Below are 72,089 nucleotides of genomic sequence, written 5' to 3' on the forward strand. Positions count from 1 at the left end.
CGCATGAAAGAAGACTTAATGGGAAATATTTCATTTTTGCGGGGGATTCCAACGGAATACCAGGGGTTTTATACTTGTGTTAAACCAGTGGTCACAAATCGTTCTCATAAATTGCGTGCTGATAAGTCCTAGGGGTCCGAAATAGAGGCGGAATTCTGACGATTCTTTTACCCGGAGAGGCAATTTATTAGAAATGTTTTGGGAGGTTTCATGGGGTTATCGGGGGTTTCAATAAGTAGTAGTGGCACCGGCTAAATTGTGACGAAAACTACTCGGAAAGGCAAATTTAAATTTTTTTTTGGCGAAGTTCCAGGAGGTGATCGGGGGTTTTCTGGTATTTTTTCCCGTATGGTTTACGGTGGCCCGCCTTCACGAAAAATTCTGGATCTAGAGCTCAGAGGGGACGGGTAGTTCGGCGTAATGTTTGCGAGAAGTTCCCAAATAGGTGACTTAATGGCACATTTTACATTTCGGGGGGTTTCAGGGAATACCGGGGGTTTATATGTGTGTACTCCTGGCGGTCACCATCCGTTCACATAAATTCCGTGGGGATGAGTCGTTTGGGTAAGAACCAGCGGTGGAATAGTCACGAAAAGTACCCAAAATGGTAGAATTGTATGCTTAATTTTTTTTAGGGTGTGAATGTGGGTTAACCGGGGGTTTATAGGTTTTTACAGCCAGGGGTTATCAATCATCCACATCAATTCCGTAGTGAAAAGTGGTAAGGCTTGGAAATGTGGCGGAATTGTGACGAAAAGTACCCGAAAAGGCTACTTATATGCAAATTGTAATTTTTTAGGGATTTTTAGGGGATTTAAAAATGACTATGTTACATGGTAACATCTATTTACTATCATATCTAAGAGAAGTTGCCCCTATGACATCCATATTTCGAGAGTAAAACAATAAAAAGTAAATCTCTCCCCGGAAAAAATTATTAGTGCCCGCCATTTTTTTTCGCGGTTATATCGATCAATTTATTTATTAAATATTTATGATTTCTGAAAGATGATGCATAGATCTATGTAACTACAAAGTTTGAAAGAAATCGGTGAGGTATAAATTGACAAAATGCTATGTTAATCATTTGGAAATCGTAATTTTCGGTGATTTTCGGAATATTTTAATTTTTTTCTGAGTAACCAAGGACGACGAAAGAAAATTGTTACCTACATTACGTAGATGATGTTATGAAAATATATAATAATCATTTCCGTTGTCCAACTCACAGAAATAGGCCGATGGCAGTGGAAAATATTAAACATTTTCCGAGAAATAGATTTTTGGACGCCATTTTGAAAGCGTTTAACTTAGACATTAACTTCAAAAATTACATAAGTAGGTGGCAACATTTATTGGCTTTCATAATATACAACAACGGTCCGTGTGACGGAAATTTATCGCCTGTACAACGATAAATAGTAAACGAACTCCCGGGAAAAAATGGGAAGTGTCCACCATTTTTAATTTTTTGTTGGTTTATCGAAGGCAATATTGTAAAAACGTTTACTTTTTCTGAAACAAAATTCATAGTCTTATGTAAATACTAAGTCTGAACGAAATCAGTCGTGTAAAACTGGACAAAATCTTGTGTTAATCATTTGGAAATGGTACTTCTTGGTGATTTTTGGCAAATTTTAATTTGTTTCTGAGTAACCAAGGACGACGAAAGAAAATTGTTACCTACATTTCGTAACCGATGTTATGAGCATATATAATAATCATTTTCAATATCCTACACCTATTATTACGACGAGGGGACCGGAACTTATGAAATATTTTTTGAAAATTCAATTTTCGGACGCCATTTTAGCAGCATATTGCTTAACTATAAAATGATATTATTACATAATTACGTGCCCAAGTTTATCAGCTTTCAAAAAATGCATTGACAATCCGTGTGGCACGCACGGTTCGCGCACAGTAAAATAAAAACCGAAATACGGTCCCCGGAAAAAGCGCGATTTCGGCCATTTTGTCGTCCTTGCGACGACACGTGGCGGAAACTTCCGGTTTTCGGATTTTTCCTCCGGATCATTTCGGGTTCCCCGCACGCGTGCCAAATTTCAGCTCTCCAGCACTTCTGGAAGTGGTCGGGAATTTGTATCCATGAGTGAGTCAGTCACCACGCCGGCTGTATATAGATAGGATTCACATTTCAAGGTCATAGTAAATTTGAAGGTCATTGAAGGTCAAACAAGGTCATTGACCTTTCATGGTCATTCACGGTCATTCCTTTCAAGGTCCATTCACCTTTCAAGGTCATTGAATGTCAATGACCTTTTTAAGTCGTTCACGGTAACTCGTTTTTCAAGGTCAAAGATGGTCATAAACATTTCAAGGTCGAAAAGATTTCAAGGTCATTGCAGGTCATTCACGGTCATTGACCTTTCAAGGTCATTCAAGGTCATTGACCTTTCAAGGTCATTCAAGGACATTAATGGCAACCTCCTTTTTTGTTTCACTCTTCGCAGTGAAACCGCAATGATAAGAAGGAATATCAATGGAAATACGTATTTTTATTTATTCACACTACGTAGTGATACCGCGTTTAACCCAAGTATTATCAATATACAATGACATTTTTCATTTTTTCACTCTTCGTAGTGAAATCGCTTTAATAGCAAGGATTATATTCATGAAATAACTTTTTTATTTTTCCACTCTTCGCAGTGAAACCGCATTGATAAGAAGGATTACCAATGGAAATACGTATTTCTATAAGAACAGTAATCTCAAACTCATATTTGAATTTTTTTAATTCTTTGCGTTGAAGTTACGTTAATAGCTTATATTTTCATTTCAAGGAACATTTTAATTTTTTCTATTTTTGAAGTGAAACCGCTTTTATCAGAACGTTTTTAATTTACAAATCACAATATTTTTTACTCTTCGAAGTGAAATCATTTTTCCTTATTCACGGTCACTGACCTTAAAACATCATTCATGGTCATTTAAGTTAATTCACATTTCAAGGTTATAGAACTTTCAAGGTCAATGAAGGTCTAACAAGGTCATTGACCTTTCATGGTCATTCACGGCCATTCACGATCATTGACCTTTCAAGGTCATTCAAGGTCATTGACCTTTCAAGGTCGAAGATCTTTCAAGCTCATTGAAGGTCAAAAAAGATCATTGACCTTTCACGGTTATGGAAGATCTTTGGCCTTTCAAGGTGATTCACGGTCAAAGAATTTTCAAGGTCATTGATATTCACAGACATTTTAAGGTCATAGAGCTTTCAAGGTCATCAAAGGTCATTGAAGGTCTAACAAGGCCATTGACCTTTCAAGGTATTAGATGGTCATAAACATTTCAAGGTCGTAGAGCTTTCAAGGTCATTTAACGTCAAACAAGGTGATTGACATTTAAGGGTCATTCAAGGTCACTGAAATTTCAAGGTCATTCAAGGTCATTGACTATTCAAGGTCATTCAAGGTCATTGACCTTTCAAGGTCGAAGAGCCTTCAAGGTCATTGAAGGTAAAAAAAAAAGGTCATTGACCTTTCACGGTAAATGAAGATCTTTGACCTTTCAAGGGGATTCACGGTCTATGAACTTTCAAGGTCATTGATAGTCATTGACATTTTACAGTCATATAGCTTTCAATGTCATCATAGATCATTGAAGGTCGAACAAGGTCATTGAAATTTCAAGGTGTAAGATGGTCATAAACATTTCAAGGTCGAAGAGCTTTCAAGGTCATTTAAGGTCAAAATAGGTGATTGAACTTTCAAGGCCATTCAAAGTCATTGACCTTTCAAGGTCTTCCAAGGTCATTCACGGTCATTGTTCATTAAACGTCATTGATGGTCATATAAGTTAATTCAGATTTCAAGGTCATAGTAAATTTGAAGGACATTGAAGGTCATTCAAGGTCATTGACATTTCAAGGTCATTCAAGGTCATTGACGTTTCAAGGCCATTCACGGTCATTTACCTATCAAGGTCAAAGCCGTTTCAAGGTCATTGCCCTTTCAAGGTCATTGATGGTTATAATTATTTCAAAGTCATCCACGGTCTTTAACCTTTCATGGTCATTATTTGTTATTGATCACTCAAGGTCAACAGGTTCAAACAAGGTCATTGACTTTTCAAGGTCATTCAAGGTCATTGACCTTTCAAGGTCATTCAAGGTCATTTACCTTTCAAGGTCGAAGAGCTTTCAAGGTCATTCAAGGTCATTGACCATTCAAGGTCATTGACCTTTCAAGGTCATTCAAGGTCATTGACCTTTCAAGGTCGAAGAGCTTTCAAGGTCATTGAAGGTCAAAAAAGTTCATTGACCTTTCACGGCATTTAAAGATCTTTGACCTTTCAAGGTGATTCACGGTTAAGAACTTTCAAGGTCATTGATAGTCATTGACATTTTAAGGTCAAAGAGCTTTCAAGGTCATCAAAGGTTTCACGTTATAAGTTGGTCATAAGCATTTCAAGATCGAGGAGCATTGAAGGTCATTTGAGGTCAAACAAGGTGATTGATCTTTCAAGGACATTCAAGGTCATTGACCTATCAAGGTCATTGACCTATCAAGGTCATTCAAGGTCATTGACCTTCCAAAGTCATTCACGGTCATTGTTCATTAACCGTCATTGATGGTCATATAACTTAATTCACATTTCAAGGTCATAGTAAATTTGAAGGACATTGAAGGTCATTCAAGGTCATTGACATTTCAAGGTCATTCAAGGTCATTGACGTTTCAAGGCCATTCAAGGTCATTTACCTATCAAGGTCATTCAAGGTCAAAGCCGTTTCAAGATCATTGCCCTTTCAAGGTCATTGATGGTTATAATTATTTCAAGGTCATCTACGGTCTTTAAGCTTTCATGGTCATTATTTGTTATTGATCACTCAAGGTCAACAAATTCAAACAAGGTCATTGACTTTTCAAGGTCATTGAAGGTCATTGACCTTTCAAGGTCGAAGAGCTTTCAAGGTCATTCAAGGTCATTGACCTTTCAAGGTCATTCAAGGTCATTGACCTTTCAAGGTCGAAGAGCTTTCAAGGTCATTGAAGGTCAAAAAAGGTCATTGACCTTTCACGGCATTTAAAGATCTTTGACCTTTCAAGGTGATTCACGGTTAAGAACTTTCAAGGTCATTGATAGTCATTGACATTTTAAGGTCAAAGAGCTTTCAAGGTCATCAAAGGTTTCACGTTATAAGTTTGTCATAAGCATTTCAAGGTCGAGGAGCATTGAAGGTCATTTGAGGTCAAACAAGGTGATTGATCTTTCAAGGACAGTGATGGTTATAATTATTTCAAGGTCATCCACGGTCTTTAACCTTTCATGGTCATTATTTGTTATTGATCACTCAAGGTCAACAGGTTCAAACAAGGTCATTGACTTTTCAAGGTCATTCAAGGTCATTGACCTTTCAAGGTCATTCAAGGTCATTTACCTTTCAAGGTCGAAGAGTTTTCAAGGTCATTCAAGGTCATTGACCTTTCAAGGTCATTCAAGGTCATTGACCTTTCAAGGTCATTCAAGGTCATTGACCTTTCAAGGTCGAAGAGCTTTCAAGGTCATTGAAGGTCAAAAAAGTTCATTGACCTTTCACGGCATTTAAAGATCTTTGACCTTTCAAGTTGATTCACGGTTAAGAACTTTCAAGGTCATTGATCGTCATTGACATTTTAAGGTCAAAGAGCTTTCAAGGTCATCAAAGGTTTCACGTTATAAGTTGGTCATAAGCATTTCAAGGTCATTGATATTCACAGACATTTTAAGGTCATAGAGCTTTTAAGGTCATCAAAGGTCATTGAAGTTCTAACAAGGCCATTGACCTTTCAAGGTATTAGATGGTCATAAACATTTCAAGGTCGTAGAGCTTTCAAGGTCATTTAACGTCAAACAAGGTGATTGACATTTAAGGGTCATTCAAGGTCACTGAAATTTCAAGGTCATTCAAGGTCATTGACTATTCAAGGTCATTCAAGGTCATTGACCTTTCAAGGTCGAAGAGCCTTCAAGGTCATTGAAGGTAAAAAAAAAAGGTCATTGACCTTTCACGGTAAATGAAGATCTTTGACCTTTCAAGGGGATTCACGGTCTATGAACTTTCAAGGTCATTGATAGTCATTGACATTTTACAGTCATATAGCTTTCAAGGTCATCATAGATCATTGAAGGTCTAACAAGGTCATTGAAATTTCAAGGTGTAAGATGGTCATAAACATTTCAAGGTCGAAGAGCTTTCAAGGTCATTTAAGGTCAAAATAGGTGATTGAACTTTCAAGGCCATTCAAAGTCATTGACCTTTCAAGGTCTTCCAAGGTCATTCACGGTCATTGTTCATTAAACGTCATTGATGGTCATATTAGTTAATTCAGATTTCAAGGTCATAGTAAATTTGAAGGACATTGAAGGTCATTCAAGGTCATTGACATTTCAAGGTCATTCAAGGTCATTGACGTTTCATGGCCATTCACGGTCATTTACCTATCAAGGTCAAAGCCGTTTCAAGGTCATTGCCCTTTCAAGGTCATTGATGGTTATAATTATTTCAAGGTCATCCACGGTCTTTAACCTTTCATGGTCATTATTTGTTATTGATCACTCAAGGTCAACAGGTTCAAACAAGGTCATTGACCTTTCAAGGTGATTCAAGGTCATTGACCTTTCAAGGTCATTCAAGGTCATTTACCTTTCAAGGTCGAAGAGCTTTCAAGGTCATTCAAGGTCATTGACCATTCAAGGTCATTGACCTTTCAAGGTCATTCAAGGTCATTGACCTTTCAAGGTCGAAGAGCTTTCAAGGTCATTGAAGGTCAAAAAAGTTCATTGACCTTTCACGGCATTTAAAGATCTTTGACCTTTCAAGGTGATTCACGGTTAAGAACTTTCAAGGTCATTGATAGTCATTGACATTTTAAGGTCAAAGAGCTTTCAAGGTCATCAAAGGTTTCACGTTATAAGTTGGTCATAAGCATTTCAAGGTCGAGGAGCATTGAAGGTCATTTGAGGTCAAACAAGGTGATTGATCTTTCAAGGACATTCAACGTCATTGACATATCAAGGTCATTGACCTATCAAGGTCATTCAAGGTCATTGACCTTCCAAAGTCATTCACGGTCATTGTTCATTAACCGTCATTGATGGTCATATAACTTAATTCACATTTCAAGGTCATAGTAAATTTGAAGGACATTGAAGGTCATTCAAGGTCATTGACATTTCAAGGTCATTCAAGGTCATTGACGTTTCAAGGTCATTCAAGGTCATTTACCTATCAAGGTCATTCAAGGTCAAAGCCGTTTCAAGATCATTGCCCTTTCAAGGTCATTGATGGTTATAATTATTTCAAGGTCATCCACGGTGTTTGAGCTTTCATGGTCATTATTTGTTATTGATCACTCAAGGTCAACAAATTCAAACAAGGTCATTGACTTTTCAAGGTCATTGAAGGTCATTGACCTTTCAAGGTCGAAGAGCTTTCAAGGTCATTCAAGGTCATTGACCTTTCAAGGTCATTCAAGGTCATTGACCTTTCAAGGTCGAAGAGCTTTCAAGGTCATTGAAGGTCAAAAAAGGTCATTGACCTTTCACGGCATTTAAAGATCTTTGACCTTTCAAGGTGATTCACGGTTAAGAACTTTCAAGGTCATTGATAGTCATTGACATTTTAAGGTCAAAGAGCTTTCAAGGTCATCAAAGGTTTCACGTTATAAGTTTGTCATAAGCATTTCAAGGTCGAGGAGCATTGAAGGTCATTTGAGGTCAAACAAGGTGATTGATCTTTCAAGGACATTGATGGTTATAATTATTTCAAGGTCATCCACGGTCTTTAACCTTTCATGGTCATTATTTGTTATTGATCACTCAAGGTCAACAGGTTCAAACAAGGTCATTGACTTTTCAAGGTCACTCAAGGTCATTGACCTTTCAAGGTCATTCAAGGTCATTTACCTTTCAAGATCGAAGAGCTTTCAAGGTCATTCAAGGTCATTGACCATTCAAGGTCATTGACCATTCAAGGTCATTCAAGGCCATTGACCTTTCAAGGTCATTCAAGGTCATTGACCTTTCAAGGTCGAAGAGCTTTCAAGGTCATTGAAGGTCAAAAAAGTTCATTGACCTTTCACGGCATTTAAAGATCTTTGACCTTTCAAGTCGATTCACGGTTAAGAACTTTCAAGGTCATTGATAGTCATTGACATTTTAAGGTCAAAGAGCTTTCAAGGTCATCAAAGGTTTCACGTTATAAGTTGGTCATAAGCATTTCAAGGTCGAGGAGCATTGAAGGTCATTTGAGGTCAAACAAGGTGATTGATCTTTCAAGGACATTTAAGGTCATTGACCTTTCAAGGTCATTCAAGGTCATTGACCTTCCAAAGTCATTCACGGTCATTGTTCATTAAACGTCATTGATGGTCATATAAGTTAATTCACATTTCAATGTCATAGTACATTTGAAGGACATTGAAGGTCATTCAAGGTCATTGACATTTCAAGGTCATTCAAGGTCATTGACATTTCAAGGCCATTCAAGGTCATTTACCTATCAAGGTCATTCAAGGTCAAAGCCGTTTCAAGGTCATTGCCCTTTCAAGGTCATTGATGGTTATAATTATGTCAAGGTCATCCACGGTCTTTAATTTTTCATGGTCATTATTTGTTATTGATCACTCAAGGTCAACAAATTCAAACAAGGTCATTGACTTTTCAAGGTCATTCAAGGTCATTGACCTTTCAAGGTCGAAGAGCTTTCAAGGTCATTCAAGGTCATTGACCTTTCAAGGTCATTCAAGGTCATTGACCTTTCAAAGTCATTCAAGGTCATTGACCTCTCAAGGTCGAAGAGCTTTCAAGGTCATTGAAGGACAAAAAAAGGTCATTGACTTTTTACGGCATTTAAAGATCTTTGACCTTTCAAGGTGATTCACGGTTAAGAACTTTCAAGGTCATTGATAGTCATTGACACTTTAAGGTCAAAGAGCTTTCAAGGTCATCAAAGGTTTCACGTTATATGCATTTCAAGCATTTCACGTTATATGCTCGTCATAAGCATTTCAAGGTCGAGGAGCTTTGAAGGTCATTTGAGGTCAAACAAGGTGATTGATCTTTCAAGGACATTCAAGGTCATTGACCTTTCAAGGTCATTCAAGGTCATTGACCTTCCAAAGTCATTCACGGTCATTGTTCATTAAACGTCATTGATGGTTATATAAGTTAATTAATTTCGAGGTCATAGTAAATTTGAAGGTCATTGAAGGTCAAACAAGGTCATTGACCTTTCATGGTCATTCACGGTCATAGACCTTTCAAGGTCATTGAATGTCAATGACCTTTTTAAGTCGTTCACTGTAACTCACCTTTCAAGGTCAAAGGTGGTCATAAACATTTCAAGGTCGAAAAGCTTTCAAGGTCATTGCAGGTCATTCACGGTCATTGACCTTTCAAGATCATTCAAGGTCATTGACCTTTCAAGGTCACTCAAGGTCATTAATGGCAACCTCCTTTTTTGTTTCACTCTTCGCAGTGAAACCGCAATGATAAGAAGGAACATCAATGGAAAAACGTATTTTTATTTATTCACTCTACGCAGTAATACCGCGTTTAACCCAAGTAATACCAATATAAAATGACTTTTGTCATTTTTTCACTCTTCGTAGTGAGATCGCTTTAATAGCAAGGATTATATTCATGAAATAACTTTTTTTATTTTTTCACTATTCGCAGTGAAACCGCGTTGATAAGAAGGATTATCAATGGAAATACGTATTTTTATTTTTTCACTCTACGCAGTGATAACGCGTTTAACACAAGTATTATCATTTTAAAATGACATTTTTCATTTTTTCACTCTTCGTAGTGAAATCACTTTAAAAGCAAGGATTATATTCATGAAATCACTTTTTTATTTTTTCACTCTTCGCAGTGAAACCGCGTTGATAAGAAGAAATATCAATGGAAATACGTATTTCTATTTTTTCACTCTACGCAGTGATACCGCGTTTACCAAAAGTAATATCATTATAAAATGACATTTTTCATTTTTTCTTTCATCGTAGTGAATTCGCATATTAAGTAAGGATTTTCACTTTCAAATCAAATATTTAACTTTTTTCTCTCTTTGCACTGATATCGCATTTATAGCAAGGATTATATTCATGAAATAACTTTTTTATTTTTTCACTCTTCGCAGTGAAACAAAGATCGCAGTATAAATTCGATTTTTGTTTCTGAATCACATTTTTGATTATTTCCCTCTTCGAAGTAAAATCATGTTTGTAGCAAGAACAGTAATCTCAAATTCAGTAAATTTCAAGGCCATTGAAGGTCATTTACCTATCAAGGTCATTCAAGGTCAAAGCCGTTTCAAGGTCATTGCCTTTTCAAGGTCATTGATGGTTATAATTATTTCAAGGTCATCGACGGTCTTTAACCTTTCATGGTCATTATTTGTCATTGATCACTCAGGGTCAACATGTTCAAACAAGGTCATTGACTTTTCAAGGTCATTCAAGGTCATTGACCTTTCAAGGTCATTCAAGGTCATTGACCTTTAGAGGTCGAAGATCTTTCAAGGTCATTGAAGGTCAAAAAAGGTCATTGACCTTTCACGGCATTTAAAGATCTTTGACCTTTCAAGGTGATTCACGGTTAAGAACTTTCAAGGTCATTGATAGTCATTGACATTTTAAGGTCAAAGAGCTTTCAAGGTCATCAAAGGTCATTGAAGGTCTAACAAGGTCATTGACATTTCACGTTATAAGTTGGTCATAAACATTTCAAGGTGTAAGAGCTTTCAAGGTCATTTGAGGTCAAACAAGGTGATTGATCTTTCAAGGATATTCAAGGTCATTGACCTTTCAAGGTCATTCAAGGTCATTGACCTTCCAAGGTCATTCACGGTCATTGTTCATTAAACGTCATTGATGGTTATATAAGTTAATTCACATTTCAAGGTCATAGTAAATTTGAAGGTCATTGAAGGTCAAACAAGGTCATTGACCTTTCATGGTCATTCACGGTCATAGACCTTTCAAGGTCATTGAATGTCAATGACCTTTTTAAGTCGTTCACGGTAACTCATTTTTCAAGGTCAAAGATGGTCATAAACATTTCAAGGTCGAAAAGATTTCAAGGTCATTGCAGGTCATTCACGGTCATCGACCTTTCAAGGTCATTCAAGGTCATTGACCTTTCAAGGTCATTCAAGGACATTAATGGCAACCTCCTTTTTTGTTTCACTCTTCGCAGTGAAACCGCAATGATAAGAAGGAATATCAATGGAAATACGTATTTTTATTTATTCACACTACGTAGTGATACCGCGTTTAACCTAAGTATTATCAATATACAATGACATTTTTCATTTTTTCACTCTTCGTAGTGAAATCGCTTTAATAGCAAGGATTATATTCATGAAATAACTTTTTTATTTTTCCACTCTTCGCAGTGAAACCGCATTGATAAGAAGGATTACCAATGGAAATACGTATTTCTATAAGAACAGTAATCTCAAACTCATATTTGAATTTTTTTAATTCTTTGCGTTGAAGTTACGTTAATAGCTTATATTTTCATTTCAAGGAACATTTTAATTTTTTCTATTTTTGAAGTGAAACCGCTTTTATCAGAACGTTTTTAATTTACAAATCACAATATTTTTTACTCTTCGAAGTGAAATCATTTTTCCTTATTCACGGTCACTGACCTTAAAACATCATTCATGGTCATTTAAGTTAATTCACATTTCAAGGTTATAGAACTTTCAAGGTCAATGAAGGTCTAACAAGGTCATTGACCTTTCATGGTCATTCACGGCCATTCACGATCATTGACCTTTCAAGGTCATTCAAGGTCATTGACCTTTCAAGGTCGAAGATCTTTCAAGCTCATTGAAGGTCAAAAAAGATCATTGACCTTTCACGGTTATGGAAGATCTTTGGCCTTTCAAGGTGATTCACGGTCAAAGAATTTTCAAGGTCATTGATATTCACAGACATTTTAAGGTCATAGAGCTTTCAAGGTCATCAAAGGTCATTGAAGGTCTAACAAGGCCATTGACCTTTCAAGGTATTAGATGGTCATAAACATTTCAAGGTCGTAGAGCTTTCAAGGTCATTTAACGTCAAACAAGGTGATTGACATTTAAGGGTCATTCAAGGTCACTGAAATTTCAAGGTCATTCAAGGTCATTGACTATTCAAGGTCATTCAAGGTCATTCAAGGTCATTGACCTTTCAAGGTCGAAGAGCCTTCAAGGTCATTGAAGGTAAAAAAAAAAAGGTCATTGACCTTTCACGGTAAATGAAGATCTTTGACCTTTCAAGGGGATTCACGGTCTATGAACTTTCAAGGTCATTGATAGTCATTGACATTTTACAGTCATATAGCTTTCAAGGTCATCATAGATCATTGAAGGTCGAACAAGGTCATTGAAATTTCAAGGTGTAAGATGGTCATAAACATTTCAAGGTCGAAGAGCTTTCAAGGTCATTTAAGGTCAAAATAGGTGATTGAACTTTCAAGGCCATTCAAGGTCATTGACCTTTCAAGGTCTTCCAAGGTCATTCACGGTCATTGTTCATTAAACGTCATTGATGGTCATATAAGTTAATTCAGATTTCAAGGTCATAGTAAATTTGAAGGACATTGAAGGTCATTCAAGGTCATTGACATTTCAAGGTCATTCAAGGTCATTGACGTTTCAAGGCCATTCACGGTCATTTACCTATCAAGGTCAAAGCCGTTTCAAGGTCATTGCCCTTTCAAGGTCATTGATGGTTATAATTATTTCAAGGTCATCCACGGTCTTTAACCTTTCATGGTCATTATTTGTTATTGATCACTCAAGGTCAACAGGTTCAAACAAGGTCATTGACTTTTCAAGGTCATTCAAGGTCATTGACCTTTCAAGGTCATTCAAGGTCATTTACCTTTCAAGGTCGAAGAGCTTTCAAGGTCATTCAAGGTCATTGACCATTCAAGGTCATTGACCTTTCAAGGTCATTCAAGGTCATTCAAGGTCATTGACCTTTCAAGGTCATTCAAGGTCATTTACCTTTCAAGGTCATTCAAGGACATTGACCTTTCAAGGTCGAAGAGCTTTCAAGGTCATTGAAGGTCAAAAAAGTTCATTGACCTTTCACGGCATTTAAAGATCTTTGACCTTTCAAGGTGATTCACGGTTAAGAACTTTCAAGGTCATTGATAGTCATTGACATTTTAAGGTCAAAGAGCTTTCAAGGTCATCAAAGGTTTCACGTTATAAGTTGGTCATAAGCATTTCAAGGTCGAGGAGCATTGAAGGTCATTTGAGGTCAAACAAGGTGATTGATCTTTCAAGGACATTCAACGTCATTGACCTATCAAGGTCATTGACCTATCAAGGTCATTCAAGGTCATTGACCTTCCAAAGTCATTCACGGTCATTGTTCATTAACCGTCATTGATGGTCATATAACTTAATTCACATTTCAAGGTCATAGTAAATTTGAAGGACATTGAAGGTCATTCAAGGTCATTGACATTTCAAGGTCATTCAAGGTCATTGACGTTTCAAGGCCATTCAAGGTCATTTACCTATCAAGGTCATTCAAGGTCAAAGCCGTTTCAAGATCATTGCCCTTTCAAGGTCATTGATGGTTATAATTATTTCAAGGTCATCCACGGTCTTTAAGCTTTCATGGTCATTATTTGTTATTGATCAATCAAGGTCAACAAATTCAAACAAGGTCATTGACTTTTCAAGGTCATTGAAGGTCATTGACCTTTCAAGGTCGAAGAGCTTTCAAGGTCATTCAAGGTCATTGACCTTTCAAGGTCATTCAAGGTCATTGACCTTTCAAGGTCGAAGAGCTTTCAAGGTCATTGAAGGTCAAAAAAGGTCATTGACCTTTCACGGCATTTAAAGATCTTTGACCTTTCAAGGTGATTCACGGTTAAGAACTTTCAAGGTCATTGATAGTCATTGACATTTTAAGGTCAAAGAGCTTTCAAGGTCATCAAAGGTTTCACGTTATAAGTTTGTCATAAGCATTTCAAGGTCGAGGAGCATTGAAGGTCATTTGAGGTCAAACAAGGTGATTGATCTTTCAAGGACATTGATGGTTATAATTATTTCAAGGTCATCCACGGTCTTTAACCTTTCATGGTCATTATTTGTTATTGATCACTCAAGGTCAACAGGTTCAAACAAGGTCATTGACTTTTCAAGGTCACTCAAGGTCATTGACCTTTCAAGGTCATTCAAGGTCATTTACCTTTCAAGGTCGAAGAGCTTTCAAGGTCATTCAAGGTCATTGACCTTTCAAGGTCATTCAAGGCCATTGACCTTTAAAGGTCATTCAAGGTCATTGACCTTTCAAGGTCGAAGAGCTTTCAAGGTCATTGAAGGTCAAAAAAGTTCATTGACCTTTCACGGCATTTAAAGATCTTTGACCTTTCAAGTCGATTCACGGTTAAGAACTTTCAAGGTCATTGATAGTCATTGACATTTTAAGGTCAAAGAGCTTTCACGGTCATTCAAGGTCATTGACCTTTCAAGGTCATTCAAGGTCATTGACCTTTCAAGGTCGAAGAGCTTTCAAGGTCATTGAAGGTCAAAAAAGGTCATTGACCTTTCACGGCATTTAAAGATCTTTGACCTTTCAAGGTGATTCACGGTTAAGAACTTTCAAGGTCATTGATAGTCATTGACATTTTAAGGTCAAAGAGCTTTCAAGGTCATCAAAGGTTTCACGTTATAAGTTGGTCATAAGCATTTCAAGGTCGAGGAGCATTGAAGGTCATTTGAGGTCAAACAAGGTGATTGATCTTTCAAGGACATTCAAGGTCATTGACCTATTAAGGACATTGACCTTTGAAGGTCATTCAAGGTCATTGACCTTCCAAAGTCATTCACGGTCATTGTTCATTAAACGTCATTGATGGTCATGTAAGTTAATTCACATTTCAAGGTCATAGTTAATTTGAAGGACGTTGAAGGTCATTCAAGGTAATTGACATTTCAAGGTCATTCAAGGTCATTGACGTTTCAAGGCCATTCAAGGTCATTTACCTATCAAGGTCAAAGCCGTTTCAAGGTCATTGCCCTTTCAAGGTCATTGATGTTTATAATTATTTCAAGGTCATCCACGGTCTTTAAGCTTTCATGGTCATTATTTGTTATTGATCACTCAAGGTCAACAAATTCAAACAAGGTCATTGACTTTTCAAGGTCATTCAAGGTCATTGACCTTTCAAGGTCGAAGAGCTTTCAAGGTCATTCAAGGTCATTGACCTTTCAAGGTCATTCAAGGTAATTGACCTCTCAAGGTCGAAGAGCTTTCAAGGTCATTGAAGGTCAAAAAAGGTGATTGACCTTTCACGGCATTTAAAGATCTTTGACCTTTCAAGGTGATTCACGGTTAAGAACTTTCAAGGTCATTGATAGTCATTGACATTTTAAGGTCAAAGAGCTTTCAAGGTCATCAAAGGTTTCACGTTATAAGGTGGTATTAGCATTTCAAAGTCGAAGAGCTTTGAAGGTCATTTGAGGTCAAACATGGTGATTGACCTTTCAAGGACATTCAAGGTCATTGAACTTTCAAGGTCATTCAAGGTCATTGACCTTCCAAAGTCATTCACGGTCATTGTTCATTAAACGTCATTGATGGTTATATAAGTTAATTCATATTTCAAGGTCATTATAAATTTGAAGGTCCTTGAAGGTCAAACAAGGTCATTGACCTTTCATGGTCATTCACGGTCATAGACCTTTCAAGGTCATTGAATGTCAATGACCTTTTTTAGTCGTTCACGGTAACTCACCTTTCAAGGTCAAAGATGGTCATAAACATTTCAAGGTCGAAAAGCTTTCAAGGTCATTGCAGGTCATTCACGGTCATTGACCTTTCAAGGTCATTCAAGGTCATTGACCTTTTAAGGTCATTCAAGGTCATTAATGGCAACCTCCTTTTTTTGTTTCACTCTTCACAGTGAAACCGCAATGATAAGAAGGAATATCAATGGAAATACGTATTTTAATTATTCACTCTACGCAGTGATACCGCGTTTAACCCAAGTATTATCAATATAAAATGACATTTTTCATTTTTTCACTCTTCGTAGTGAAATCGCTTTAATAGCAAGGATCATATTCATGAAAAAACTTTTTTATTTTTTCACTCTTCGCAGTGAAACCGCGTTGATAAGAAGGATTATCAATGGAAATACGTATTTTTATTTTTTCACTCTACGTAGTGATACCGCGTTTAACACAAGTATTATTATTATAAAATGACATTTTTCATTTTTTCACTCTTCGTAGTGAAATCGCTTTAAAAGCAAGGATTATATTCATGAAATAACTTTTTTATTTTTCCACTCTTCGCAGTGAAACCGCATTGATAAGAAGGATTACCAATGGAAATACGTATTTCTATAAGAACAGTAATCTCAAACTCATATTTGAATTTTTTTAATTCTTTGCGTTGAAGTTACGTTAATAGCTTATATTTTCATTTCAAGGAACATTTTAATTTTTTCTATTTTAGAAGTGAAACCGCTTTTATCAGAACGTTTTTAATTTACAAATCACAATATTTTTTACTCTTCGAAGTGAAATCATTTTTCCTTATTCACGGTCACTGACCTTAAAACATCATTCATGGTCATTTAAGTTAATTCACATTTCAAGGTTATAGAACTTTCAAGGTCAATGAAGGTCTAACAAGGTCATTGACCTTTCATGGTCATTCACGGCCATTCACGATCATTGACCTTTCAAGGTCATTCAAGGTCATTGACCTTTCAAGGTCGAAGATCTTTCAAGCTCATTGAAGGTCAAAAAAGATCATTGACCTTTCACGGTTATGGAAGATCTTTGGCCTTTCAAGGTGATTCACGGTCAAAGAATTTTCAAGGTCATTGATATTCACAGACATTTTAAGGTCATAGAGCTTTCAAGGTCATCAAAGTTCATTGAAGGTCTAACAAGGCCATTGACCTTTCAAGGTATTAGATGGTCATAAACATTTCAAGGTCGTAGAGCTTTCAAGGTCATTTAACGTCAAATAAGGTGATTGACATTTAAGGGTCATTCTAGGTCACTGAAATTTCAAGGTCTTTCAAGGTCATTGACTATTCAAGGTCATTCAAGGTCATTGACCTTTCAAGGTCGAAGAGCCTTCAAGGTCATTGAAGGTAAAAAAAAAGGTCATTGACCTTTCACGGTAATTGAAGATCTTTGACCTTTCAAGGGGATTCACGGTCTATGAACTTTCAAGGTCATTGATAGTCATTGACATTTTACAATCATATAACTTTCAAGGTCATCATAGATCATTGAAGGTCTAACAAGGTCATTGAAATTTCAAGGTGTAAGATGGTCATAAACATTTCAAGGTCGAAGAGCTTTCAAGGTCATTTAAGGTCAAAGAAGGTGATTGAACTTTCAAGGCCATTCAAAGTCATTGACCTTTCAAGGTCTTCCAAGGTCATTCACGGTCATTGTTCATTAAACGTCATTGATGGTCATATAAGTTAATTCAGATTTCAAGGTCATAGTAAATTTGAAGGACATTGAAGGTCATTCAAGGTCATTGACATTTCAAGGTCATTCAAGGTCATTGACGTTTCAAGGCCATTCACGGTCATTTACCTATCAAGGTCAAAGCCGTTTCAAGGTCATTGCCCTTTCAAGGTCATTGATGGTTATAATTATTTCAAGGTCATCCACGGTCTTTAAACTTTCATGGTCATTATTTGTTATTGATCACTCAAGGTCAACAGGTTCAAACAAGGTCATTGACTTTTCAAGGTCATTCAAGGTCATTGACCTTTCAAGGTCATTCAAGGTCATTTACCTTTCAAGGTCGAAGAGCTTTCAAGGTCATTCAAGGTCATTGACCATTCAAGGTCATTGACCTTTCAAGGTCATTCAAGGTCATTGACCTTTCAAGGTCGAAGAGCTTTCAAGGTCATTGAAGGTCAAAAAAGTTCATTGACCTTTCACGGCATTTAAAGATCTTTGACCTTTCAAGGTGATTCACGGTTAAGAACTTTCAAGGTCATTGATAGTCATTGACATTTTAAGGTCAAAGAGCTTTCAAGGTCATCAAAGGTTTCACGTTATAAGTTGGTCATAAGCATTTCAAGGTCGAGGAGCATTGAAGGTCATTTGAGGTCAAACAAGGTGATTGATCTTTCAAGGACATTCAAGGTCATTGACCAATCAAGGTCATTGACCTATGAAGGGCATTCAAGGTCATTGACCTTCCAAAGTCATTCACGGTCATTGTTCATTTACCGTCATTGATGGTCATATAACTTAATTCACATTTCAAGGTCATAGTAAATTTGAAGGACATTGAAGGTCATTCAAGGTCATTGACATTTCAAGGTCATTCAAGGTCATTGACGTTTCAAGGCCATTCAAGGTCATTTACCTATCAAGGTCATTCAAGGTCAAAGCCGTTTCAAGATCATTGCCCTTTCAAGGTCATTGATGGTTATAATTATTTCAAGGTCATCTACGGTCTTTAAGCTTTCATGGTCATTATTTGTTATTGATCACTCAAGGTCAACAAATTCAAACAAGGTCATTGACTTTTCAAGGTCATTGAAGGTCATTGACCTTTTAAGGTCGAAGAGCTTTCAAGGTCATTCAAGGTCATTGACCTTTCAAGGTCATTCAAGGCCATTGACCTTTAAAGGTCATTCAAGGTCATTGACCTTTCAAGGTCGAAGAGCTTTCAAGGTCATTGAAGGTCAAAAAAGTTCATTGACCTTTCACGGCATTTAAAGATCTTTGACCTTTCAAGTCGATTCACGGTTAAGAACTTTCAAGGTCATTGATAGTCATTGACATTTTAAGGTCAAAGAGCTTTCAAGGTCATCAAAGGTTTCACGTTATAAGTTGGTCATAAGCATTTCAAGGTCGAGGAGCATTGAAGGTCATTTGAGGTCAAACAAGGTGATTGATCTTTCAAGGACATTCAAGGTCATTGACCTATTAAGGACATTGACCTTTGAAGGTCATTCAAGGTCATGGACCTTCCAAAGTCATTCACGGTCATTGTTCATTAAACGTCATTGATGGTCATGTAAGTTAATTCACATTTCAAGGTCATAGTTAATTTGAAGGACGATGAAGGTCATTCAAGGTAATTGACATTTCAAGGTCATTCAAGGTCATTGACGTTTCAAGGCCATTCAAGGTCATTTACCTATCAAGGTCAAAGCCGTTTCAAGGTCATTGCCCTTTCAAGGTCATTGATGTTTATAATTATTTCAAGGTCATCCACGGTCTTTAAGCTTTCATGGTCATTATTTGTTATTGATCACTCAAGGTCAACAGGTTCAAACAAGGTCATTGACTTTTCAAGGTCATTAAGGTCATTGACCTTTCAAGGTCATTCAAGGTCATTTACCTTTCAAGGTCGAAGAGCTTTCAAGGTCATTCAAGGTCATTGACCTTTAAAGGTCATTCAAGGTCATTGACCTTTCAAGGTCATTCAAGGTCATTGACCTTTCAAGGTCGAAGAGCTTTCAAGGTCATTGAAGGTCAAAAAAGTTCATTGACCTTTCACGGCATTTAAAGATCTTTGACCTTTCAAGTTGATTCACGGTTAAGAACTTTCAAGGTCATTGATCGTCATTGACATTTTAAGGTCAAAGAGCTTTCAAGGTCATCAAAGGTTTCACGTTATAAGTTGGTCATAAGCATTTCAAGGTCATTGATATTCACAGACATTTTAAGGTCATAGAGCTTTCAAGGTCATCAAAGGTCATTGAAGGTCTAACAAGGCCATTGACCTTTCAAGGTATTAGATGGTCATAAACATTTCAAGGTCGTAGAGCTTTCAAGGTCATTTAACGTCAAACAAGGTGATTGACATTTAAGGGTCATTCAAGGTCACTGAAATTTCAAGGTCATTCAAGGTCATTGACTATTCAAGGTCATTCAAGGTCATTGACCTTTCAAGGTCGAAGAGCCTTCAAGGTCATTGAAGGTAAAAAAAAAGGTCATTGACCTTTCAAGGTCGAAGATCTTTCAAGCTCATTGAAGGTCAAAAAAGATCATTGACCTTTCACGGTTATGGAAGAATTTTGGCCTTTCAAGGTGATTCACGGTCAAAGAATTTTCAAGGTCATTGATATTCACATACATTTTAAGGTCATAGAGCTTTCAAGGTCATCAAAGTTCATTGAAGGTCTAACAAGGCCATTGACCTTTCAAGGTATTAGATGGTCATAAACATTTCAAGGTCGTAGAGCTTTCAAGGTCATTTAACGTCAAATAAGGTGATTGACATTTAAGGGTCATTCAAGGTCACTGAAATTTCAAGGTCATTCAAGGTCATTGACTATTCAAAGTCATTCAAGGTCATTGACCTTTCAAGGTCGAAGAGCCTTCAAGGTCATTGAAGGTAAAAAAAAAGGTCATTGACCTTTCACGGTAATTGAAGATCTTTGACCTTTCAAGGGGATTCACGGTCTATGAACTTTCAAGGTCATTGATAGTCATTGACATTTTACAATCATATAGCTTTCAAGGTCATCATAGATCATTGAAGGTCTATCAAGGTCATTGAAATTTCAAGGTGTAAGATGGTCATAAACATTTCAAGGTCGAAGAGCTTTCAAGGTCATTTAAGGTCAAAGAAGGTGATTGAACTTTCAAGGCCATTCAAAGTCATTGACCTTTCAAGGTCTTCCAAGGTCATTCACGGTCATTGTTCATTAAACGTCATTGATGGTCATATAAGTTAATTCAGATTTCAAGGTCATAGTAAATTTGAAGGACATTGAAGGTCATTCAAGGTCATTGACATTTCAAGGTCATTCAAGGTCATTGACGTTTCAAGGCCATTCACGGTCATTTACCTATCAAGGTCAAAGCCGTTTCAAGGTCATTGCCCTTTCAAGGTCATTGATGGTTATAATTATTTCAAGGTCATCCACGGTCTTTAAACTTTCATGGTCATTATTTGTTATTGATCACTCAAGGTCAACAGGTTCAAACAAGGTCATTGACTTTTCAAGGTCATTCAAGGTCATTGACCTTTCAAGGTCATTCAAGGTCATTTACCTTTCAAGGTCGAAGAGCTTTCAAGGTCATTCAAGGTCATTGACCATTCAAGGTCATTGACCTTTCAAGGTCATTCAAGGTCATTGACCTTTCAAGGTCGAAGAGCTTTCAAGGTCATTGAAGGTCAAAAAAGTTCATTGACCTTTCACGGCATTTAAAGATCTTTGACCTTTCAAGGTGATTCACGGTTAAGAACTTTCAAGGTCATTGATAGTCATTGACATTTTAAGGTCAAAGAGCTTTCAAGGTCATCAAAGGTTTCACGTTATAAGTTGGTCATAAGCATTTCAAGGTCGAGGAGCATTGAAGGTCATTTGAGGTCAAACAAGGTGATTGATCTTTCAAGGACATTCAAGGTCATTGACCTATCAAGGTCATTGACCTATCAAGGTCATTCAAGGTCATTGACCTTCCAAAGTCATTCACGGTCATTGTTCATTAACCGTCATTGATGGTCATATAACTTAATTCACATTTCAAGGTCATAGTAAATTTGAAGGACATTGAAGGTCATTCAAGGTCATTGACATTTCAAGGTCATTCAAGGTCATTGACGTTTCAAGGTCATTCAAGGTCATTTACCTATCAAGGTCATTCAAGGTCAAAACCGTTTCAAGATCATTGCCCTTTCAAGGTCATTGATGGTTATAATTATTTCAAGGTCATCCACGGTGTTTGAGCTTTCATGGTCATTATTTGTTATTGATCACTCAAGGTCAACAAATTCAAACAAGGTCATTGACTTTTCAAGGTCATTGAAGGTCATTGACCTTTCAAGGTCGAAGAGCTTTCAAGGTCATTCAAGGTCATTGACCTTTCAAGGTCATTCAAGGTCATTGACCTTTCAAGGTCGAAGAGCTTTCAAGGTCATTGAAGGTCAAAAAAGGTCATTGACCTTTCACGGCATTTAAAGATCTTTGACCTTTCAAGGTGATTCACGGTTAAGAACTTTCAAGGTCATTGATAGTCATTGACATTTTAAGGTCAAAGAGCTTTCAGGGTCATCAAAGGTTTCACGTTATAAGTTTGTCATAAGCATTTCAAGGTCGAGGAGCATTGAAGGTCATTTGAGGTCAAACAAGGTGATTGATCTTTCAAGGACATTGATGGTTATAATTATTTCAAGGTCATCCACGGTCTTTAACCTTTCATGGTCATTATTTGTTATTGATCACTCAAGGTCAACAGGTTCAAACAAGGTCATTGACTTTTCAAGGTCACTCAAGGTCATTGACCTTTCAAGGTCATTCAAGGTCATTGACCTTTCAAGGTCGAAGAGCTTTCAAGGTCATTCAAGGTCATTGACCTTTCAAGGTCATTCAAGGCCATTGACCTTTAAAGGTCATTCAAGGTCATTGACCTTTCAAGGTCGAAGAGCTTTCAAGGTCATTGAAGGTCAAAAAAGTTCATTGACCTTTCACGGCATTTAAAGATCTTTGACCTTTCAAGTCGATTCACGGTTAAGAACTTTCAAGGTCATTGATAGTCATTGACATTTTAAGGTCAAAGAGCTTTCAAGGTCATCAAAGGTTTCACGTTATAAGTTGGTCATAAGCATTTCAAGGTCGAGGAGCATTGAAGGTCATTTGAGGTCAAACAAGGTGATTGATCTTTCAAGGACATTCAAGGTCATTGACCTATTAAGGACATTGACCTTTGAAGGTCATTCAAGGTCATGGACCTTCCAAAGTCATTCACGGTCATTGTTCATTAAACGTCATTGATGGTCATGTAAGTTAATTCACATTTCAAGGTCATAGTTAATTTGAAGGACGATGAAGGTCATTCAAGGTAATTGACATTTCAAGGTCATTCAAGGTCATTGACGTTTCAAGGCCATTCAAGGTCATTTACCTATCAAGGTCAAAGCCGTTTCAAGGTCATTGCCCTTTCAAGGTCATTGATGTTTATAATTATTTCAAGGTCATCCACGGTCTTTAAGCTTTCATGGTCATTATTTGTTATTGATCACTCAAGGTCAACAAATTCAAACAAGGTCATTGACTTTTCAAGGTCATTCAAGGTCATTGACCTTTCAAGGTCGAAGAGCTTTCAAGGTCATTCAAGGTCATTGACCTTTCAAGGTCATTCAAGGTCATTGACCTTTCAAGGTCATTCAAGGTAATTGACCTCTCAAGGTCGAAAAGCTTTCAAGGTCATTGAAGGTCAAAAAAGGTGATTGACCTTTCACGGCATTTAAAGATCTTTGACCTTTCAAGGTGATTCACGGTTAAGAACTTTCAAGGTCATTGATAGTCATTGACATTTTAAGGTCAAAGAGCTTTCAAGGTCATCAAAGGTTTCACGTTATAAGGTGGTATTAGCATTTCAAAGTCGAAGAGCTTTGAAGGTCATTTGAGGTCAAACATGGTGATTGACCTTTCAAGGACATTCAAGGTCATTGAACTTTCAAGGTCATTCAAGGTCATTGACCTTCCAAAGTCATTCACGGTCATTGTTCATTAAACGTCATTGATGGTTATATAAGTTAATTCATATTTCAAGGTCATTTTAAATTTGAAGGTCCTTGAAGGTCAAACAAGGTCATTGACCTTTCATGGTCATTCACGGTCATAGACCTTTCAAGGTCATTGAATGTCAATGACCTTTTTTAGTCGTTCACGGTAACTCACCTTTCAAGGTCAAAGATGGTCATAAACATTTCAAGGTCGAAAAGCTTTCAAGGTCATTGCAGGTCATTCACGGTCATTGACCTTTCAAGGTCATTCAAGGTCATTGACCTTTTAAGGTCATTCAAGGTCATTAATGGCAACCTCCTTTTTTTGTTTCACTCTTCACAGTGAAACCGCAATGATAAGAAGGAATATCAATGGAAATACGTATTTTAATTATTCACTCTACGCAGTGATACCGCGTTTAACCCAAGTATTATCAATATAAAATGACATTTTTCATTTTTTCACTCTTCGTAGTGAAATCGCTTTAATAGCAAGGATCATATTCATGAAAAAACTTTTTTATTTTTTCACTCTTCGCAGTGAAACCGCGTTGATAAGAAGGATTATCAATGGAAATACGTATTTTTATTTTTTCACTCTACGTAGTGATACCGCGTTTAACACAAGTATTATCATTATAAAATGACATTTTTCATTTTTTCACTCTTCGTAGTGAAATCGCTTTAAAAGCAAGGATTATATTCATGAAATAACTTTTTTATTTTTCCACTCTTCGCAGTGAAACCGCATTGATAAGAAGGATTACCAATGGAAATACGTATTTCTATAAGAACAGTAATCTCAAACTCATATTTGAATTTTTTTAATTCTTTGCGTTGAAGTTACGTTAATAGCTTATATTTTCATTTCAAGGAACATTTTAATTTTTTCTATTTTAGAAGTGAAACCGCTTTTATCAGAACGTTTTTAATTTACAAATCACAATATTTTTTACTCTTCGAAGTGAAATCATTTTTCCTTATTCACGGTCACTGACCTTAAAACATCATTCATGGTCATTTAAGTTAATTCACATTTCAAGGTTATAGAACTTTCAAGGTCAATGAAGGTCTAACAAGGTCATTGACCTTTCATGGTCATTCACGGCCATTCACGATCATTGACCTTTCAAGGTCATTCAAGGTCATTGACCTTTCAAGGTCGAAGATCTTTCAAGCTCATTGAAGGTCAAAAAAGATCATTGACCTTTCACGGTTATGGAAGATCTTTGGCCTTTCAAGGTGATTCACGGTCAAAGAATTTTCAAGGTCATTGATATTCACAGACATTTTAAGGTCATAGAGCTTTCAAGGTCATCAAAGTTCATTGAAGGTCTAACAAGGCCATTGACCTTTCAAGGTATTAGATGGTCATAAACATTTCAAGGTCGTAGAGCTTTCAAGGTCATTTAACGTCAAATAAGGTGATTGACATTTAAGGGTCATTCTAGGTCACTGAAATTTCAAGGTCTTTCAAGGTCATTGACTATTCAAGGTCATTCAAGGTCATTGACCTTTCAAGGTCGAAGAGCCTTCAAGGTCATTGAAGGTAAAAAAAAAGGTCATTGACCTTTCACGGTAATTGAAGATCTTTGACCTTTCAAGGGGATTCACGGTCTATGAACTTTCAAGGTCATTGATAGTCATTGACATTTTACAATCATATAACTTTCAAGGTCATCATAGATCATTGAAGGTCTAACAAGGTCATTGAAATTTCAAGGTGTAAGATGGTCATAAACATTTCAAGGTCGAAGAGCTTTCAAGGTCATTTAAGGTCAAAGAAGGTGATTGAACTTTCAAGGCCATTCAAAGTCATTGACCTTTCAAGGTCTTCCAAGGTCATTCACGGTCATTGTTCATTAAACGTCATTGATGGTCATATAAGTTAATTCAGATTTCAAGGTCATAGTAAATTTGAAGGACATTGAAGGTCATTCAAGGTCATTGACATTTCAAGGTCATTCAAGGTCATTGACGTTTCAAGGCCATTCACGGTCATTTACCTATCAAGGTCAAAGCCGTTTCAAGGTCATTGCCCTTTCAAGGTCATTGATGGTTATAATTATTTCAAGGTCATCCACGGTCTTTAAACTTTCATGGTCATTATTTGTTATTGATCACTCAAGGTCAACAGGTTCAAACAAGGTCATTGACTTTTCAAGGTCATTCAAGGTCATTGACCTTTCAAGGTCATTCAAGGTCATTTACCTTTCAAGGTCGAAGAGCTTTCAAGGTCATTCAAGGTCATTGACCATTCAAGGTCATTGACCTTTCAAGGTCATTCAAGGTCATTGACCTTTCAAGGTCGAAGAGCTTTCAAGGTCATTGAAGGTCAAAAAAGTTCATTGACCTTTCACGGCATTTAAAGATCTTTGACCTTTCATGGTGATTCACGGTTAAGAACTTTCAAGGTCATTGATAGTCATTGACATTTTAAGGTCAAAGAGCTTTCAAGGTCATCAAAGGTTTCACGTTATAAGTTGGTCATAAGCATTTCAAGGTCGAGGAGCATTGAAGGTCATTTGAGGTCAAACAAGGTGATTGATCTTTCAAGGACATTCAAGGTCATTGACCAATCAAGGTCATTGACCTATGAAGGGCATTCAAGGTCATTGACCTTCCAAAGTCATTCACGGTCATTGTTCATTTACCGTCATTGATGGTCATATAACTTAATTCACATTTCAAGGTCATAGTAAATTTGAAGGACATTGAAGGTCATCCAAGGTCATTGACATTTCAAGGTCATTCAAGGTCATTGACGTTTCAAGGCCATTCAAGGTCATTTACCTATCAAGGTCATTCAAGGTCAAAGCCGTTTCAAGATCATTGCCCTTTCAAGGTCATTGATGGTTATAATTATTTCAAGGTCATCTACGGTCTTTAAGCTTTCATGGTCATTATTTGTTATTGATCACTCAAGGTCAACAAATTCAAACAAGGTCATTGACTTTTCAAGGTCATTGAAGGTCATTGACCTTTCAAGGTCGAAGAGCTTTCAAGGTCATTCAAGGTCATTGACCTTTCAAGGTCATTCAAGGTCATTGACCTTTCAAGGTCGAAGAGCTTTCAAGGTCATTGAAGGTCAAAAAAGGTCATTGACCTTTCACGGCATTTAAAGATCTTTTACCTTTCAAGGTGATTCACGGTTGAGAACTTTCAAGGTCATTGATAGTCATTGACATTTTAAGGTCAAAGAGCTTTCAAGGTCATCAAAGGTTTCACGTTATAAGTTTGTCATAAGCATTTCAAGGTCGAGGAGCATTGAAGGTCATTTGAGGTCAAACAAGGTGATTGATCTTTCAAGGACATTGATGGTTATAATTATTTCAAGGTCATCCACGGTCTTTAACCTTTCATGGTCATTATTTGTTATTGATCACTCAAGGTCAACAGGTTCAAACAAGGTCATTGACTTTTCAAGGTCATTAAGGTCATTGACCTTTCAAGGTCATTCAAGGTCATTTACCTTTCAAGGTCGAAGAGCTTTCAAGGTCATTCAAGGTCATTGACCTTTCAAGGTCATTCAAGGTCATTGACCTTTCAAGGTCATTCAAGGTCATTGACCTTTCAAGGTCGAAGAGCTTTCAAGGTCATTGAAGGTCAAAAAAGTTCATTGACCTTTCACGGCATTTAAAGATCTTTGACCTTTCAAGTTGATTCACGGTTAAGAACTTTCAAGGTCATTGATCGTCATTGACATTTTAAGGTCAAAGAGCTTTCAAGGTCATCAAAGGTTTCACGTTATAAGTTGGTCATAAGCATTTCAAGGTCATTGATATTCACAGACATTTTAAGGTCATAGAGCTTTCAAGGTCATCAAAGGTCATTGAAGGTCTAACAAGGCCATTGACCTTTCAAGGTATTAGATGGTCATAAACATTTCAAGGTCGTAGAGCTTTCAAGGTCATTTAACGTCAAACAAGGTGATTGACATTTAAGGGTCATTCAAGGTCACTGAAATTTCAAGGTCATTCAAGGTCATTGACTATTCAAGGTCATTCAAGGTCATTGACCTTTCAAGGTCGAAGAGCCTTCAAGGTCATTGAAGGTAAAAAAAAAGGTCATTGACCTTTCACGGTAAATGAAGATCTTTGACCTTTCAAGGGGATTCACGGTCTATGAACTTTCAAGGTCATTGATAGTCATTGACATTTTACAGTCATATAGCTTTCAAGGTCATCATAGATCATTGAAGGTCTAACAAGGTCATTGAAATTTCAAGGTGTAAGATGGTCATAAACATTTCAAGGTCGAAGAGCTTTCAAGGTCATTTAAGGTCAAAATAGGTGATTGAACTTTCAAGGCCATTCAAAGTCATTGACCTTTCAAGGTCTTCCAAGGTCATTCACGGTCATTGTTCATTAAACGTCATTGATGGTCATATAAGTTAATTCAGATTTCAAGGTCATAGTAAATTTGAAGGACATTGAAGGTCATTCAAGGTCATTGACATTTCAAGGTCATTCAAGGTCATTGACGTTTCAAGGCCATTCACGGTCATTTACCTATCAAGGTCAAAGCCGTTTCAAGGTCATTGCCCTTTCAAGGTCATTGATGGTTATAATTATTTCAAGGTCATCCACGGTCTTTAACCTTTCATGGTCATTATTTGTTATTGATCACTCAAGGTCAACAGGTTCAAACAAGGTCATTGACTTTTCAAGGTCATTCAAGGTCATTGACCTTTCAAGGTCATTCAAGGTCATTTACCTTTCAAGGTCGAAGAGCTTTCAAGGTCATTCAAGGTCATTGACCATTCAAGGTCATTGACCTTTCAAGGTCATTCAAGGTCATTGACCTTTCAAGGTCGAAGAGCTTTCAAGGTCATTGAAGGTCAAAAAAGTTCATTGACCTTTCACGGCATTTAAAGATCTTTGACCTTTCAAGGTGATTCACGGTTAAGAACTTTCAAGGTCATTGATAGTCATTGACATTTTAAGGTCAAAGAGCTTTCAAGGTCATCAAAGGTTTCACGTTATAAGTTGGTCATAAGCATTTCAAGGTCGAGGAGCATTGAAGGTCATTTGAGGTCAAACAAGGTGATTGACCTTTCAAGGACATTCAACGTCATTGACCTATCAAGGTCATTCAAGGTCATTGACCTTCCAAAGTCATTCACGGTCATTGTTCATTAACCGTCATTGATGGTCATATAACTTAATTCACATTTCAAGGTCATAGTAAATTTGAAGGACATTGAAGGTCATTCAAGGTCATTGACATTTCAAGGTCATTCAAGGTCATTGACGTTTCAAGGCCATTCAAGGTCATTTACCTATCAAGGTCATTCAAGGTCAAAGCCGTTTCAAGATCATTGCCCTTTCAAGGTCATTGATGGTTATAATTATTTCAAGGTCATCCACGGTCTTTAAGCTTTCATGGTCATTATTTGTTATTGATCACTCAAGGTCAACAAATTCAAACAAGGTCATTGACTTTTCAAGGTCATTGAAGGTCATTGACCTTTCAAGGTCGAAGAGCTTTCAAGGTCATTCAAGGTCATTGACCTTTCAAGGTCATTCAAGGTCATTGACCTTTCAAGGTCGAAGAGCTTTCAAGGTCATTGAAGGTCAAAAAAGGTCATTGACCTTTCACGGCATTTAAAGATCTTTGACCTTTCAAGGTGATTCACGGTTAAGAACTTTCAAGGTCATTGATAGTCATTGACATTTTAAGGTCAAAGAGCTTTCAAGGTCATCAAAGGTTTCACGTTATAAGTTTGTCATAAGCATTTCAAGGTCGAGGAGCATTGAAGGTCATTTGAGGTCAAACAAGGTGATTGATCTTTCAAGGACATTGATGGTTATAATTATTTCAAGGTCATCCACGGTCTTTAACCTTTCATGGTCATTATTTGTTATTGATCACTCAAGGTCAACAGGTTCAAACAAGGTCATTGACTTTTCAAGGTCACTCAAGGTCATTGACCTTTCAAGGTCATTCAAGGTCATTTACCTTTCAAGGTCGAAGAGCTTTCAAGGTCATTCAAGGTCATTGACCATTCAAGGTCATTCAAGGCCATTGACCTTTCAAGGTCATTCAAGGTCATTGACCTTTCAAGGTCGAAGAGCTTTCAAGGTCATTCAAGGTCATTGACCTTTCAAGGTCATTCAAGGTCATTGACCTTTCAAAGTCATTCAAGGTCATTGACCTCTCAAGGTCGAAGAGCTTTCAAGGTCATTGAAGGACAAAAAAAGGTCATTGACTTTTCACGGCATTTAAAGATCTTTGACCTTTCAAGGTGATTCACGGTTAAGAACTTTCAAGGTCATTGATAGTCATTGACACTTTAAGGTCAAAGAGCTTTCAAGGTCATCAAAGGTTTCACGTTATATGCATTTCAAGCATTTCACGTTATATATTCGTCATAAGCATTTCAAGGTCATTTGAGGTCAAACAAGGTGATTGATCTTTCAAGGACATTCAAGGTTATTGACCTTTCAAGGTCATTCAAGGTCATTGACCTTCCAAAGTCATTCACGGTCATTGTTCATTAAACGTCATTGATGGTTATATAAGTTAATTAATTTCGAGGTCATAGTAAATTTGAAGGTCATTGAAGGTCAAACAAGGTCATTGACCTTTCATGGTCATTCACGGTCATAGACCTTTCAAGGTCATTGAATGTCAATGACCTTTTTAAGTCGTTCACTGTAACTCACCTTTCAAGGTCAAAGGTGGTCATAAACATTTCAAGGTCGAAAAACTGTCAAGGTCATTGCAGGTCATTCACGGTCATTGACCTTTCAAGATCATTCAAGGTCATTGACCTTTCAAGGTCACTCAAGGTCATTAATGGCAACCTCCTTTTTTGTTTCACTCTTCGCAGTGAAACCGCAATGATAAGAAGGAACATCAATGGAAAAACGTATTTTTATTTATTCACTCTACGCAGTAATACCGCGTTAAACCCAAGTAATACCAATATAAAATGACATTTTTCATTTTTTCACTCTTCGTAGTGAAATCGCTTTAATAGCAAGGATTATATTCATGAAATAACTTTTTTATTTTTTCACTATTCGCAGTGAAACCGCGTTGATAAGAAGGATTATCAATGGAAATACGTATTTTTATTTTTTCACTCTACGCAGTGATAACGCGTTTAACACAAGTATTATCATTTTAAAATGACATTTTTCATTTTTTCACTCTTCGTAGTGAAATCAATTTAAAAGCAAGGATTATATTCATGAAATCACTTTTTTATTTTTTCACTCTTCGCAGTGAAACCGCGTTGATAAGAAGAAATATCAATGGAAATACGTATTTCTATTTTTTCACTCTACGCAGTGATACCGCGTTTACCAAAAGTATTATCATTATAAAATGACATTTTTCATTTTTTCTTTCATCGTAGTGAATTCGCATATTAAGTAAGGATTTTCACTTTCAAATCAAATATTTAACTTTTTTCTCTCTTTGCACTGATATCGCATTTATAGCAAGGATTATATTCATGAAATAACTTTTTTATTTTTTCACTCTTCGCAGTGAAACAAAGATCGCAGTATAAATTCGATTTTTGTTTCTGAATCACATTTTTGATTATTTCCCTCTTCGAAGTAAAATCATGTTTGTAGCAAGAACAGTAATCTCAAATACAGTAAATTTCAAGGCCATTGAAGGTCATTTACCTATCAAGGTCATTCAAGGTCAAAGCCGTTTCAAGGTCATTGCCTTTTCAAGGTCATTGATGGTTATAATTATTTCAAGGTCATCGACGGTCTTTAACCTTTCATGGTCATTATTTGTCATTGATCACTCAGGGTCAACAGGTTCAAACAAGGTCATTGACTTTTCAAGGTCATTCAAGGTCATTGACCTTTCAAGGTCATTCAAGGTCATTGACCTTTAGAGGTCGAAGATCTTTCAAGGTCATTGAAGGTCAAAAAAGGTCATTGACCTTTCACGGCATTTAAAGATCTTTGACCTTTCAAGGTGATTCACGGTTAAGAACTTTCAAGGTCATTGATAGTCATTGACATTTTAAGGTCAAAGAGCTTTCAAGGTCATCAAAGGTCATTGAAGGTCTAACAAGGTCATTGACATTTCACGTTATAAGTTGGTCATAAACATTTCAAGGTGTAAGAGCTTTCAAGGTCATTTGAGGTCAAACAAGGTGATTGATCTTTCAAGGATATTCAAGGTCATTTACCTTTCAAGGTCATTCAAGGTCATTGACCTTCCAAGGTCATTCACGGTCATTGTTCATTAAACGTCATTGATGGTTATATAAGTTAATTCACATTTCAAGGTCATAGTAAATTTGAAGGTCATTGAAGGTCAAACAAGGTCATTGACCTTTCATGGTCATTCACGGTCATAGACCTTTCAAGGTCATTGAATGTCAATGACCTTTTTAAGTCGTTCACTGTAACTCACCTTTCAAGGTCAAAGATGGTCATAAACATTTCAAGGTCGAAAAGCTTTCAAGGTCATTGCAGGTCATTCACGGTCATTGACCTTTCAAGGTCATTCAAGGTCATTGACCTTTCAAGGTCTCTCAAGGTCATTAATGGCAACCTCATTTTTTTTGTTTCACTCTTCGCAGTGAAACCGCAATGATAAGAAGGAACATCAATGGAAATACGTATTTTTATTTATTCACTCTACGCAGTAATACCGCGTTTAACCCAAGTAATACCAATATATAATGACATTTTTCATTTTTTCACTCTTCGTAGTGAAATCGCTTTAATAGCAAGGATTCTATTCATGAAATAACTTTTTTATTTTTTCACTATTCGCAGTGAAACCGCGTTGATAAGAAGAAATATCAATGGAAATACGTTTTTCTATTTTTTCACTCTACGCAGTGATAACGCGTTGATAAGAAGAAATATCAATGGAAATACGTATTTCTATTTTTTCACTCTACGCAGTGATAACGCGTTTAACACAAGTATTATCATTATAAAATGACATTTTTCATTTTTTCACTCTTCGTAGTGAAATCGCTTTAAAAGCAAGGATTATATTCATGAAATCACTTTTTTTATTTTTTCACTCTTCGCAGTGAAACCGCGTTGATAAGAAGAAATATCAATGGAAATACGTATTTCTATTTTTTCACTCTACGCAGTGATACCGCGTTTAACAAAAGTATTATCATTATAAAATGACATTTTTCATTTTTTCTTTCATCGTAGTGAATTCGCATATTAAGTAAGGATTTTCACTTTCAAATCAAATATTTAACTTTTTTCTCTCTTTGCACTGATATCGCATTTATAGCAAGGATTATATTCATGAAATAACTTTTTTATTTTTTCACTCTTCGCAGTGAAACAAAGATCGCAGTATAAATTCTATTTTTGTTTCTGAATCACATTTTTTATTATTTCCCTCTTCGAAGTAAAATCATGTTTGTAGCAAGAACAGTAATCTCAAATTCAGTAAATTTCAAGGCCATTGAAGGTCATTTTCCTATCAAGGTCATTCAAGGTCAAAGCCGTTTCAAGGTCATTGCCCTTTCAAGGTCATTGATGGTTATAATTATTTCAAGGTCATCGACGGTCTTTAACCTTTCATGGTCATTATTTATCATTGATCACTCAAGGTCAACAGGTTCAAACAAGGTCATTGACTTTTCAAGGTCATTCAAGGTCATTGACCTTTCAAGGTCATTCAAGGTCATTTACCTTTAGAGGTCGAAGAGCTTTCAAGGTCATTGAAGGTCAAAAAAGGTCATTGACCTTTCACGGCATTTAAAGATCTTTGACCTTTCAAGGTGATTCACGGTTAAGAACTTTCAAGGTCATTGATAGTCATTGACATTTTAAGGTCAAAGAGCTTTCAAGGTCATCAAAGGTCATTGAAGGTCTAAGAAGGTCATTGACATTTCACGTTATAAGTTGGTCATAAACATTTCAAGGTCGAAGAGCTTTCAAGGTCATTTGAGGTCAAACAAGGTGATTGATCTTTCAAGGATATTCAAGGTCATTGACCTTTCAAGGTCATTCAAGGTCATTGACCTTCCAAGGTCATTCACGGTCATTGTTCATTAAACGTCATTGATGGTTATATAAGTTAATTCACATTTCAAGGTCATAGTAAATTTGAAGGTCATTGAAGGTCAAACAAGGTCATTGACCTTTCATGGTCATTCACGGTCATAGACCTTTCAAGGTCATTGAATGTCAATGACCTTTTTAAGTCGTTCACTGTAACTCACCTTTCAAGGTCAAAGATGGTCATAAACATTTCAAGGTCGAAAAGCTTTCAAGGTCATTGCAGGTCATTCACGGTCATTGACCTTTCAAGGTCATTCAAGGTCATTGACCTTTCAAGGTCATTCAAGGACATTAATGGCAACCTCCTTTTTTTGTTTCACTCTTCGCAGTGAAACCGCAATGATAAGAAGGAATATCAATGGAAATACGTATTTTTATTTATTCTTACTACGTAGTGATACCGCGTTTAACCCAAGTATTATCAATATACAATGACATTTTTCATTTTTTCACTCTTCGTAGTGAAATCGCTTTAATAGCAAGGATTATATTCATGAAATAACTTTTTTATTTTTCCACTCTTCGCAGTGAAACCGCGTTGATAAGAAGGATTACCAATGGAAATACGTATTTCTATAAGAACAGTAATCTCAAACTCATATTTGAATTTTTTTAATTCTTTGCGTTGAAGTTACGTTAATAGCTTATATTTTCATTTCAAGGAACATTTTAATTTTTTCTATTTTAGAAGTGAAACCGCTTTTATCAGAACGTTTTTCATTTACAAATCACAATATTTTTTACTCTTCGAAGTGAAATCATTTTTCCTTATTCACGGTCACTGACCTTAAAACATCATTCATGGTCATTTAAGTTAATTCACATTTCAAGGTCATAGAACTTTCAAGGTCATTGAATGTCTAACAAGGTCATTGACCTTTCATGGTCATTCACGGCCATTCACGGTCATTGACCTTTCAAGGTCATTCAAGGTCTTTGACCTTTCAAGGTCGAAGATCTTTCAAGGTCATTGAAGGTCAAAAAAGGTCATTGACCTTCATGGTGATTCACGGTCTATGAACTTTCATGGTCATTGACATTTAAATTCATAGAACTTTCAAGGCCATTCAAAGTCATTCACCTATCAAGGTCATTCAAGGTCAAAGCCGTTTCAAGGTCATTGCCCTTTCAAGGTCATTGCCCTTTCAAGGTCATTGATGGTTATAATTATTTCAAGGTAGTCCACGGTCTTTTAACCTTTAATGGTCATTATTTGTCATTGATCACTCAAGGTCAACAGGTAGAAAACAAGGTCACTGACTTTTCAAGGACATTCAAGGTCATTGACCTTTCAAGGTCATTCAAGGTCATTGAACTTTCAAGGTCAAAGAGATTTCAAGGTCATTCAAGGTCATTGACCTTTCAAGGTCATTTAAGGTCATTCAAGGTAATTAATGGTCATCTTCTTTTTTTATTTTTTCACTGTTCGCAGTGAATTCACCGCGTTGATTAGAAGGAATATCAATGGAAAAATGTATTTTTATTTTTTCACTCTACATTGTTATACCTTGTTCATCAAAAGTTTTATCATAATAAAATGACATTTTTCATTTTTTCACTCATCGTAGTGGAATCGTATTTTAAGTAAGGATTTTCACTTTCAAATCGTATATTTAATTTTTTCTCTCATTGCACTGATATCGCATTTATATCGCATCGCAGTCAAACGAGGTCATTGACCTTTCATGATCATTTAGGGTCATTGACCTTTAATAGTCATTCAGGGTCATTGACTATTCAGGTAATTCACGGTCATTGACATTTTAAGGTCAATGAACGTTTTAATCCATTCAAGGTCATTACCTTTCAAGGTCATAAACGATCATAAACGTTTCAAGGTCAAAGAGAGTTCAAGGTCATTGAGGGTCAAACAAGGTCATTGACCTTTCAAGGTCATTCAAGGTCCTTGGCCCTTCAAGGTCGAAGAGCTATCCAGGTCATTGAAGGTCAAAAATGGTCATTGAAATTTCAAGGTGTAAGATGGTCATAAACATTTCAAGGTCGAAGAGCTTTCAAGGTCATTTAAGGTCAAAATAGGTGATTGAACTTTCAAGGCCATTCAAAGTCATTGACCTTTCAAGGTCTTCCAAGGTCATTCACGGTCATTGTTCATTAAACGTCATTGATGGTCATATAAGTTAATTCAGATTTCAAGGTCATAGTAAATTTGAAGGACATTGAAGGTCATTCAAGGTCATTGACATTTCAAGGTCATTCAAGGTCATTGACGTTTCAAGGCCATTCACGGTCATTTACCTATCAAGGTCAAAGCCGTTTCAAGGTCATTGCCCTTTCAAGGTCATTGATGGTTATAATTATTTCAAGGTCATCCACGGTCTTTAACCTTTCATGGTCATTATTTGTTATTGATCACTCAAGGTCAAAAGGTTCAAACAAGGTCATTGACTTTTCAAGGTCATTCAAGGTCATTGACCTTTCAAGGTCATTCAAGGTCATTAACCTTTCAAGGTCGAAGAGCTTTCAAGGTCATTCAAGGTCATTGACCATTCAAGGTCATTGACCTTTCAAGGTCATTCAAGGTCATTGACCTTTCAAGGTCGAAGAGCTTTCAAGGTCATTGAAGGTCAAAAAAGTTCATTGACCTTTCACGGCATTTAAAGATCTTTGACCTTTCAAGGTGATTCACGGTTAAGAACTTTCAAGGTCATTGATAGTCATTGACATTTTAAGGTCAAAGAGCTTTCAAGGTCATCAAAGGTTTCACGTTATAAGTTGGTCATAAGCATTTCAAGGTCGAGGAGCATTGAAGGTCATTTGAGGTCAAACAAGGTGATTGATCTTTCAAGGACATTCAAGGTCATTGACCTATCAAGGTCATTCAAGGTCATTGACCTTCCAAAGTCATTCACGGTCATTGTTCATTAACCGTCATTGATGGTCATATAACTTATTTCACATTTCAAGGTCATAGTAAATTTGAAGGACATTGAAGGTCATTCAAGGTCATTGACATTTCAAGGTCATTCAAGGTCATTGACGTTTCAAGGCCATTCAAGGTCATTTACCTATCAAGGTCATTCAAGGTCAAAGCCGTTTCAAGATCATTGCCCTTTCAAGGTCATTGATGGTTATAATTATTTCAAGGTCATCTACGGTCTTTAAGCTTTCATGGTCATTATTTGTTATTGATCACTCAAGGTCAACAAATTCAAACAAGGTCATTGACTTTTCAAGGTCATTGAAGGTCATTGACCTTTCAAGGTCGAAGAGCTTTCAAGGTCATTCAAGGTCATTGACCTTTCAAGGTCATTCAAGGTCATTGACCTTTCAAGGTCGAAGAGCTTTCAAGGTCATTGAAGGTCAAAAAAGGTCATTGACCTTTCACGGCATTTAAAGATCTTTGACCTTTCAAGGTGATTCACGGTTAAGAACTTTCAAGGTCATTGATAGTCATTGACATTTTAAGGTCAAAGAGCTTTCAAGGTCATCAAAGGTTTCACGTTATAAGTTTGTCATAAGCATTTCAAGGTCGAGGAGCATTGAAGGTCATTTGAGGTCAAACAAGGTGATTGATCTTTCAAGGACATTGATGGTTATAATTATTTCAAGGTCATCCACGGTCTTTAACCTTTCATGGTCATTATTTGTTATTGATCACTCAAGGTCAACAGGTTCAAACAAGGTCATTGACTTTTCAAGGTCATTCAAGGTCATTGACCTTTCAAGGTCATTCAAGGTCATTTACCTTTCAAGGTCGAAGAGTTTTCAAGGTCATTCAAGGTCATTGACCTTTCAAGGTCATTCAAGGTCATTGACCTTTCAAGGTCATTCAAGGTCATTGACCTTTCAAGGTCGAAGAGCTTTCAAGGTCATTGAAGGTCAAAAAAGTTCATTGACCTTTCACGGCATTTAAAGATCTTTGACCTTTCAAGTTGATTCACGGTTAAGAACTTTCAAGGTCATTGATCGTCATTGACATTTTAAGGTCAAAGAGCTTTCAAGGTCATCAAAGGTTTCACGTTATAAGTTGGTCATAAGCATTTCAAGGTCATTGATATTCACAGACATTTTAAGGTCATAGAGCTTTTAAGGTCATCAAAGGTCATTGAAGGTCTAACAAGGCCATTGACCTTTCAAGGTATTAGATGGTCATAAACATTTCAAGGTCGTAGAGCTTTCAAGGTCATTTAACGTCAAACAAGGTGATTGACATTTAAGGGTCATTCAAGGTCACTGAAATTTCAAGGTCATTCAAGGTCATTGACTATTCAAGGTCATTCAAGGTCATTGACCTTTCAAGGTCGAAGAGCCTTCAAGGTCATTGAAGGTAAAAAAAAAGGTCATTGACCTTTCACGGTAAATGAAGATCTTTGACCTTTCAAGGGGATTCACGGTCTATGAACTTTCAAGGTCATTGATAGTCATTGACATTTTACAGTCATATAGCTTTCAAGGTCATCATAGATCATTGAAGGTCTAACAAGGTCATTGAAATTTCAAGGTGTAAGATGGTCATAAACATTTCAAGGTCGAAGAGCTTTCAAGGTCATTTAAGGTCAAAATAGGTGATTGAACTTTCAAGGCCATTCAAAGTCATTGACCTTTCAAGGTCTTCCAAGGTCATTCACGGTCATTGTTCATTAAACGTCATTGATGGTCATATTAGTTAATTCAGATTTCAAGGTCATAGTAAATTTGAAGGACATTGAAGGTCATTCAAGGTCATTGACATTTCAAGGTCATTCAAGGTCATTGACGTTTCATGGCCATTCACGGTCATTTACCTATCAAGGTCAAAGCCGTTTCAAGGTCATTGCCCTTTCAAGGTCATTGATGGTTATAATTATTTCAAGGTCATCCACGGTCTTTAACCTTTCATGGTCATTATTTGTTATTGATCACTCAAGGTCAACAGGTTCAAACAAGGTCATTGACCTTTCAAGGTGATTCAAGGTCATTGACCTTTCAAGGTCATTCAAGGTCATTTACCTTTCAAGGTCGAAGAGCTTTCAAGGTCATTCAAGGTCATTGACCATTCAAGGTCATTGACCTTTCAAGGTCATTCAAGGTCATTGACCTTTCAAGGTCGAAGAGCTTTCAAGGTCATTGAAGGTCAAAAAAGTTCATTGACCTTTCACGGCATTTAAAGATCTTTGACCTTTCAAGGTGATTCACGGTTAAGAACTTTCAAGGTCATTGATAGTCATTGACATTTTAAGGTCAAAGAGCTTTCAAGGTCATCAAAGGTTTCACGTTATAAGTTGGTCATAAGCATTTCAAGGTCGAGGAGCATTGAAGGTCATTTGAGGTCAAACAAGGTGATTGATCTTTCAAGGACATTCAACGTCATTGACCTATCAAGGTCATTGACCTATCAAGGTCATTCAAGGTCATTGACCTTCCAAAGTCATTCACGGTCATTGTTCATTAACCGTCATTGATGGTCATATAACTTAATTCACATTTCAAGGTCATAGTAAATTTGAAGGACATTGAAGGTCATTCAAGGTCATTGACATTTCAAGGTCATTCAAGGTCATTGACGTTTCAAGGTCATTCAAGGTCATTTACCTATCAAGGTCATTCAAGGTCAAAGCCGTTTCAAGATCATTGCCCTTTCAAGGTCATTGATGGTTATAATTATTTCAAGGTCATCCACGGTGTTTGAGCTTTCATGGTCATTATTTGTTATTGATCACTCAAGGTCAACAAATTCAAACAAGGTCATTGACTTTTCAAGGTCATTGAAGGTCATTGACCTTTCAAGGTCGAAGAGCTTTCAAGGTCATTCAAGGTCATTGACCTTTCAAGGTCATTCAAGGTCATTGACCTTTCAAGGTCGAAGAGCTTTCAAGGTCATTGAAGGTCAAAAAAGGTCATTGACCTTTCACGGCATTTAAAGATCTTTGACCTTTCAAGGTGATTCACGGTTAAGAACTTTCAAGGTCATTGATAGTCATTGACATTTTAAGGTCAAAGAGCTTGCAAGGTCATCAAAGGTTTCACGTTATAAGTTTGTCATAAGCATTTCAAGGTCGAGGAGCATTGAAGGTCATTTGAGGTCAAACAAGGTGATTGATCTTTCAAGGACATTGATGGTTATAATTATTTCAAGGTCATCCACGGTCTTTAACCTTTCATGGTCATTATTTGTTATTGATCACTCAAGGTCAACAGGTTCAAACAAGGTCATTGACTTTTCAAGGTCACTCAAGGTCATTGACCTTTCAAGGTCATTCAAGGTCATTTACCTTTCAAGATCGAAGAGCTTTCAAGGTCATTCAAGGTCATTGACCATTCAAGGTCATTGACCATTCAAGGTCATTCAAGGCCATTGACCTTTCAAGGTCATTCAAGGTCATTGACCTTTCAAGGTCGAAGAGCTTTCAAGGTCATTGAAGGTCAAAAAAGTTCATTGACCTTTCACGGCATTTAAAGATCTTTGACCTTTCAAGTCGATTCACGGTTAAGAACTTTCAAGGTCATTGATAGTCATTGACATTTTAAGGTCAAAGAGCTTTCAAGGTCATCAAAGGTTTCACGTTATAAGTTGGTCATAAGCATTTCAAGGTCGAGGAGCATTGAAGGTCATTTGAGGTCAAACAAGGTGATTGATCTTTCAAGGACATTCAAGGTCATTGACCTTTCAAGGTCATTCAAGGTCATTGACCTTCCAAAGTCATTCACGGTCATTGTTCATTAAACGTCATTGATGGTCATATAAGTTAATTCACATTTCAAGGTCATAGTAAATTTGAAGGACATTGAAGGTCATTCAAGGTCATTGACATTTCAAGGTCATTCAAGGTCATTGACATTTCAAGGCCATTCAAGGTCATTTACCTATCAAGGTCATTCAAGGTCAAAGCCGTTTCAAGGTCATTGCCCTTTCAAGGTCATTGATGGTTATAATTATGTCAAGGTCATCCACGGTCTTTAATTTTTCATGGTCATTATTTGTTATTGATCACTCAAGGTCAACAAATTCAAACAAGGTCATTGACTTTTCAAGGTCATTCAAGGTCATTGACCTTTCAAGGTCGAAGAGCTTTCAAGGTCATTCAAGGTCATTGACCTTTCAAGGTCATTCAAGGTCATTGACCTTTCAAAGTCATTCAAGGTCATTGACCTCTCAAGGTCGAAGAGCTTTCAAGGTCATTGAAGGACAAAAAAAGGTCATTGACTTTTTACGGCATTTAAAGATCTTTGACCTTTCAAGGTGATTCACGGTTAAGAACTTTCAAGGTCATTGATAGTCATTGACACTTTAAGGTCAAAGAGCTTTCAAGGTCATCAAAGGTTTCACGTTATATGCATTTCAAGCATTTCACGTTATATGCTCGTCATAAGCATTTCAAGGTCGAGGAGCTTTGAAGGTCATTTGAGGTCAAACAAGGTGATTGATCTTTCAAGGACATTCAAGGTCATTGACCTTTCAAGGTCATTCAAGGTCATTGACCTTCCAAAGTCATTCACGGTCATTGTTCATTAAACGTCATTGATGGTTATATAAGTTAATTAATTTCGAGGTCATAGTAAATTTGAAGGTCATTGAAGGTCAAACAAGGTCATTGACCTTTCATGGTCATTCACGGTCATAGACCTTTCAAGGTCATTGAATGTCAATGACCTTTTTAAGTCGTTCACTGTAACTCACCTTTCAAGGTCAAAGGTGGTCATAAACATTTCAAGGTCGAAAAACTGTCAAGGTCATTGCAGGTCATTCACGGTCATTGACCTTTCAAGATCATTCAAGGTCATTGACCTTTCAAGGTCACTCAAGGTCATTAATGGCAACCTCCTTTTTTGTTTCACTCTTCGCAGTGAAACCGCAATGATAAGAAGGAACATCAATGGAAAAACGTATTTTTATTTATTCACTCTACGCAGTAATACCGCGTTTAACCCAAGTAATACCAATATAAAATGAGTTTTGTCATTTTTTCACTCTTCGTAGTGAGATCGCTTTAATAGCAAGGATTATATTCATGAAATAACTTTTTTATTTTTTCACTATTCGCAGTGAAACCGCGTTGATAAGAAGGATTATCAATGGAAATACGTATTTTTATTTTTTCACTCTACGCAGTGATAACGCGTTTAACACAAGTATTATCATTATAAAATGACATTTTTCATTTTTTCACTCTTCGTAGTGAAATCACTTTAAAAGCAAGGATTATATTCATGAAATCACTTTTTTATTTTTTCACTCTTCGCAGTGAAACCGCGTTGATAAGAAGAAATATCAATGGAAATACGTATTTCTATTTTTTCACTCTACGCAGTGATACCGCGTTTACCAAAAGTAATATCATTATAAAATGACATTTTTCATTTTTTCTTTCATCGTAGTGAATTCGCATATTAAGTAAGGATTTTCACTTTCAAATCAAATATTTAACTTTTTTCTCTCTTTGCACTGATATCGCATTTATAGCAAGGATTATATTCATGAAATAACTTTTTTATTTTTTCACTCTTCGCAGTGAAACAAAGATCGCAGTATAAATTCGATTTTTGTTTCTGAATCACATTTTTGATTATTTCCCTCTTCGAAGTAAAATCATGTTTGTAGCAAGAACAGTAATCTCAAATTCAGTAAATTTCAAGGCCATTGAAGGTCATTTACCTATCAAGGTCATTCAAGGTCAAAGCCGTTTCAAGGTCATTGCCTTTTCAAGGTCATTGATGGTTATAATTATTTCAAGGTCATCGACGGTCTTTAACCTTTCATGGTCATTATTTGTCATTGATCACTCAGGGTCAACAGGTTCAAACAAGGTCATTGACTTTTCAAGGTCATTCAAGGTCATTGACCTTTCAAGGTCATTCAAGGTCATTGACCTTTAGAGGTCGAAGATCTTTCAAGGTCATTGAAGGTCAAAAAAGGTCATTGACCTTTCACGGCATTTAAAGATCTTTGACCTTTCAAGGTGATTCACGGTTAAGAACTTTCAAGGTCATTGATAGTCATTGACATTTTAAGGTCAAAGAGCTTTCAAGGTCATCAAAGGTCATTGAAGGTCTAACAAGGTCATTGACATTTCACGTTATAAGTTGGTCATAAACATTTCAAGGTGTAAGAGCTTTCAAGGTCATTTGAGGTCAAACAAGGTGATTGATCTTTCAAGGATATTCAAGGTCATTGACCTTTCAAGGTCATTCAAGGTCATTGACCTTCCAAGGTCATTCACGGTCATTGTTCATTAAACGTCATTGATGGTTATATAAGTTAATTCACATTTCAAGGTCATAGTAAATTTGAAGGTCATTGAAGGTCAAACAAGGTCATTGACCTTTCATGGTCATTCACGGTCATAGACCTTTCAAGGTCATTGAATGTCAATGACCTTTTTAAGTCGTTCACGGTAACTCATTTTTCAAGGTCAAAGATGGTCATAAACATTTCAAGGTCGAAAAGATTTCAAGGTCATTGCAGGTCATTCACGGTCATCGACCTTTCAAGGTCATTCAAGGTCATTGACCTTTCAAGGTCATTCAAGGACATTAATGGCAACCTCCTTTTTTGTTTCACTCTTCGCAGTGAAACCGCAATGATAAGAAGGAATATCAATGGAAATACGTATTTTTATTTATTCACACTACGTAGTGATACCGCGTTTAACCTAAGTATTATCAATATACAATGACATTTTTCATTTTTTCACTCTTCGTAGTGAAATCGCTTTAATAGCAAGGATTATATTCATGAAATAACTTTTTTATTTTTCCACTCTTCGCAGTGAAACCGCATTGATAAGAAGGATTACCAATGGAAATACGTATTTCTATAAGAACAGTAATCTCAAACTCATATTTGAATTTTTTTAATTCTTTGCGTTGAAGTTACGTTAATAGCTTATATTTTCATTTCAAGGAACATTTTAATTTTTTCTATTTTTGAAGTGAAACCGCTTTTATCAGAACGTTTTTAATTTACAAATCACAATATTTTTTACTCTTCGAAGTGAAATCATTTTTCCTTATTCACGGTCACTGACCTTAAAACATCATTCATGGTCATTTAAGTTAATTCACATTTCAAGGTTATAGAACTTTCAAGGTCAATGAAGGTCTAACAAGGTCATTGACCTTTCATGGTCATTCACGGCCATTCACGATCATTGACCTTTCAAGGTCATTCAAGGTCATTGACCTTTCAAGGTCGAAGATCTTTCAAGCTCATTGAAGGTCAAAAAAGATCATTGACCTTTCACGGTTATGGAAGATCTTTGGCCTTTCAAGGTGATTCACGGTCAAAGAATTTTCAAGGTCATTGATATTCACAGACATTTTAAGGTCATAGAGCTTTCAAGGTCATCAAAGGTCATTGAAGGTCTAACAAGGCCATTGACCTTTCAAGGTATTAGATGGTCATAAACATTTCAAGGTCGTAGAGCTTTCAAGGTCATTTAACGTCAAACAAGGTGATTGACATTTAAGGGTCATTCAAGGTCACTGAAATTTCAAGGTCATTCAAGGTCATTGACTATTCAAGGTCATTCAAGGTCATTCAAGGTCATTGACCTTTCAAGGTCGAAGAGCCTTCAAGGTCATTGAAGGTAAAAAAAAAAAGGTCATTGACCTTTCACGGTAAATGAAGATCTTTGACCTTTCAAGGGGATTCACGGTCTATGAACTTTCAAGGTCATTGATAGTCATTGACATTTTACAGTCATATAGCTTTCAAGGTCATCATAGATCATTGAAGGTCGAACAAGGTCATTGAAATTTCAAGGTGTAAGATGGTCATAAACATTTCAAGGTCGAAGAGCTTTCAAGGTCATTTAAGGTCAAAATAGGTGATTGAACTTTCAAGGCCATTCAAGGTCATTGACCTTTCAAGGTCTTCCAAGGTCATTCACGGTCATTGTTCATTAAACGTCATTGATGGTCATATAAGTTAATTCAGATTTCAAGGTCATAGTAAATTTGAAGGACATTGAAGGTCATTCAAGGTCATTGACATTTCAAGGTCATTCAAGGTCATTGACGTTTCAAGGCCATTCACGGTCATTTACCTATCAAGGTCAAAGCCGTTTCAAGGTCATTGCCCTTTCAAGGTCATTGATGGTTATAATTATTTCAAGGTCATCCACGGTCTTTAACCTTTCATGGTCATTATTTGTTATTGATCACTCAAGGTCAACAGGTTCAAACAAGGTCATTGACTTTTCAAGGTCATTCAAGGTCATTGACCTTTCAAGGTCATTCAAGGTCATTTACCTTTCAAGGTCGAAGAGCTTTCAAGGTCATTCAAGGTCATTGACCATTCAAGGTCATTGACCTTTCAAGGTCATTCAAGGTCATTCAAGGTCATTGACCTTTCAAGGTCATTCAAGGTCATTTACCTTTCAAGGTCATTCAAGGACATTGACCTTTCAAGGTCGAAGAGCTTTCAAGGTCATTGAAGGTCAAAAAAGTTCATTGACCTTTCACGGCATTTAAAGATCTTTGACCTTTCAAGGTGATTCACGGTTAAGAACTTTCAAGTTCATTGATAGTCATTGACATTTTAAGGTCAAAGAGCTTTCAAGGTCATCAAAGGTTTCACGTTATAAGTTGGTCATAAGCATTTCAAGATCGAGGAGCATTGAAGGTCATTTGAGGTCAAACAAGGTGATTGATCTTTCAAGGACATTCAACGTCATTGACCTATCAAGGTCATTGACCTATCAAGGTCATTCAAGGTCATTGACCTTCCAAAGTCATTCACGGTCATTGTTCATTAACCGTCATTGATGGTCATATAACTTAATTCACATTTCAAGGTCATAGTAAATTTGAAGGACATTGAAGGTCATTCAAGGTCATTGACATTTCAAGGTCATTCAAGGTCATTGACGTTTCAAGGCCATTCAAGGTCATTTACCTATCAAGGTCATTCAAGGTCAAAGCCGTTTCAAGATCATTGCCCTTTCAAGGTCATTGATGGTTATAATTATTTCAAGGTCATCCACGGTCTTTAAGCTTTCATGGTCATTATTTGTTATTGATCAATCAAGGTCAACAAATTCAAACAAGGTCATTGACTTTTCAAGGTCATTGAAGGTCATTGACCTTTCAAGGTCGAAGAGCTTTCAAGGTCATTCAAGGTCATTGACCTTTCAAGGTCATTCAAGGTCATTGACCTTTCAAGGTCGAAGAGCTTTCAAGGTCATTGAAGGTCAAAAAAGGTCATTGACCTTTCACGGCATTTAAAGATCTTTGACCTTTCAAGGTGATTCACGGTTAAGAACTTTCAAGGTCATTGATAGTCATTGACATTTTAAGGTCAAAGAGCTTTCAAGGTCATCAAAGGTTTCACGTTATAAGTTTGTCATAAGCATTTCAAGGTCGAGGAGCATTGAAGGTCATTTGAGGTCAAACATGGTGATTGATCTTTCAAGGACATTGATGGTTATAATTATTTCAAGGTCATCCACGGTCTTTAACCTTTCATGGTCATTATTTGTTATTGATCACTCAAGGTCAACAGGTTCAAACAAGGTCATTGACTTTTCAAGGTCACTCAAGGTCATTGACCTTTCAAGGTCATTCAAGGTCATTTACCTTTCAAGGTCGAAGAGCTTTCAAGGTCATTCAAGGTCATTGACCTTTCAAGGTCATTCAAGGCCATTGACCTTTAAAGGTCATTCAAGGTCATTGACCTTTCAAGGTCGAAGAGCTTTCAAGGTCATTGAAGGTCAAAAAAGTTCATTGACCTTTCACGGCATTTAAAGATCTTTGACCTTTCAAGTCGATTCACGGTTAAGAACTTTCAAGGTCATTGATAGTCATTGACATTTTAAGGTCAAAGAGCTTTCACGGTCATTCAAGGTCATTGACCTTTCAAGGTCATTCAAGGTCATTGACCTTTCAAGGTCGAAGAGCTTTCAAGGTCATTGAAGGTCAAAAAAGGTCATTGACCTTTCACGGCATTTAAAGATCTTTGACCTTTCAAGGTGATTCACGGTTAAGAACTTTCAAGGTCATTGATAGTCATTGACATTTTAAGGTCAAAGAGCTTTCAAGGTCATCAAAGGTTTCACGTTATAAGTTGGTCATAAGCATTTCAAGGTCGAGGAGCATTGAAGGTCATTTGAGGTCAAACAAGGTGATTGATCTTTCAAGGACATTCAAGGTCATTGACCTATTAAGGACATTGACCTTTGAAGGTCATTCAAGGTCATTGACCTTCCAAAGTCATTCACGGTCATTGTTCATTAAACGTCATTGATGGTCATGTAAGTTAATTCACATTTCAAGGTCATAGTTAATTTGAAGGACGTTGAAGGTCATTCAAGGTAATTGACATTTCAAGGTCATTCAAGGTCATTGACGTTTCAAGGCCATTCAAGGTCATTTACCTATCAAGGTCAAAGCCGTTTCAAGGTCATTGCCCTTTCAAGGTCATTGATGTTTATAATTATTTCAAGGTCATCCACGGTCTTTAAGCTTTCATGGTCATTATTTGTTATTGATCACTCAAGGTCAACAAATTCAAACAAGGTCATTGACTTTTCAAGGTCATTCAAGGTCATTGACCTTTCAAGGTCGAAGAGCTTTCAAGGTCATTCAAGGTCATTGACCTTTCAAGGTCATTCAAGGTAATTGACCTCTCAAGGTCGAAGAGCTTTCAAGGTCATTGAAGGTCAAAAAAGGTGATTGACCTTTCACGGCATTTAAAGATCTTTGACCTTTCAAGGTGATTCACGGTTAAGAACTTTCAAGGTCATTGATAGTCATTGACATTTTAAGGTCAAAGAGCTTTCAAGGTCATCAAAGGTTTCACGTTATAAGGTGGTATTAGCATTTCAAAGTCGAAGAGCTTTGAAGGTCATTTGAGGTCAAACATGGTGATTGACCTTTCAAGGACATTCAAGGTCATTGAACTTTCAAGGTCATTCAAGGTCATTGACCTTCCAAAGTCATTCACGGTCATTGTTCATTAAACGTCATTGATGGTTATATAAGTTAATTCATATTTCAAGGTCATTATAAATTTGAAGGTCCTTGAAGGTCAAACAAGGTCATTGACCTTTCATGGTCATTCACGGTCATAGACCTTTCAAGGTCATTGAATGTCAATGACCTTTTTTAGTCGTTCACGGTAACTCACCTTTCAAGGTCAAAGATGGTCATAAACATTTCAAGGTCGAAAAGCTTTCAAGGTCATTGCAGGTCATTCACGGTCATTGACCTTTCAAGGTCATTCAAGGTCATTGACCTTTTAAGGTCATTCAAGGTCATTAATGGCAACCTCCTTTTTTTGTTTCACTCTTCACAGTGAAACCGCAATGATAAGAAGGAATATCAATGGAAATACGTATTTTAATTATTCACTCTACGCAGTGATACCGCGTTTAACCCAAGTATTATCAATATAAAATGACATTTTTCATTTTTTCACTCTTCGTAGTGAAATCGCTTTAATAGCAAGGATCATATTCATGAAAAAACTTTTTTATTTTTTCACTCTTCGCAGTGAAACCGCGTTGATAAGAAGGATTATCAATGGAAATACGTATTTTTATTTTTTCACTCTACGTAGTGATACCGCGTTTAACACAAGTATTATCATTATAAAATGACATTTTTCATTTTTTCACTCTTCGTAGTGAAATCGCTTTAAAAGCAAGGATTATATTCATGAAATAACTTTTTTATTTTTCCACTCTTCGCAGTGAAACCGCATTGATAAGAAGGATTACCAATGGAAATACGTATTTCTATAAGAACAGTAATCTCAAACTCATATTTGAATTTTTTTAATTCTTTGCGTTGAAGTTACGTTAATAGCTTATATTTTCATTTCAAGGAACATTTTAATTTTTTCTATTTTAGAAGTGAAACCGCTTTTATCAGAACGTTTTTAATTTACAAATCACAATATTTTTTACTCTTCGAAGTGAAATCATTTTTCCTTATTCACGGTCACTGACCTTAAAACATCATTCATGGTCATTTAAGTTAATTCACATTTCAAGGTTATAGAACTTTCAAGGTCAATGAAGGTCTAACAAGGTCATTGACCTTTCATGGTCATTCACGGCCATTCACGATCATTGACCTTTCAAGGTCATTCAAGGTCATTGACCTTTCAAGGTCGAAGATCTTTCAAGCTCATTGAAGGTCAAAAAAGATCATTGACCTTTCACGGTTATGGAAGATCTTTGGCCTTTCAAGGTGATTCACGGTCAAAGAATTTTCAAGGTCATTGATATTCACAGACATTTTAAGGTCATAGAGCTTTCAAGGTCATCAAAGTTCATTGAAGGTCTAACAAGGCCATTGACCTTTCAAGGTATTAGATGGTCATAAACATTTCAAGGTCGTAGAGCTTTCAAGGTCATTTAACGTCAAATAAGGTGATTGACATTTAAGGGTCATTCTAGGTCACTGAAATTTCAAGGTCTTTCAAGGTCATTGACTATTCAAGGTCATTCAAGGTCATTGACCTTTCAAGGTCGAAGAGCCTTCAAGGTCATTGAAGGTAAAAAAAAAGGTCATTGACCTTTCACGGTAATTGAAGATCTTTGACCTTTCAAGGGGATTCACGGTCTATGAACTTTCAAGGTCATTGATAGTCATTGACATTTTACAATCATATAACTTTCAAGGTCATCATAGATCATTGAAGGTCTAACAAGGTCATTGAAATTTCAAGGTGTAAGATGGTCATAAACATTTCAAGGTCGAAGAGCTTTCAAGGTCATTTAAGGTCAAAGAAGGTGATTGAACTTTCAAGGCCATTCAAAGTCATTGACCTTTCAAGGTCTTCCAAGGTCATTCACGGTCATTGTTCATTAAACGTCATTGATGGTCATATAAGTTAATTCAGATTTCAAGGTCATAGTAAATTTGAAGGACATTGAAGGTCATTCAAGGTCATTGACATTTCAAGGTCATTCAAGGTCATTGACGTTTCAAGGCCATTCACGGTCATTTACCTATCAAGGTCAAAGCCGTTTCAAGGTCATTGCCCTTTCAAGGTCATTGATGGTTATAATTATTTCAAGGTCATCCACGGTCTTTAAACTTTCATGGTCATTATTTGTTATTGATCACTCAAGGTCAACAGGTTCAAACAAGGTCATTGACTTTTCAAGGTCATTCAAGGTCATTGACCTTTCAAGGTCATTCAAGGTCATTTACCTTTCAAGGTCGAAGAGCTTTCAAGGTCATTCAAGGTCATTGACCATTCAAGGTCATTGACCTTTCAAGGTCATTCAAGGTCATTGACCTTTCAAGGTCGAAGAGCTTTCAAGGTCATTGAAGGTCAAAAAAGTTCATTGACCTTTCACGGCATTTAAAGATCTTTGACCTTTCAAGGTGATTCACGGTTAAGAACTTTCAAGGTCATTGATAGTCATTGACATTTTAAGGTCAAAGAGCTTTCAAGGTCATCAAAGGTTTCACGTTATAAGTTGGTCATAAGCATTTCAAGGTCGAGGAGCATTGAAGGTCATTTGAGGTCAAACAAGGTGATTGATCTTTCAAGGACATTCAAGGTCATTGACCAATCAAGGTCATTGACCTATGAAGGGCATTCAAGGTCATTGACCTTCCAAAGTCATTCACGGTCATTGTTCATTTACCGTCATTGATGGTCATATAACTTAATTCACATTTCAAGGTCATAGTAAATTTGAAGGACATTGAAGGTCATTCAAGGTCATTGACATTTCAAGGTCATTCAAGGTCATTGACGTTTCAAGGCCATTCAAGGTCATTTACCTATCAAGGTCATTCAAGGTCAAAGCCGTTTCAAGATCATTGCCCTTTCAAGGTCATTGATGGTTATAATTATTTCAAGGTCATCTACGGTCTTTAAGCTTTCATGGTCATTATTTGTTATTGATCACTCAAGGTCAACAAATTCAAACAAGGTCATTGACTTTTCAAGGTCATTGAAGGTCATTGACCTTTTAAGGTCGAAGAGCTTTCAAGGTCATTCAAGGTCATTGACCTTTCAAGGTCATTCAAGGCCATTGACCTTTAAAGGTCATTCAAGGTCATTGACCTTTCAAGGTCGAAGAGCTTTCAAGGTCATTGAAGGTCAAAAAAGTTCATTGACCTTTCACGGCATTTAAAGATCTTTGACCTTTCAAGTCGATTCACGGTTAAGAACTTTCAAGGTCATTGATAGTCATTGACATTTTAAGGTCAAAGAGCTTTCAAGGTCATCAAAGGTTTCACGTTATAAGTTGGTCATAAGCATTTCAAGGTCGAGGAGCATTGAAGGTCATTTGAGGTCAAACAAGGTGATTGATCTTTCAAGGACATTCAAGGTCATTGACCTATTAAGGACATTGACCTTTGAAGGTCATTCAAGGTCATGGACCTTCCAAAGTCATTCACGGTCATTGTTCATTAAACGTCATTGATGGTCATGTAAGTTAATTCACATTTCAAGGTCATAGTTAATTTGAAGGACGATGAAGGTCATTCAAGGTAATTGACATTTCAAGGTCATTCAAGGTCATTGACGTTTCAAGGCCATTCAAGGTCATTTACCTATCAAGGTCAAAGCCGTTTCAAGGTCATTGCCCTTTCAAGGTCATTGATGTTTATAATTATTTCAAGGTCATCCACGGTCTTTAAGCTTTCATGGTCATTATTTGTTATTGATCACTCAAGGTCAACAGGTTCAAACAAGGTCATTGACTTTTCAAGGTCATTAAGGTCATTGACCTTTCAAGGTCATTCAAGGTCATTTACCTTTCAAGGTCGAAGAGCTTTCAAGGTCATTCAAGGTCATTGACCTTTAAAGGTCATTCAAGGTCATTGACCTTTCAAGGTCATTCAAGGTCATTGACCTTTCAAGGTCGAAGAGCTTTCAAGGTCATTGAAGGTCAAAAAAGTTCATTGACCTTTCACGGCATTTAAAGATCTTTGACCTTTCAAGTTGATTCACGGTTAAGAACTTTCAAGGTCATTGATCGTCATTGACATTTTAAGGTCAAAGAGCTTTCAAGGTCATCAAAGGTTTCACGTTATAAGTTGGTCATAAGCATTTCAAGGTCATTGATATTCACAGACATTTTAAGGTCATAGAGCTTTCAAGGTCATCAAAGGTCATTGAAGGTCTAACAAGGCCATTGACCTTTCAAGGTATTAGATGGTCATAAACATTTCAAGGTCGTAGAGCTTTCAAGGTCATTTAACGTCAAACAAGGTGATTGACATTTAAGGGTCATTCAAGGTCACTGAAATTTCAAGGTCATTCAAGGTCATTGACTATTCAAGGTCATTCAAGGTCATTGACCTTTCAAGGTCGAAGAGCCTTCAAGGTCATTGAAGGTAAAAAAAAAGGTCATTGACCTTTCAAGGTCGAAGATCTTTCAAGCTCATTGAAGGTCAAAAAAGATCATTGACCTTTCACGGTTATGGAAGAATTTTGGCCTTTCAAGGTGATTCACGGTCAAAGAATTTTCAAGGTCATTGATATTCACATACATTTTAAGGTCATAGAGCTTTCAAGGTCATCAAAGTTCATTGAAGGTCTAACAAGGCCATTGACCTTTCAAGGTATTAGATGGTCATAAACATTTCAAGGTCGTAGAGCTTTCAAGGTCATTTAACGTCAAATAAGGTGATTGACATTTAAGGGTCATTCAAGGTCACTGAAATTTCAAGGTCATTCAAGGTCATTGACTATTCAAAGTCATTCAAGGTCATTGACCTTTCAAGGTCGAAGAGCCTTCAAGGTCATTGAAGGTAAAAAAAAAAGGTCATTGACCTTTCACGGTAATTGAAGATCTTTGACCTTTCAAGGGGATTCACGGTCTATGAACTTTCAAGGTCATTGATAGTCATTGACATTTTACAATCATATAGCTTTCAAGGTCATCATAGATCATTGAAGGTCTATCAAGGTCATTGAAATTTCAAGGTGTAAGATGGTCATAAACATTTCAAGGTCGAAGAGCTTTCAAGGTCATTTAAGGTCAAAGAAGGTGATTGAACTTTCAAGGCCATTCAAAGTCATTGACCTTTCAAGGTCTTCCAAGGTCATTCACGGTCATTGTTCATTAAACGTCATTGATGGTCATATAAGTTAATTCAGATTTCAAGGTCATAGTAAATTTGAAGGACATTGAAGGTCATTCAAGGTCATTGACATTTCAAGGTCATTCAAGGTCATTGACGTTTCAAGGCCATTCACGGTCATTTACCTATCAAGGTCAAAGCCGTTTCAAGGTCATTGCCCTTTCAAGGTCATTGATGGTTATAATTATTTCAAGGTCATCCACGGTCTTTAAACTTTCATGGTCATTATTTGTTATTGATCACTCAAGGTCAACAGGTTCAAACAAGGTCATTGACTTTTCAAGGTCATTCAAGGTCATTGACCTTTCAAGGTCATTCAAGGTCATTTACCTTTCAAGGTCGAAGAGCTTTCAAGGTCATTCAAGGTCATTGACCATTCAAGGTCATTGACCTTTCAAGGTCATTCAAGGTCATTGACCTTTCAAGGTCGAAGAGCTTTCAAGGTCATTGAAGGTCAAAAAAGTTCATTGACCTTTCACGGCATTTAAAGATCTTTGACCTTTCAAGGTGATTCACGGTTAAGAACTTTCAAGGTCATTGATAGTCATCTACATTTTAAGGTCAAAGAGCTTTCAAGGTCATCAAAGGTTTCACGTTATAAGTTGGTCATAAGCATTTCAAGGTCGAGGAGCATTGAAGGTCATTTGAGGTCAAACAAGGTGATTGATCTTTCAAGGACATTCAAGGTCATTGACCTATCAAGGTCATTGACCTATCAAGGTCATTCAAGGTCATTGACCTTCCAAAGTCATTCACGGTCATTGTTCATTAACCGTCATTGATGGTCATATAACTTAATTCACATTTCAAGGTCATAGTAAATTTGAAGGACATTGAAGGTCATTCAAGGTCATTGACATTTCAAGGTCATTCAAGGTCATTGACGTTTCAAGGTCATTCAAGGTCATTTACCTATCAAGGTCATTCAAGGTCAAAGCCGTTTCAAGATCATTGCCCTTTCAAGGTCATTGATGGTTATAATTATTTCAAGGTCATCCACGGTGTTTGAGCTTTCATGGTCATTATTTGTTATTGATCACTCAAGGTCAACAAATTCAAACAAGGTCATTGACTTTTCAAGGTCATTGAAGGTCATTGACCTTTCAAGGTCGAAGAGCTTTCAAGGTCATTCAAGGTCATTGACCTTTCAAGGTCATTCAAGGTCATTGACCTTTCAAGGTCGAAGAGCTTTCAAGGTCATTGAAGGTCAAAAAAGGTCATTGACCTTTCACGGCATTTAAAGATCTTTGACCTTTCAAGGTGATTCACGGTTAAGAACTTTCAAGGTCATTGATAGTCATTGACATTTTAAGGTCAAAGAGCTTTCAGGGTCATCAAAGGTTTCACGTTATAAGTTTGTCATAAGCATTTCAAGGTCGAGGAGCATTGAAGGTCATTTGAGGTCAAACAAGGTGATTGATCTTTCAAGGACATTGATGGTTATAATTATTTCAAGGTCATCCACGGTCTTTAACCTTTCATGGTCATTATTTGTTATTGATCACTCAAGGTCAACAGGTTCAAACAAGGTCATTGACTTTTCAAGGTCACTCAAGGTCATTGACCTTTCAAGGTCATTCAAGGTCATTGACCTTTCAAGGTCGAAGAGCTTTCAAGGTCATTCAAGGTCATTGACCTTTCAAGGTCATTCAAGGCCATTGACCTTTAAAGGTCATTCAAGGTCATTGACCTTTCAAGGTCGAAGAGCTTTCAAGGTCATTGAAGGTCAAAAAAGTTCATTGACCTTTCACGGCATTTAAAGATCTTTGACCTTTCAAGTCGATTCACGGTTAAGAACTTTCAAGGTCATTGATAGTCATTGACATTTTAAGGTCAAAGAGCTTTCAAGGTCATCAAAGGTTTCACGTTATAAGTTGGTCATAAGCATTTCAAGGTCGAGGAGCATTGAAGGTCATTTGAGGTCAAACAAGGTGATTGATCTTTCAAGGACATTCAAGGTCATTGACCTATTAAGGACATTGACCTTTGAAGGTCATTCAAGGTCATGGACCTTCCAAAGTCATTCACGGTCATTGTTCATTAAACGTCATTGATGGTCATGTAAGTTAATTCACATTTCAAGGTCATAGTTAATTTGAAGGACGATGAAGGTCATTCAAGGTAATTGACATTTCAAGGTCATTCAAGGTCATTGACGTTTCAAGGCCATTCAAGGTCATTTACCTATCAAGGTCAAAGCCGTTTCAAGGTCATTGCCCTTTCAAGGTCATTGATGTTTATAATTATTTCAAGGTCATCCACGGTCTTTAAGCTTTCATGGTCATTATTTGTTATTGATCACTCAAGGTCAACAAATTCAAACAAGGTCATTGACTTTTCAAGGTCATTCAAGGTCATTGACCTTTCAAGGTCGAAGAGCTTTCAAGGTCATTCAAGGTCATTGACCTTTCAAGGTCATTCAAGGTCATTGACCTTTCAAGGTCATTCAAGGTAATTGACCTCTCAAGGTCGAAGAGCTTTCAAGGTCATTGAAGGTCAAAAAAGGTGATTGACCTTTCACGGCATTTAAAGATCTTTGACCTTTCAAGGTGATTCACGGTTAAGAACTTTCAAGGTCATTGATAGTCATTGACATTTTAAGGTCAAAGAGCTTTCAAGGTCATCAAAGGTTTCACGTTATAAGGTGGTATTAGCATTTCAAAGTCGAAGAGCTTTGAAGGTCATTTGAGGTCAAACATGGTGATTGACCTTTCAAGGACATTCAAGGTCATTGAACTTTCAAGGTCATTCAAGGTCATTGACCTTCCAAAGTCATTCACGGTCATTGTTCATTAAACGTCATTGATGGTTATATAAGTTAATTCATATTTCAAGGTCATTTTAAATTTGAAGGTCCTTGAAGGTCAAACAAGGTCATTGACCTTTCATGGTCATTCACGGTCATAGACCTTTCAAGGTCATTGAATGTCAATGACCTTTTTTAGTCGTTCACGGTAACTCACCTTTCAAGGTCAAAGATGGTCATAAACATTTCAAGGTCGAAAAGCTTTCAAGGTCATTGCAGGTCATTCACGGTCATTGACCTTTCAAGGTCATTCAAGGTCATTGACCTTTTAAGGTCATTCAAGGTCATTAATGGCAACCTCCTTTTTTTGTTTCACTCTTCACAGTGAAACCGCAATGATAAGAAGGAATATCAATGGAAATACGTATTTTAATTATTCACTCTACGCAGTGATACCGCGTTTAACCCAAGTATTATCAATATAAAATGACATTTTTCATTTTTTCACTCTTCGTAGTGAAATCGCTTTAATAGCAAGGATCATATTCATGAAAAAACTTTTTTATTTTTTCACTCTTCGCAGTGAAACCGCGTTGATAAGAAGGATTATCAATGGAAATACGTATTTTTATTTTTTCACTCTACGTAGTGATACCGCGTTTAACACAAGTATTATCATTATAAAATGACATTTTTCATTTTTTCACTCTTCGTAGTGAAATCGCTTTAAAAGCAAGGATTATATTCATGAAATAACTTTTTTATTTTTCCACTCTTCGCAGTGAAACCGCATTGATAAGAAGGATTACCAATGGAAATACGTATTTCTATAAGAACAGTAATCTCAAACTCATATTTGAATTTTTTTAATTCTTTGCGTTGAAGTTACGTTAATAGCTTATATTTTCATTTCAAGGAACATTTTAATTTTTTCTATTTTAGAAGTGAAACCGCTTTTATCAGAACGTTTTTAATTTACAAATCACAATATTTTTTACTCTTCGAAGTGAAATCATTTTTCCTTATTCACGGTCACTGACCTTAAAACATCATTCATGGTCATTTAAGTTAATTCACATTTCAAGGTTATAGAACTTTCAAGGTCAATGAAGGTCTAACAAGGTCATTGACCTTTCATGGTCATTCACGGCCATTCACGATCATTGACCTTTCAAGGTCATTCAAGGTCATTGACCTTTCAAGGTCGAAGATCTTTCAAGCTCATTGAAGGTCAAAAAAGATCATTGACCTTTCACGGTTATGGAAGATCTTTGGCCTTTCAAGGTGATTCACGGTCAAAGAATTTTCAAGGTCATTGATATTCACAGACATTTTAAGGTCATAGAGCTTTCAAGGTCATCAAAGTTCATTGAAGGTCTAACAAGGCCATTGACCTTTCAAGGTATTAGATGGTCATAAACATTTCAAGGTCGTAGAGCTTTCAAGGTCATTTAACGTCAAATAAGGTGATTGACATTTAAGGGTCATTCTAGGTCACTGAAATTTCAAGGTCTTTCAAGGTCATTGACTATTCAAGGTCATTCAAGGTCATTGACCTTTCAAGGTCGAAGAGCCTTCAAGGTCATTGAAGGTAAAAAAAAAGGTCATTGACCTTTCACGGTAATTGAAGATCTTTGACCTTTCAAGGGGATTCACGGTCTATGAACTTTCAAGGTCATTGATAGTCATTGACATTTTACAATCATATAACTTTCAAGGTCATCATAGATCATTGAAGGTCTAACAAGGTCATTGAAATTTCAAGGTGTAAGATGGTCATAAACATTTCAAGGTCGAAGAGCTTTCAAGGTCATTTAAGGTCAAAGAAGGTGATTGAACTTTCAAGGCCATTCAAAGTCATTGACCTTTCAAGGTCTTCCAAGGTCATTCACGGTCATTGTTCATTAAACGTCATTGATGGTCATATAAGTTAATTCAGATTTCAAGGTCATAGTAAATTTGAAGGACATTGAAGGTCATTCAAGGTCATTGACATTTCAAGGTCATTCAAGGTCATTGACGTTTCAAGGCCATTCACGGTCATTTACCTATCAAGGTCAAAGCCGTTTCAAGGTCATTGCCCTTTCAAGGTCATTGATGGTTATAATTATTTCAAGGTCATCCACGGTCTTTAAACTTTCATGGTCATTATTTGTTATTGATCACTCAAGGTCAACAGGTTCAAACAAGGTCATTGACTTTTCAAGGTCATTCAAGGTCATTGACCTTTCAAGGTCATTCAAGGTCATTTACCTTTCAAGGTCGAAGAGCTTTCAAGGTCATTCAAGGTCATTGACCATTCAAGGTCATTGACCTTTCAAGGTCATTCAAGGTCATTGACCTTTCAAGGTCGAAGAGCTTTCAAGGTCATTGAAGGTCAAAAAAGTTCATTGACCTTTCACGGCATTTAAAGATCTTTGACCTTTCAAGGTGATTCACGGTTAAGAACTTTCAAGGTCATTGATAGTCATTGACATTTTAAGGTCAAAGAGCTTTCAAGGTCATCAAAGGTTTCACGTTATAAGTTGGTCATAAGCATTTCAAGGTCGAGGAGCATTGAAGGTCATTTGAGGTCAAACAAGGTGATTGATCTTTCAAGGACATTCAAGGTCATTGACCAATCAAGGTCATTGACCTATGAAGGGCATTCAAGGTCATTGACCTTCCAAAGTCATTCACGGTCATTGTTCATTTACCGTCATTGATGGTCATATAACTTAATTCACATTTCAAGGTCATAGTAAATTTGAAGGACATTGAAGGTCATTCAAGGTCATTGACATTTCAAGGTCATTCAAGGTCATTGACGTTTCAAGGCCATTCAAGGTCATTTACCTATCAAGGTCATTCAAGGTCAAAGCCGTTTCAAGATCATTGCCCTTTCAAGGTCATTGATGGTTATAATTATTTCAAGGTCATCTACGGTCTTTAAGCTTTCATGGTCATTATTTGTTATTGATCACTCAAGGTCAACAAATTCAAACAAGGTCATTGACTTTTCAAGGTCATTGAAGGTCATTGACCTTTCAAGGTCGAAGAGCTTTCAAGGTCATTCAAGGTCATTGACCTTTCAAGGTCATTCAAGGTCATTGACCTTTCAAGGTCGAAGAGCTTTCAAGGTCATTGAAGGTCAAAAAAGGTCATTGACCTTTCACGGCATTTAAAGATCTTTTACCTTTCAAGGTGATTCACGGTTGAGAACTTTCAAGGTCATTGATAGTCATTGACATTTTAAGGTCAAAGAGCTTTCAAGGTCATCAAAGGTTTCACGTTATAAGTTTGTCATAAGCATTTCAAGGTCGAGGAGCATTGAAGGTCATTTGAGGTCAAACAAGGTGATTGATCTTTCAAGGACATTGATGGTTATAATTATTTCAAGGTCATCCACGGTCTTTAACCTTTCATGGTCATTATTTGTTATTGATCACTCAAGGTCAACAGGTTCAAACAAGGTCATTGACTTTTCAAGGTCATTAAGGTCATTGACCTTTCAAGGTCATTCAAGGTCATTTACCTTTCAAGGTCGAAGAGCTTTCAAGGTCATTCAAGGTCATTGACCTTTCAAGGTCATTCAAGGTCATTGACCTTTCAAGGTCATTCAAGGTCATTGACCTTTCAAGGTCGAAGAGCTTTCAAGGTCATTGAAGGTCAAAAAAGTTCATTGACCTTTCACGGCATTTAAAGATCTTTGACCTTTCAAGTTGATTCACGGTTAAGAACTTTCAAGGTCATTGATCGTCATTGACATTTTAAGGTCAAAGAGCTTTCAAGGTCATCAAAGGTTTCACGTTATAAGTTGGTCATAAGCATTTCAAGGTCATTGATATTCACAGACATTTTAAGGTCATAGAGCTTTCAAGGTCATCAAAGGTCATTGAAGGTCTAACAAGGCCATTGACCTTTCAAGGTATTAGATGGTCATAAACATTTCAAGGTCGTAGAGCTTTCAAGGTCATTTAACGTCAAACAAGGTGATTGACATTTAAGGGTCATTCAAGGTCACTGAAATTTCAAGGTCATTCAAGGTCATTGACTATTCAAGGTCATTCAAGGTCATTGACCTTTCAAGGTCGAAGAGCCTTCAAGGTCATTGAAGGTAAAAAAAAAGGTCATTGACCTTTCACGGTAAATGAAGATCTTTGACCTTTCAAGGGGATTCACGGTCTATGAACTTTCAAGGTCATTGATAGTCATTGACATTTTACAGTCATATAGCTTTCAAGGTCATCATAGATCATTGAAGGTCTAACAAGGTCATTGAAATTTCAAGGTGTAAGATGGTCATAAACATTTCAAGGTCGAAGAGCTTTCAAGGTCATTTAAGGTCAAAATAGGTGATTGAACTTTCAAGGCCATTCAAAGTCATTGACCTTTCAAGGTCTTCCAAGGTCATTCACGGTCATTGTTCATTAAACGTCATTGATGGTCATATAAGTTAATTCAGATTTCAAGGTCATAGTAAATTTGAAGGACATTGAAGGTCATTCAAGGTCATTGACATTTCAAGGTCATTCAAGGTCATTGACGTTTCAAGGCCATTCACGGTCATTTACCTATCAAGGTCAAAGCCGTTTCAAGGTCATTGCCCTTTCAAGGTCATTGATGGTTATAATTATTTCAAGGTCATCCACGGTCTTTAACCTTTCATGGTCATTATTTGTTATTGATCACTCAAGGTCAACAGGTTCAAACAAGGTCATTGACTTTTCAAGGTCATTCAAGGTCATTGACCTTTCAAGGTCATTCAAGGTCATTTACCTTTCAAGGTCGAAGAGCTTTCAAGGTCATTCAAGGTCATTGACCATTCAAGGTCATTGACCTTTCAAGGTCATTCAAGGTCATTGACCTTTCAAGGTCGAAGAGCTTTCAAGGTCATTGAAGGTCAAAAAAGTTCATTGACCTTTCACGGCATTTAAAGATCTTTGACCTTTCAAGGTGATTCACGGTTAAGAACTTTCAAGGTCATTGATAGTCATTGACATTTTAAGGTCAAAGAGCTTTCAAGGTCATCAAAGGTTTCACGTTATAAGTTGGTCATAAGCATTTCAAGGTCGAGGAGCATTGAAGGTCATTTGAGGTCAAACAAGGTGATTGACCTTTCAAGGACATTCAACGTCATTGACCTATCAAGGTCATTCAAGGTCATTGACCTTCCAAAGTCATTCACGGTCATTGTTCATTAACCGTCATTGATGGTCATATAACTTAATTCACATTTCAAGGTCATAGTAAATTTGAAGGACATTGAAGGTCATTCAAGGTCATTGACATTTCAAGGTCATTCAAGGTCATTGACGTTTCAAGGCCATTCAAGGTCATTTACCTATCAAGGTCATTCAAGGTCAAAGCCGTTTCAAGATCATTGCCCTTTCAAGGTCATTGATGGTTATAATTATTTCAAGGTCATCCACGGTCTTTAAGCTTTCATGGTCATTATTTGTTATTGATCACTCAAGGTCAACAAATTCAAACAAGGTCATTGACTTTTCAAGGTCATTGAAGGTCATTGACCTTTCAAGGTCGAAGAGCTTTCAAGGTCATTCAAGGTCATTGACCTTTCAAGGTCATTCAAGGTCATTGACCTTTCAAGGTCGAAGAGCTTTCAAGGTCATTGAAGGTCAAAAAAGGTCATTGACCTTTCACGGCATTTAAAGATCTTTGACCTTTCAAGGTGATTCACGGTTAAGAACTTTCAAGGTCATTGATAGTCATTGACATTTTAAGGTCAAAGAGCTTTCAAGGTCATCAAAGGTTTCACGTTATAAGTTTGTCATAAGCATTTCAAGGTCGAGGAGCATTGAAGGTCATTTGAGGTCAAACAAGGTGATTGATCTTTCAAGGACATTGATGGTTATAATTATTTCAAGGTCATCCACGGTCTTTAACCTTTCATGGTCATTATTTGTTATTGATCACTCAAGGTCAACAGGTTCAAACAAGGTCATTGACTTTTCAAGGTCACTCAAGGTCATTGACCTTTCAAGGTCATTCAAGGTCATTTACCTTTCAAGGTCGAAGAGCTTTCAAGGTCATTCAAGGTCATTGACCATTCAAGGTCATTCAAGGCCATTGACCTTTCAAGGTCATTCAAGGTCATTGACCTTTCAAGGTCGAAGAGCTTTCAAGGTCATTCAAGGTCATTGACCTTTCAAGGTCATTGACCTTTCAAGGTCATTCAAGGTCATTGACCTTTCAAAGTCATTCAAGGTCATTGACCTCTCAAGGTCGAAGAGCTTTCAAGGTCATTGAAGGACAAAAAAAGGTCATTGACTTTTCACGGCATTTAAAGATCTTTGACCTTTCAAGGTGATTCACGGTTAAGAACTTTCAAGGTCATTGATAGTCATTGACACTTTAAGGTCAAAGAGCTTTCAAGGTCATCAAAGGTTTCACGTTATATGCATTTCAAGCATTTCACGTTATATATTCGTCATAAGCATTTCAAGGTCGAGGAGCTTTGAAGGTCATTTGAGGTCAAACAAGGTGATTGATCTTTCAAGGACATTCAAGGTCATTGACCTTTCAAGGTCATTCAAGGTCATTGACCTTCCAAAGTCATTCACGGTCATTGTTCATTAAACGTCATTGATGGTTATATAAGTTAATTAATTTCGAGGTCATAGTAAATTTGAAGGTCATTGAAGGTCAAACAAGGTCATTGACCTTTCATGGTCATTCACGGTCATAGACCTTTCAAGGTCATTGAATGTCAATGACCTTTTTAAGTCGTTCACTGTAACTCACCTTTCAAGGTCAAAGGTGGTCATAAACATTTCAAGGTCGAAAAACTGTCAAGGTCATTGCAGGTCATTCACGGTCATTGACCTTTCAAGATCATTCAAGGTCATTGACCTTTCAAGGTCACTCAAGGTCATTAATGGCAACCTCCTTTTTTGTTTCACTCTTCGCAGTGAAACCGCAATGATAAGAAGGAACATCAATGGAAAAACGTATTTTTATTTATTCACTCTACGCAGTAATACCGCGTTAAACCCAAGTAATACCAATATAAAATGACATTTTTCATTTTTTCACTCTTCGTAGTGAAATCGCTTTAATAGCAAGGATTATATTCATGAAATAACTTTTTTATTTTTTCACTATTCGCAGTGAAACCGCGTTGATAAGAAGGATTATCAATGGAAATACGTATTTTTATTTTTTCACTCTACGCAGTGATAACGCGTTTAACACAAGTATTATCATTTTAAAATGACATTTTTCATTTTTTCACTCTTCGTAGTGAAATCAATTTAAAAGCAAGGATTATATTCATGAAATCACTTTTTTATTTTTTCACTCTTCGCAGTGAAACCGCGTTGATAAGAAGAAATATCAATGGAAATACGTATTTCTATTTTTTCACTCTACGCAGTGATACCGCGTTTACCAAAAGTATTATCATTATAAAATGACATTTTTCATTTTTTCTTTCATCGTAGTGAATTCGCATATTAAGTAAGGATTTTCACTTTCAAATCAAATATTTAACTTTTTTCTCTCTTTGCACTGATATCGCATTTATAGCAAGGATTATATTCATGAAATAACTTTTTTATTTTTTCACTCTTCGCAGTGAAACAAAGATCGCAGTATAAATTCGATTTTTGTTTCTGAATCACATTTTTGATTATTTCCCTCTTCGAAGTAAAATCATGTTTGTAGCAAGAACAGTAATCTCAAATACAGTAAATTTCAAGGCCATTGAAGGTCATTTACCTATCAAGGTCATTCAAGGTCAAAGCCGTTTCAAGGTCATTGCCTTTTCAAGGTCATTGATGGTTATAATTATTTCAAGGTCATCGACGGTCTTTAACCTTTCATGGTCATTATTTGTCATTGATCACTCAGGGTCAACAGGTTCAAACAAGGTCATTGACTTTTCAAGGTCATTCAAGGTCATTGACCTTTCAAGGTCATTCAAGGTCATTGACCTTTAGAGGTCGAAGATCTTTCAAGGTCATTGAAGGTCAAAAAAGGTCATTGACCTTTCACGGCATTTAAAGATCTTTGACCTTTCAAGGTGATTCACGGTTAAGAACTTTCAAGGTCATTGATAGTCATTGACATTTTAAGGTCAAAGAGCTTTCAAGGTCATCAAAGGTCATTGAAGGTCTAACAAGGTCATTGACATTTCACGTTATAAGTTGGTCATAAACATTTCAAGGTGTAAGAGCTTTCAAGGTCATTTGAGGTCAAACAAGGTGATTGATCTTTCAAGGATATTCAAGGTCATTTACCTTTCAAGGTCATTCAAGGTCATTGACCTTCCAAGGTCATTCACGGTCATTGTTCATTAAACGTCATTGATGGTTATATAAGTTAATTCACATTTCAAGGTCATAGTAAATTTGAAGGTCATTGAAGGTCAAACAAGGTCATTGACCTTTCATGGTCATTCACGGTCATAGACCTTTCAAGGTCATTGAATGTCAATGACCTTTTTAAGTCGTTCACTGTAACTCACCTTTCAAGGTCAAAGATGGTCATAAACATTTCAAGGTCGAAAAGCTTTCAAGGTCATTGCAGGTCATTCACGGTCATTGACCTTTCAAGGTCATTCAAGGTCATTGACCTTTCAAGGTCTCTCAAGGTCATTAATGGCAACCTCATTTTTTTTGTTTCACTCTTCGCAGTGAAACCGCAATGATAAGAAGGAACATCAATGGAAATACGTATTTTTATTTATTCACTCTACGCAGTAATACCGCGTTTAACCCAAGTAATACCAATATATAATGACATTTTTCATTTTTTCACTCTTCGTAGTGAAATCGCTTTAATAGCAAGGATTCTATTCATGAAATAACTTTTTTATTTTTTCACTATTCGCAGTGAAACCGCGTTGATAAGAAGAAATATCAATGGAAATACGTTTTTCTATTTTTTCACTCTACGCAGTGATAACGCGTTGATAAGAAGAAATATCAATGGAAATACGTATTTCTATTTTTTCACTCTACGCAGTGATAACGCGTTTAACACAAGTATTATCATTATAAAATGACATTTTTCATTTTTTCACTCTTCGTAGTGAAATCGCTTTAAAAGCAAGGATTATATTCATGAAATCACTTTTTTTATTTTTTCACTCTTCGCAGTGAAACCGCGTTGATAAGAAGAAATATCAATGGAAATACGTATTTCTATTTTTTCACTCTACGCAGTGATACCGCGTTTAACAAAAGTATTATCATTATAAAATGACATTTTTCATTTTTTCTTTCATCGTAGTGAATTCGCATATTAAGTAAGGATTTTCACTTTCAAATCAAATATTTAACTTTTTTCTCTCTTTGCACTGATATCGCATTTATAGCAAGGATTATATTCATGAAATAACTTTTTTATTTTTTCACTCTTCGCAGTGAAACAAAGATCGCAGTATAAATTCTATTTTTGTTTCTGAATCACATTTTTTATTATTTCCCTCTTCGAAGTAAAATCATGTTTGTAGCAAGAACAGTAATCTCAAATTCAGTAAATTTCAAGGCCATTGAAGGTCATTTTCCTATCAAGGTCATTCAAGGTCAAAGCCGTTTCAAGGTCATTGCCCTTTCAAGGTCATTGATGGTTATAATTATTTCAAGGTCATCGACGGTCTTTAACCTTTCATGGTCATTATTTATCATTGATCACTCAAGGTCAACAGGTTCAAACAAGGTCATTGACTTTTCAAGGTCATTCAAGGTCATTGACCTTTCAAGGTCATTCAAGGTCATTTACCTTTAGAGGTCGAAGAGCTTTCAAGGTCATTGAAGGTCAAAAAAGGTCATTGACCTTTCACGGCATTTAAAGATCTTTGACCTTTCAAGGTGATTCACGGTTAAGAACTTTCAAGGTCATTGATAGTCATTGACATTTTAAGGTCAAAGAGCTTTCAAGGTCATCAAAGGTCATTGAAGGTCTAAGAAGGTCATTGACATTTCACGTTATAAGTTGGTCATAAACATTTCAAGGTCGAAGAGCTTTCAAGGTCATTTGAGGTCAAACAAGGTGATTGATCTTTCAAGGATATTCAAGGTCATTGACCTTTCAAGGTCATTCAAGGTCATTGACCTTCCAAGGTCATTCACGGTCATTGTTCATTAAACGTCATTGATGGTTATATAAGTTAATTCACATTTCAAGGTCATAGTAAATTTGAAGGTCATTGAAGGTCAAACAAGGTCATTGACCTTTCATGGTCATTCACGGTCATAGACCTTTCAAGGTCATTGAATGTCAATGACCTTTTTAAGTCGTTCACTGTAACTCACCTTTCAAGGTCAAAGATGGTCATAAACATTTCAAGGTCGAAAAGCTTTCAAGGTCATTGCAGGTCATTCACGGTCATTGACCTTTCAAGGTCATTCAAGGTCATTGACCTTTCAAGGTCATTCAAGGACATTAATGGCAACCTCCTTTTTTTGTTTCACTCTTCGCAGTGAAACCGCAATGATAAGAAGGAATATCAATGGAAATACGTATTTTTATTTATTCTTACTACGTAGTGATACCGCGTTTAACCCAAGTATTATCAATATACAATGACATTTTTCATTTTTTCACTCTTCGTAGTGAAATCGCTTTAATAGCAAGGATTATATTCATGAAATAACTTTTTTATTTTTCCACTCTTCGCAGTGAAACCGCGTTGATAAGAAGGATTACCAATGGAAATACGTATTTCTATAAGAACAGTAATCTCAAACTCATATTTGAATTTTTTTAATTCTTTGCGTTGAAGTTACGTTAATAGCTTATATTTTCATTTCAAGGAACATTTTAATTTTTTCTATTTTAGAAGTGAAACCGCTTTTATCAGAACGTTTTTCATTTACAAATCACAATATTTTTTACTCTTCGAAGTGAAATCATTTTTCCTTATTCACGGTCACTGACCTTAAAACATCATTCATGGTCATTTAAGTTAATTCACATTTCAAGGTCATAGAACTTTCAAGGTCATTGAATGTCTAACAAGGTCATTGACCTTTCATGGTCATTCACGGCCATTCACGGTCATTGACCTTTCAAGGTCATTCAAGGTCTTTGACCTTTCAAGGTCGAAGATCTTTCAAGGTCATTGAAGGTCAAAAAAGGTCATTGACCTTCATGGTGATTCACGGTCTATGAACTTTCATGGTCATTGACATTTAAATTCATAGAACTTTCAAGGCCATTCAAAGTCATTCACCTATCAAGGTCATTCAAGGTCAAAGCCGTTTCAAGGTCATTGCCCTTTCAAGGTCATTGCCCTTTCAAGGTCATTGATGGTTATAATTATTTCAAGGTAGTCCACGGTCTTTTAACCTTTAATGGTCATTATTTGTCATTGATCACTCAAGGTCAACAGGTAGAAAACAAGGTCACTGACTTTTCAAGGACATTCAAGGTCATTGACCTTTCAAGGTCATTCAAGGTCATTGAACTTTCAAGGTCAAAGAGATTTCAAGGTCATTCAAGGTCATTGACCTTTCAAGGTCATTTAAGGTCATTCAAGGTAATTAATGGTCATCTTCTTTTTTTATTTTTTCACTGTTCGCAGTGAATTCACCGCGTTGATTAGAAGGAATATCAATGGAAAAATGTATTTTTATTTTTTCACTCTACATTGTTATACCTTGTTCATCAAAAGTTTTATCATAATAAAATGACATTTTTCATTTTTTCACTCATCGTAGTGGAATCGTATTTTAAGTAAGGATTTTCACTTTCAAATCGTATATTTAATTTTTTCTCTCATTGCACTGATATCGCATTTATATCGCATCGCAGTCAAACGAGGTCATTGACCTTTCATGATCATTTAGGGTCATTGACCTTTAATAGTCATTCAGGGTCATTGACTATTCAGGTAATTCACGGTCATTGACATTTTAAGGTCAATGAACGTTTTAATCCATTCACGGTCATTACCTTTCAAGGTCATAAACGATCATAAACATTTCAAGGTCAAAGAGAGTTCAAGGTCATTGAGGGTCAAACAAGGTCATTGACCTTTCAAGGTCATTCAAGGTCCTTGGCCCTTCAAGGTCGAAGAGCTATCCAGGTCATTGAAGGTCAAAAATGGTCATTGACCTTTTATGGTAATTGAAGATCTTTTACCTTTCAAGGTGATTCACGGTCTAAGAACTTTCAACGTCATTGATAGTCATTGACATTTTAAGGTCATATAGCTTTCAAGGTCATCATCGGTCATTGAAGGTCTAACAAAGTCATTGACCTTTCAAGGTATTAGATTGTCATAAACATTTCAAGGTCGAAGAGGTTTCAAGGTCATTTAAGGTCAAACAAGGTGATCGACCTTTCAAGGTCATTCAAGGTCATTGAACTTTCAAGGTCATTGATTTCCATGGTCATTAAAGGTCATTCCTCTTGAATCTTCATTGATGGTCATTGAAGTTAATTCACATTTCAAGGTCATAGTAAATTTCAAGGTCATTGAAGGTTAAACAAGGTCATCGACCTTTGTCATACACCCTCATTGAGCTTTCAAGGTCATTAAAGGTCACTGACATATTTAAGTCATTCACGCTCACTGACCTTTCAAGGTCATAGATGGTCATAAACATTTCAAGGTCGAAGAGCAGTCTAGATCATTGCAGGTCATTCACGGTCATTGACCTTTCAAGTCATTTCAAGGTCATTGACCATTCAAGGTATTTAACGGTCATTGACCTTTCAAGGTCATTCAAGGTCATTGACCTTTCAAGGTCATTGAAGATTATTGACCTTCATGGTGATTCACGGTCTACGAACTTTCATGGTCATTGACAGTCATTGACATTTAAAATCATAGAACTTTCAAGGTCATTCAAGGTCATTGACATTTCAAGGTCATTCAAGGTCATTGACGTTTCAAGACCATTCAAGGTCATTTACCTATCAAGGTCATTCAAGGTCAAAGCCGTTTCAAGGTCATTGCCCTTTCAAGGTCATTGATAGCCATTGACATTTTACAGTCATATAGCTTTCAAGGTCATCATAGAACATTGAAGGTCTAACAAGGTCATTGAAATTTCAAGGTGTAAGATGGTCGAAGAGCTTTCAAGGTCATTTAAGGTCAAAATAGGTGATTGAACATTCAAGGCCATTCAAGGTCATTGACCTTTCAAGGTCTTTCAAGGTCATTGACCTTCCAAGGTCATTAACGGTCATTGTTCATTAAACGTCATTGAAGTTCATATAAGTTAATTCACATTTCAAGGTCATAGTAAATTTGAAGGACATTGAAGGTCATTCAAGGTCATTGACATTTCAAGGTAATTCAAGGTCATTGACGTTTCAAGGCCATTCAAGGTCATTTACCTATCAAGGTCAAAGCCGTTTCAAGGTCATTGCCCTTTCAAGATCATTGATGGTTATAATTATTTCAAGGTCATCCACGGTCTTTAACCTTTCATGGTCATTATTTGTTATTGATCACTCAAGGTCAACAGGTTCAAACAAGGTCATTGACTTTTCAAGGTCATTCAAGGTCATTGACCTTTCAAGGTCATTCAACGTCATTTACCTTTCAAGGTCGAAGAGCTTTCAAGGTCATTCAAGGTCATTGACCTTTCAAGGTCGAAGAGCTTTCAAGGTCATTCAAGGTCATTGACCTTTCAAGGTCATTCAAGGTCATTGACCTTTCAAAGTCATTCAAGGTCATTGACCTCTCAAGGTCGAAGAGCTTTCAAGGTCATTGAAGGTCAAAAAAAGGTCATTGACTTTTCACGGCATTTAAAGATCTTTGACCTTTCAAGGTGATTCACGGTTAAGAACTTTCAAGGTCATTGATAGGCCATGACACTTTAAGGTCAAAGAGCTTTCAAGGTCATCAAAGGTTTCACGTTATATGCATTTCAAACATTTCACGTTATATGCTCGTCATAAGCATTTCAAGGTCGAGGAGCTTTGAAGGTCATTTGAGGTCAAACAAGGTGATTGATCTTTCAAGGACATTCAAGGTCATCGACCTTTCAAGGTCATTCAAGGTCATTGACCTTCCAAAGTCATTCACGGTCATTGTTCATTAAACGTCATTGATGGTTATATAAGTTAATTAATTTCGAGGTCATAGTAAATTTGAAGGTCATTGAAGGTCAAACAAGGTCATTGACCTTTCATGGTCATTCACGGTCATAGACCTTTCAAGGTCATTGAATGTCAATGACCTTTTTAAGTCGTTCACTGTAACTCACCTTTCAAGGTCAAAGGTGGTCATAAACATTTCAAGGTCGAAAAACTGTCAAGGTCATTGCAGGTCATTCACGGTCATTGACCTTTCAAGATCATTCAAGGTCATTGACCTTTCAAGGTCACTCAAGGTCATTAATGGCAACCTCCTTTTTTGTTTCACTCTTCGCAGTGAAACCGCAATGATAAGAAGGAACATCAATGGAAATACGTATTTTTATTTATTCACTCTACGCAGTAATACCGCGTTTAACCCAAGTAATACCAATATAAAATGACATTTTTCATTTTTTCACTCTTCGTAGTGAAATCGCTTTAATAGCAAGGATTATATTCATGAAATAACTTTTTTATTTTTTCACTATTCGCAGTGAAACCGCGTTGATAAGAAGAAATATCAATGGAAATACGTATTTCTATTTTTTCACTCTACGCAGTGATAACGCGTTGATAAGAAGAAATATCAATGGAAATACGTATTTCTATTTTTTCACTCTACGCAGTGATAACGCGTTTAACACAAGTATTATCATTATAAAATGACATTTTTCATTTTTTCACTCTTCGTAGTGAAATCGCTTTAAAAGCAAGGATTATATTCATGAAATCACTTTTTTTATTTTTTCACTCTTCGCAGTGAAACCGCGTTGATAAGAAGAAATATCAATGGAAATACGTATTTCTATTTTTTCACTCTACGCAGTGATACCGCGTTTACCAAGAGTATTATCATTATAAAATGACATTTTTCATTTTTTCTTTCATCGTAGTGAATTCGCATATTAAGTAAGGATTTTCACTTTCAAATCAAATATTTAACTTTTTTCTCTCTTTGCACTGATATCGCATTTATAGCAAGGATTATATTCATGAAATAACTTTTTTATTTTTTCACTCTTCGCAGTGAAACAAAGATCGCAGTATAAATTCGATTTTTGTTTCTGAATCACATTTTTTATTATTTCCCTCTTCGAAGTAAAATCATGTTTGTAGCAAGAACAGTAATCTCAAATTCAGTAAATTTCAAGGCCATTGAAGGTCATTTACCTATCAAGGTCATTCAAGGTCAAAGCCGTTTCAAGGTCATTGCCTTTTCAAGGTCATTGATGGTTATAATTATTTCAAGGTCATCGACGGTCTTTAACCTTTCATGGTCATTATTTGTCATTGATCACTCAAGGTCAACAGGTTCAAACAAGGTCATTGACTTTTCAAGGTCATTCAAGGTCATTGACCTTTCAAGGTCATTCAAGGTCATTGACCTTTAGAGGTCGAAGATCTTTCAAGGTCATTGAAGGTCAAAAAAGGTCATTGACCTTTCACGGCATTTAAAGATCTTTGACCTTTCAAGGTGATTCACGGTTAAGAACCCAGGCGAAACGGAAGTGTTGAGGAAGTGTTGGGGAAGCGTCGGACGGAGTGTTCGGGAAGTGGCGGGCAAGTGTTGGGGTAGCGTTGAGGAGGTGTCGCGGAAGTGTTCGGGAAGCAGATTATGGCCCACTTGGAACGCTTCCGCGGAAGTGTTTCGGAAGCGTTCGGGGAGTGTCGACAACGGTCGCGGTCGAGTGTCGGGGAAACGTCCAGCGAGCGTCGAGGAAGTGTTTCCCACGCTTCGGAAGCGTTCCGGGAGTGTCGGGGAAACGTCCGGGAAGTGTTTCAACCACGAAGTGGCGAGGAAGTGTTCGGCAAGCGAAGGGTCGACAGTAAGGTAGTGTTGAGGAAGTGTTCGGGAAGCTGCCTGGAAGCGTTCACGTACCGTTAAACGCTTCCTGAACACTCCCGCAACACTACCCGGACACTTCCCCGAACGCTTCCTTTTCGACAGGGAACTTTCAAGGTCATTGATAGTCATTGACATTTTAAGGTCAAAGAGCTTTCAAGGTCATCAAAGGTCATTGAAGGTCTAACAAGGTCATTGACATTTCACGTTATAAGTTGGTCATAAACATTTCAAGGTCGAAGAGCTTTCAAGGTCATTTGAGGTCAAACAAGGTGATTGATCTTTCAAGGATATTCAAGGTCATTGACCTTTCAAGGTCATTCAAGGTCATTGACCTTCCAAGGTCATTCACGGTCATTGTTCATTAAACGTCATTGATGGTTATATAAGTTAATTCACATTTCAAGGTCATAGTAAATTTGAAGGTCATTGAAGGTCAAACAAGGTCATTGACCTTTCATGGTCATTCACGGTCATAGACCTTTCAAGGTCATTGAATGTCAATGACCTTTTTAAGTCGTTCACTGTAACTCACCTTTCAAGGTCAAAGATGGTCATAAACATTTCAAGGTCGAAAAGCTTTCAAGGTCATTGCAGGTCATTCACGGTCATTGACCTTTCAAGGTCATTCAAGGTCATTGACCTTTCAAGGTCACTCAAGGTCATTAATGGCAACCTCATTTTTTTGTTTCACTCTTCGCAGTGAAACCGCAATGATAAGAAGGAACATCAATGGAAATACGTATTTTTATTTATTCACTCTACGCAGTAATACCGCGTTTAACCCAAGTAATACCAATATATAATGACATTTTTCATTTTTTCACTCTTCGTAGTGAAATCGCTTTAATAGCAAGGATTATATTCATGAAATAACTTTTTTATTTTTTCACTATTCGCAGTGAAACCGCGTTGATAAGAAGAAATATCAATGGAAATACGTATTTCTA

The sequence above is a fragment of the Ischnura elegans genome, chromosome 5 (genome assembly GCF_921293095.1).
Source record: "Ischnura elegans chromosome 5, ioIscEleg1.1, whole genome shotgun sequence".
NCBI classification, from domain to species: Eukaryota; Metazoa; Arthropoda; class Insecta; order Odonata; family Coenagrionidae; genus Ischnura; species Ischnura elegans.